Raw genomic sequence first — 59,400 nt, forward strand, 5'->3', positions numbered from 1 at the left:
TTAACTAACTAAAATTGTTTAATTAGGCTTAAAAAATAAAACTAAAATATTTTATAAAAAGGGTTATTAAAAAGAAAAAGTTAAAATTGAGTTAGGTTTGATCTCTAGATGTTAATTATTGGTAATTCTTCTATCTTTTCATACTACTTGTTCAATTTATAATGTTTGAGACTCCAACAGGCTCACTATTTCCTGGCAGGAAAAAATGTCTTGAAAGTATGAAAATCCAAGATTTAAAATATTAAAATGCCATGTTTTGAACTTACAACTTTGAGGTACTGTTGAAAAATATTTAAAGTTAATAGGTAAAATTAGGGTTAAATATGTTTTTCGTCCCTTAAGTATCACACAATTTTGGTTTTATTCCCTACTCGAAACTTTGATGGTTTTTAGTCCTCGTAGTTTTAAAACTATTAGTATTAATCCTTAAAAATGGACGGCGTTAAGTTTTAGTAAAAATATCAAACGGCGATGTCCAACTGTGCTCTGCACTTTCTGCCACGTTGCTGGTCAATAAAAATCTGACACTGAAGTGGCCATTCTCGTTCTTCCTCTCTCACCCTCACTACTCACATTCACAACATGACTCATATCTGGCCTTTGGTTTGGTTCCCTGGCAGTGCAGTGCCCAGCTAACTCGGCAATGATGGAGACAATATCGAACATCTCTTTCTTTATGTCAAGGGCAGGGTCAACAACAGTCATTAGTTTCTCCTTGTCTGATTTTACATGCCAGAACCACGATGCCAAGTACTGGCTTTCCTCAGGTCTATCTTCATCAAGTGCCATTAATCCAATTAACAGCTCCATTAGAACAACGCCGAAACTGAAAACATCTGCTTTGGTGGTAACTTTTCCTATCACTGAAATATATAATATAAAAAGAAGAAATCAGTGTAGTCTAGTGTGTCAAACACATCAGGATCATGCATTTGGGTCTGTAAAAGTTTCAATATGGTCCCTGATAATTATATCATGCAGAATCATACTAAGTCTATCCTCCCTGGTGAGATATTTCTCTCTGTTTTCTGTGAAAATTTTTAAAATTGTATTCACTTATTTTCAAGATTTCCCATTATGGCTATATATATATATATATATATAGAGAGAGAGAGAGAGAATCAAGAGAGCATGCAATAGCATATAGAATCAACAGAAGTCACAGAAAAAATAAACTGATTAATTCGGGAATATTATAAAATTTCCTATTATAAAAGATTTTCAAAATAAAAAAATACAAAATTACCTGCATATTCTGCTGCCAAGTATCCAAATGTACCAGCAAGCCTGGTCACTACAGATTTTTTGCCATCAGGGGCAAGTTTTACCAATCCAAAATCGGAGACTTTTGCTCTAAAGTCATACCCAAACAAAATATTTGATGATTTAAGATCTCTGTGAATGAAGATCTGATGTGCCTATGAAGATACTCCATTCTTCTAGCAACATCCAAGGCGATATTGAGCCTCCTCTTCCAAGAGAGTGGCTCTAGTTGCAAGCTCTTCCAATGGAACAGATGCATACTCAGAGCCCCTTGTGGCATATACTCATAAACCAGAATCCTCTCATTACCTACAACTGAATAACCCAAAAGAGATACAAAATGCCGGATGAGCACTATAGCGAAAACCTAGATCTTCGCCGTGTGAGAGAGGAAGAACGAGAATGGCCACGTATTCTTATTGGTCAACGTGGCAGAGAGTGCAGAGCGCAGTTGGATATCGCCGTTTGTCACATCTACTAAAATTTAACGCCGTCCATTTTTAAGGACTAATATTAATAGTTTCAAAACTACGAGGACTAAAACCCATCAAAGTTTCGAGTAGGGACTAAAACCAAAATCGTGTGATACTTAAGCGACTAAAAACATATTTAACCCGTAAAATTATAGTTTAATTTTATTATATACTTTTAAATTAAAATGTAAGATATAATAATTATATATTAATAAGTATATTTTATTACATAATAAAATAATTAATAAAATAAAACGTATTTAATGAATTTTGATAATTTATTTTAATATATTTTTAATTTGAAATATAATTTTTAACTTAAATTTAATTAATTACAAATTTGAAATTTTAGTTTTTATATTAAATTATTTAAAAAATATTTTATAAACTATTTTCCAAATATATTAATACTCATCTAAACTTTATTTTATCACATCAATCAATTTTACTACGAATTTTTTCCTCATTTTCAATTCTCTTCCCTTCCATTCAAAAAATTTCACTTTTTTTTTCTCACTTTGTCTTCATATTTAGTCTTTGATTGATTCGAACAGACCTATGTGAATTCAACAAGTTATGGGTAGAGAAGGATGTATGTTATTTGTCCAACAAGTCGTAAGTCACGCGATAATTCATGTTATTGTTTCTGACTTTTACAGAGAATCTAAAATTTAGCTGGTTTTTATTTGTTTTTTTAATTTTTAAATTAAGATAAATTTAAAATTTTAAAACAAAAAATATTATCTTGAAAAGTAAATATTTTAAAAATAAATTTTGAAAAAATTATAAAAAAATATATGTTTAGAAAATAAAAGTCTATAAAGTAATTCAATTGAAAAATAATATTTTAGAAAAATAAACATATTAAAAATAATAATAATTTAGAAAACTAATTATATAGAAAATATTATAATTTAAACAAATAACTATTTAGAAAAATAATTATTTTAAAAACTAGTAAATGGAAAAATTAAAGATATGAAAAATTAATGTTAGAAAATTAAATATTTAGAGAACAAGTTTTTTTTTTTAAATTTTATATTCAATTAAAAAATTAGTATTAATAGCTATTTTTTATAAATAAAATACAGATTAGGAAAATATAAATTTGAAATTCAATCCTATGTTAAAAAGTATAATAATTCAATTATTTTAGTTATACAAATTTAAAATATTTTTTAGTTATAAGTATAATTATTAAAATGATTATCAAAACAGGGGACATGAGACTAAGATAGTGCTCTTTATAAAAAATAATTTGTATTTTATATACATATTTTTCTAAAATTTGTTGCTTAAGCTGTGTGTGTGTCAATAAAATAAGACTTATTTGTATATTTAAATTATTCTATTTTAATTAATAATTAAAATTTGATATATAAATATTAGCTATATAAGTTAGAATATATATTCTTCAAATAATATAATACAGAAAAAAAAGTGAATGTTTTATAATTTAAATTTTTCTTAATTTTGATATAATTTAATTTTTAAATTTTTAAAATAATAGATATAGGTTACACAGCGTTAATTTTGCTTTATTTGTGAAACATAATTTTAAACTGACTTTGGAATATTTACACAATTAATTTTTTTATTGCACTTTTTAAAATGACTTCCAAAATTAATTTCTAGATTGTACAGTATAAAAAGACGAAAAATATAATATTTCTATACAGGGATGAGAGAAAATATTTACGGAGGTGCAGGAAGACCTAGTTTTATATAGGGGTGCGAGAAAGTATTTATGGAGGTGCAGGAAGATATACATTTTATTTATTTTATTCATGTGAACATTGGGCCACGTGTTTTTGATCTATGTGAGACAGCCTTAGAAATAAAACAAAATAATATTAGATTTAAACCTTTAAGCAATCTATTAATTAACAAAGAACTTTATAAACTTATTAAAAATAGGATGAATTTACTTGTATACATTTTTATGGTAAGAATTGACACCCACTTCTTTCCTTACTTTGACAACTATTTTTATAAGAAAATATTATATTAAAATAATAATAATAAATATAAATATAAATAAAATACTACAATAAAATAATAATTTATGGAGTTCTAATTTGAACTTAAGAGAAAAATAAAAGCGTAAAATGATTATTAAAAAATATCTTATAGGTTAATTTACCTTAAACAAGAATAAAAAATATTACAATAAAAAAATTTAAATCATAGGAAATCTCTATATATCAAACTGAGTTTTTTTTTCTTTTCATTGAATTAAACCCAATTTAAATGTTTTTTTGTTTTAATTATTGTTTTTCTCTTTAAATTTTTTCTTTTAAAATTAATATTTTAAAAAAATTAATATTAAATTGTAATTATTGAGTTAAAAAAGTTTAAGATAGAAGTGATGTCATTTTTTTTATGTGGGTCTAATTTATATCTCATAATTATTGAATCTTAAATATACGAATATATCTTGAAAGACTCATTAGTGAGATTAAAATTAATAATTTGTTTGATAACTAATTCGGATTATATGGTGCTGGTATTAAAATTCTTCTCAATATCAAAATTCAAACAAGTTTTATTTGTTATGATATGATAATATAAATAAAAATGTATTTGTCATTTGAAATGCTTCTACTTGAGGATGAATGGACTCACTTAGAATTTGATAAAATATTGTTAAGAATCTAAGTATAAGTTTAAATCTTGTATTAATTAAAAATAAGAAAGTTAAATAATATATATGTAACAACATAACCTAATTTGTAATAAGTTTGTTATTTAAAGAAAAACCAATACCTAAAATAATACCTTTTATAAAAACATCACATTATATTCCATTATGTTCGTAATCAATGTTGAAAGTAACATTTTTTACATTAATTAACCTTTATAATTAATGTTAAAACTTACTTTTTTTTATATTCATCATTAACTATTATTGAAACTCACTTTTTTTATCTACTTATTAATATATATGAAACCACATACTTTTATATATTGATAACATTTACATTATGTTTATATTGTTTTTATCAATACCAGCGTAAACATAAATATTGTTTATATGTTGGTATTTTTTAAATATTTATATTATATTATAAAGTAATAATGCATATAAATTGATTAAATTAATATAAGAAAAATACAATAAAAATAATAATAAGAACTTGAATATTAGTAGTACAAACTACAAATATAATAATATAATAAAGAAACAAAATAAAAAGAAAGAAAAAAGAGAAACGTGACAATTTTATATAAAATATTTTAAAATAATTGTTACCTTAACAATTATATTTTTTCAGAAAAATAGTTAATAATTATAAAAGGTATTAATGGAAATAAAAATTGTATACATAAAACAACATATCTTCTTTATTTATGCCTTGATTATTATAATTTTTTCTTTTGGTAATTACGTCCTTCAATGTTTAATTATATATATATATATATATATGAAAATAACACATTTTTTCTTCACTTATTCTCAAACATGATGCTAATTATTCATTTTTGACTTTTCAAATAATGATAATGGTTAAATGCATAAATTTTGAATGCATTATTTTGACTTTTCAAAATTATTGATGAATGGTTAGGTAACTTATATAATTGGATATTAATAGAAAAATTAGGATATGGCTAGTATTTCTTAGACTATAATGAAATTTGCAAGGATGAAAGAAAAGTATAGGTGTGAATTTAAGGTGAGAACATTAGTGATAAAAAATAGTTTTGGTTTCAAGGCATTTGAACTTGTTTGGTATATTGCCAAACGGAATTATTGCACATGCAAAAGCCTTCATAGTTTGGTATGTACTGTTAATATATAGTAACCACCCTACCTAGTTTTCTTCATTGCCATTACTACTAATTAACAATGCTCCAAACATCCTTTCAAGTGAAAATAAAAACCAATCATTTCACCAATGCTAACAAGTGTACTTAAGATACTCTTTAATATATAATTAATGACTTTTTATTCCACTATGTTGAAATATAGAATAACTGTTTCTATTAATTAACATAATATAAATTAAAATATCTTCTCTCATATATTAAGTTTTATCATTAATAATTTCAAAATATTAAAATATTGTTTGTTCTTTTAATACTGAAAATTTTGTTAGGTTAATATGAATGTTGTAAAAAAATTATCGAGAAGTCAGACAAAGAAAACTCATTGAAGTTTCAAATTCATATTTTAATTTTTTTTTTATTGTAAAATTTTTATATGTTTAATATTGTATTACTGATAGTCGATACATTGAATTGCTTACTTTTTCTAATTTTTCATATGTTGTTTTCTTTGTTAATGTTAATTTTTAATAATATTAAAATAAAGAGAAACGATTAAAAAAAAAGGACAACAGTGTTAAAATTATTTTATTGTTTAATTATTTTTTAACTTTTTTTTTGTATGCATCAAATAAATTATCAATTATTTTATAACACTTACAGACATAGTTGTATTCTAAATAATATTAAATTTAATTATGAATTTTTGTAAAATTTAATGTTCATTAATTATTCTTAATCACGGGATTAAGAGTATCCAACAACTAATAGAAAGAAAACATAATTTTTTTTTCTATTATGACCATATATTAGTTAGCATCCATAAACCTTCCTTATGATAATTTTACATATAATATTCCTGCTTCAAAAAAGAATGTTACTGCACATATAAATACACGAAGATTTCTATTTTCATTTTAAAAATACACAAACTATGTAATTTCATGAACATATAAAAGAAAAAGATAAGATGGTTAGGTAAGAATGTGAATAAGCACTAAACCTACATCCTATATATACCACAGCTTTTTAAATTGTCATACCCAATCTTCTTGCTGTGTCTTGCATTCTAATGGCTTCCACACATGCAGTTGCATATAAAATCACGTGAAAAATGGACCAGTATGGCAAACCAGACCAGATTGTTTGAAGAAAAAATAGTTCATACTCTTGGAGAAATCGGTTTGTTTGGAACTGATGTTACTGTCATCCACTCGCAATAAAGAAAAGGAAATAACATGCAGTCAGCGTGGTCCAGACACCTAGAAGCTGTACACAAGCTAGACTCGCCATTTTCTTCCAGAATTTTCCTTCATATTCATTTCACTCGCATCTCGCGGGACATGCACGTTGCACAAGTCAATTCAGATCCAGAATATACTACATACTTACTTAAAATAAGTTTATTTTAATCTGCCTAATTTCTTCTGTGATGCTGCATGTGTATAGTTAACTATGTTTGATATGGTTTTCCGAAGGTACTTCGATTATCTCCATAAAGTTTTAGCGATGAACTAAACAAAAATTAAAGAAATGTAGCCATGTCAATATCTCAAAAGGAAAACCTAATAGTGTAGGGTTGAAGTCCTACATTGATATCAACATATACATTTTCTTATCCAGATTCGGTCACTCAAATATGTATCACACAACACTTATCTTTACCATGCCAAAAATCGTATTAGTTAGTTGTTCTGAAATTCTATCACAAACTAATTGCTCAACATTGTGTCTTTCAATTTTTAACCATAGTCTTAGCTCAAAATGTCGTCTATATATATAATATATTTAGAAAAGAACCATATACCACAACTTTCTAGAGTAAATATCAAAAGCCCTTTATACAAGGGAATACTTTTCCAAATGAACACACTTGAAATACAAATATAAGTTCACTGAAATTAAACATTATTTGTTATGATCAAAGTCAAGATTCATTTAAAGAATAAAATACCTTTTATTTTTTTTATTAACAAAAGGTACTTTATCCTTTTCATTGTTGGCTTTTTTGGAATTACTTGGGTTTATTTAATTGAAAAAAAACTATAGGAATATTAAAAAAGTTTGAAGTACTCATAACAAATAAAGTGGAAGACATAAAAGTTTTAACAAGTGCTAGCTAGCATGAGTTTATTTAGAATTCAATAAGTTTTGTGAAGAAAAAAAATTGAGCAATAACTTAGAGTTATACATTCTATACAATAAAATGGTGCATTAGAAAGGAATAATTGTATAGTCATAAAGATAACTAGATTAATACTAAAGGTGAAAAAACTTATCTAATACTTTTCAGGACAGAGTAGTTAACATTACTATCTTCATACTCAATATAATCCAATTAAGGCCGTTCAAGACAAGTAGTAAATTTAAGCTTGAAGTGAGCTAAAACCATTAATAAGCACTTCATAATTTTCATATCTTTCTTCTATATACATGTACCTAAAAAGAAAAAACAACAAATCAGAAGACCATATGATACGAAAAGTCTTCTTTGGATGTAACATAGAATGAAAAGACTCTAAAGTTTACAACTTGCAAGCAAAGAAAGCTCACCATTTGTAGAGATGTTGAGGTTGATGAAAATGCCTTTTGAAATTGGGAAGGAGAAAAAATTATGAGAAGCAAATTCAATGTTTTAGTATAACAATCTCTAAAGTGGTAAAGCATTCTGATTTCCTTTACCTACACAATGACTTAATTCCTCACTAGAGTATTCCTAGACGAGTAAGATTCTTGATAGATATATATGAGCATACAATATGACAATGCTTGAATTGAATATTATGAAGAATCAGCAAAGTAAGAACTGTGGATTAAGATAACAAAGAAAGAAACTAAGATAATCAAATATTTATTTTAAAATAAAAAAATTATGAACAACTTTAATGAAAAAAAAAAAACTTATCATAGTTTAAATTTGAGTCTACCTCATGTATGAACTTTTTTTAGTAATGGTTATTGAGTACATGGAATTATTCTATCTTACAGTGGAACTATTCAGAAATCTTGAATTTGCAAATTTATTAGATCTTAATATATATGGAGAGATATCAAACATTAATTAATTATATAAATAAAGTTAAATATACAAGTACAATTAAATATTACCTTGAAAATCAATTTGTAAAATTAAGATGAGCTCAAATGCATGTTGTAATAAATGTTTAGTAACTCCTTTCGTTTTATTATTAAATTTTAAATTTTTATCCTTTTATTTTTCAGTTTTTATTAAGACCAAAAGGAGTTATTAGACAACAACAGTGTTTACAGTGATATACAGATGAACAACTTTGCATCTCATCGAAAGTTGACTTGTCTACAAAAATAATATATGACACAAACATAAAATAACATGTGTAAATATTTATCACTGTCGGTTTAACACAAGAAATTGCACTAATTTTTGTTTTTAAAAAAATGGAACCATAAATTAAAATACCACGTACAGTTGGTTAAAAAGAATTAGTTAAATCAATACAGTCTCAATACGGGAACAATGCAAATAATGAGAAACGTCTATTGGGTGTTTATTCTATGTGAACTTTTGTTGATCTTAGAAGGAAAATAATAGTTAGAATAAAACAAAGAGATTACAGTAAAAGAGGTTGTTCCCACGGGTGGAAAGACATAAATTTTGGGGAAATGTCAAATTCTGGGCCAAAGGGACGATTCATGAATAGAGGTTAGGAGTCAGATTTCAGCATAGAGGTGCCTTCATTGTTGTGGCAGTAAGATGCATACGGAGAACACAATAGTTCTGTGTGTTTAAGGTTGAAAGGAAACCAGTCGTCGGCAAGGAAGACAATGGGTACGGTTGTTGCTTCGTTGTCGTGAGTGTTGTTAGCAATTTGGATTCTTTGATAAAGGTTCAGATTTCTGGGTTTTGTTACAGATGTTATGTCATTGTGTTCTCACATGTTGTGTCCATGGCCCGATTTTCCATGCTTTGCTTCAGCACACGTACGGATAGTAGATCATCCACAAGACATGGTACGGTTGGGGGTGACGATGATGATCATTATGGTACGACAAATTCAAAGATTTGTTAAATTGTCTTTCATCACTGTCAAATTACCGTCATCAGAGCAAAACTGTAAGAACTAGAATATATATATATATATATATATATATATATATATATATATATATATATATATATATATATATTAAATAATAAAGAAAAGGATTAAGAAGAGCTTTTTCTTTTATTCTGAAAAGCGTACAACTTAACAATTTTACCAAATTTTGCTCATTTTTTCTAAAATCACTCACTCTCTTTCGCTAGAAAGTTGTTTTCCATTTTGTCTGTCTTCTCTCTACCATTCTCTCACATTCAGTCATTGCATGTTTGATTAGGTGGTACTCAAGTGACCGCGACGCAAAAAGCTTCGCAACCATCCGATTAGATTCTCGTTCTTCAGCGGGTAAGTCGTTTCCCCATTTTCCTCCTCTTTTGGGAACCTAGGGCATGTAACTAGAAACCTTCTCCTTCAATTTCTTGTAAAAAAAAGTTAGCTCTAAAGAGCTGTTCTATCACCCATTGGGTGGTTTGTAGGATTTGGTTGAGTTCTTGCGGAGTCAAGCACTGTCGAACCAAGTTGTGAGCTTAGCTGTGAAACCCTAAGGTAAGGGGAGCTAGATATTGTTTTCAATTTGCTTGCAGTATTTGTATGTATGTTAAATTCCTTAATGGGTGTGCTGTTTGGTTTGCTTGTTTAAGCTCTAAAGTAAGTTGGTCATACATGTTGATGCGTGTGATGTATGAAATTGTAGCGTAAGGTCTGTAAACTGCATTGGTTGAATCTAGCTGCTATAATTGGGCGTGTTGGAAGTGCTTAGAGTGATAAATCTGTTATAGCTTGAATGAAATGGAAAGTTAAGTGAAATTTTGGTGTTTTAGGACAAATTGAGGGAAGTGAGGTAGTGATTTTGGGCATTTGGGGCCTAAACCGCAATTGGGCTGTTGGGGCAATCTTATCTAGTGTATTGTGACTTGTTTGAGTCACTAAATTGATCAAAATAGATGCAAAGCAGTAGGATTGAGTTTTGGATCCCTAAGTTGGGAAAATTGGTGTTTTAAAGTTGAAATTGAGTCTTAATCACTTTAGAATGGTAGTAGGAATGTTTAGAATCATTTAGATAAGTTTCATTAAGTATAAAACAAGAATTAAGGGTGTTAGAAGTTAGTAAAAATGGTTAGAAATGATCATGTTGGGTTCTGTTGCCAATTATGCCGAATTCTGCAGAATTCTGTAGAACGCTGCAGTTGACCGTTCGGTCTTGTGCTGCTCTCGGTCATAACTGGGGTGGTCTCTTTTAAGTTTTACCAGTTCATGACCGTTCGATCTCCTAAAGAGTGTTCGGTCTTGTACTGGCACTCGGTCTCCTAAAGAGTGTTCGATCTTGTACTGGCACTCGGTTTCTTAAAGAGTGTTCGGTCTTGTACTGACACTCAGTTTCTTAAAGAGTGTTCGGTCTTGTACTGCCACTCGGTTTCTTAAAGAGTGTTCGGTCTTGTACTAGCACTCCGTCTCTTAAAGAGTGTTCGGTCTTGTACTGGCACTCGATCTCTTAATGAGTGTTCGGTCTTGTATTGGCATTCGGTCTCAAAGCTCTAAGTGCTCGGCCAAAGCTCATAGCGTTCGGCCAAAGCTCTAAGTGCTCGGCCAAAGCTCATAGCGTTCGGTTCAAGTTCTTTAGCTGTTGTTTTGGGTAAATTAAGTGTGTGTGATGATTTTCGTGTAAAGTATGATTGTTGTAATGTGGTTAAATTGAAAGTATGTGAAGGTATGATGTATTGTTGTGTTGAAAGTGAAAAGTATCACTATTGGACGTAATTCCATTATCCTCAAGGGAGGGATACATGGTGGTGCCCTTTTAGTGTGTTTAGAATGATTTGCATGGAAGCTCAGTCTTGGGGGTTATCCTAAAACTACAATGGTCAATCATTCTCAAGTAGAGAGGATTGAACAATGTCGTGAGTAGTAGCAGGAGGTCCTAATCTTGGGTGCTTCCAGTATGGCCCAAGGTGAGTGATGACGGACTAACCTCGTGAGTGTGGTAGGGTGAAACTCATTGGCAACGGCTTTGCAAAGCAGTAGAAGCCACCACGAGTGCATGACCCGCCATAGCTCGACAATCATTCTAAGCCCGGACGAGTCAAGTTTAAAGTGAAACAAGTCTTGATGGTGTAGTCTAATATATATATGCTTTGATTTGCATGTTGTATGTGATTGTATAACATGATTTTTATACCTAGCTCACACTTTCTTCTGTGTTTGTGTGTTGCTTGTGTATGCTTTTCTTTTGCAATGATCATTCACTTGGATGTGAGCAGATGTTGAGGAGGTGTCCCTGGAGTAAGTGCTGGAGGACGGGGATGCTGCAGCTTAGTACTTCTAGGGTCTTAATTAAGTTGTATTATTTTGAAAATACTCTATAGTAGTTCTTTATGTTTAAGTTTTCAAATTCTGGTGATATTTTGGATGACTGTAATCTTAACTGAATTGCCAGTCTTACTCCAACTGTTCTATTATATTAAGATAATGACGTCTATAATATATCATGCTTCTTCTTCGTTTTATAGAATCTAGAAACGCTGCCTATGTTTTTTAACTCCATAAAAACTGAGTTACAACAAACATTAATAATAACAATAAAGACAAATAATGGCCCACGCATGTTGCAAGTTCTTGTAAATCCAAAATCATAAACTGTTTAGGGATCACACTTGTTTCCTTGTAGTAATACAAAAAAATGCTTCATAAAAAACACTTATAAAATCATGACTTTTCTTACTAACCAAGTTTTTAAGTGAGTAGATAATTATGATTAAACTCATTCGGGCACATCTTGGTGTTTCTGTGGCCAGAATAAAGAAAAGAAAATGATAAATGATGGAGAAGTAGATTGAGTGAGTCCAGCAGTGCATGTACGTATGGAACTGAGAAACAATTACTAAATAAAAAGTGAAGATTTGGGGAAATCATTGGAAGAAGACAAGAGCAGAAAAAACATTCGATCTAGAAAACAATATTGGTTCTGGTTTTGAGAAGGAGGTCCCCGGAAAAGAACAAGTCGAGTATGATATTTGGATGAAAGTTGAATCTGCAGTGTCATTTCGCAGAGATTTGTTGGTGAAGCAATTAAGGAGATTTCAGATGTGACATTATTGCCATTATAAGAAGAGGCAGGGAAGTGGCAATGGGAACACCATGGCTCCTAACTGATGGGCATTACCTTGGGAATTGACTAAACAACAATGCAGAATCTTTCCAAAGATATGCTCATTAAACCCTAGCGACATCGTTAGGTTTTTTCTACAATATCAAGACATGTTACCGATTTCTTTCTTTAACCCCCAACACCAACATCATGCGGATTTTGGACTTTTGCATCAAATGAAAATCTAATGTTTATGAAAACTCCACGTTTTGGCTACCTAGCCATAAACTGACAAACGCAATTAGTGACTCAATTCCAAGGATGAGTTTCTTCTTTTCTTCTTTTTCAAACTTTTCGGTTGACATAGAACGAAATATTTTGTGGGGTAACTAAATTAAAAAAGAAAAATGCGATTTCAGGTTTGTATTTCATGACTTACACTCTGAGGTCTCCTCTTTTTATGCAGAAGTTGTTCTGTGTATTTGTCTGAGTTGCATATATATTTGTAATTAGAAATGAATTTAAGACAAAAAAAATTAAGGAAATGAGTTTCCTTTTAATAAATTCTTCTTGAAAAAACTTCTTATATATTCAACAAAAGTTTATTACCATGCTTCAAGGCTAAAACGAAAATTCTGATTCAACTGGCGTACACTAACTGCAACTTTGATTTGTTCATCAACACATAAATTTTATAAAGAAAAATAAACATTTTTTTTCCTTGTGAAAATGGTAAGTTAATTCAATCTTAATCTTTCAAACATATCATGGATTTTAGTGTTCATATAATTTTAATTTCTTAAGATAATATCATACCACTTAATAACAAGTTAATAACATGACAAATATTCCGTCATATCATGTCTATGATCCTTGGCATGTAACACAACATGTCTATATTAATCAGTGATGATATAACAACAATTTTGAGAAATAATTGAAATTCCTGAAAAGCTCAACATCATAAATAAAAACATATCGTAGTACGAAACAGTCTGGTTGGACATGTTTGGATGAGAAATCTACAGGTGTTATGAGTTCTGGAAATGGCCCATCCGAAGGCGGGGAAGAGAAAGATAAGAGGATCTAGACATAGATTATGGTACCCATTTATGTACTTCTTATCTTTACCCATCGACACCTGTGTCCTGGGGGATGGGACCATTTTGTGTTACACTTTGAGCAAAAAGTAAGATAAACTATTCTAACTTATGATTCACTTCTGGGAAAAAAAAACTACCATTTATGGATAGGAAAAGCTAAGAAGGATTTGAGAGTAAAAGTTATTAGAATGGTTATATATCAATCCTGATTAATAAGGTTGTATATGAAAATATAAAGTTAGTTCTAGAAGTTGAATGTAGCTTAAGGCTTTAAAGAAATGTTTTTGAAAGATATTGCGAAGTTTAAAAAAATTCCAAATATTTTTACAAGTGAAAGGATATATAAGTGTTTGTAAATATGTAATATAAGAGGTAGGAAAAACTTATTTTTTATACTAAATCACTTAACTAAGTTATGTCCAATCTTTAAGATACTTTTAAATGAGTATGTTATAATATGAATGTTATATAAATATTCTTTCAATATCACTTTTAATTTAAATGAGTATGCAAAATCATTTTTGTTACCCACTTTTTTTCTCCTTGGTATAAAAATAACAAATATTTTTGCATAATAAACCACTTATGACTTTCATGATTATTTTATAAGTGTCGTTTTTATTTATAATAAAAAAATGTTGCTTTTAAAAATACAAGAATAATTTTCTACGAGAAGATATAAAATTACACTTGCTTGAGAGAACTTAAAAAAGGTGAAGGATTTACAAAAAAAAATGTATCACTCTCTATTTTATGTGAATTACACTATCTAAACAAGTTGCAAATATTATGTTCATGTGTTAGAGCTATTAGAGGTTTGTAGTAGTTTAATTGATATCATTATTGTATCACTCAACTAGCTTTGTATAAAGTATCTTTTCTCTGATCATGATTTTCATGTACTAATAATACCAAACTTAGGTACATTCCTATAGGGTTTTGGTCAACTATGTAAGAATCTAATTCATGAATAAATTGTTCAGAGTTCTTTAAAGAGTTCAAAAACTAAAAAGAATAATTTGTCTCTGGTTAAAATAATTGCGTCTTGAATGTCGTATTTTTTTAGTGGAAGAAACTCACTTAAGGGAAGATTATTAGAAATTTAAAGTGAAATAAAAGTCTTACAATAATTAAAAATAAATAAGATAGATAATATATAAGTAAAATTATATATAAAGCTATTATTTTAAAGATTTTAGATTAAAAATATTATTTTAATATCTTATATGACTTTATTCATAATTTATTGAAATGAAATTTTTCGAAATATTTGATAGAAAAACTTAACGTGAATAATGTTTTTTATTTATTTTTACTGAAATTGTATTTAGAAATACAATTTTTATTTAATTAATATTTTGTAAATAGAATTTCTTAATATGTTTATAAGAAAAACGGAATTTAAAAAAACAAAAAAAAAATGCTTGTAAGTATGATTTTTAAAATGTTAAGGATATATTAAAAATATTATTTAGAAAATATTAATTAAATGAAAATCGTGATTTTTAGCATGACTTCAATAAAAGAAAGTGAAAACTTACTTTTGAGCACGATTTTAGGTCGAACAAAATAACTTCAGTGGAATTCAACACACTTATCACTTTTAAAACTTGTCCATTTTGGTACCAATAAAATTCCACCATGATAACGTACAACCTTATCAAACTCCTCATTAATTATTTGTATATTATCTGATAAACATATCCTAATAAAGATAAGATGTTTTCTTTTGAGCTCATCATCTTTCCCTCTATGTCATGTCAAATCAACTAATCTATTAAATCAATTCATTCATTGCAAATAATCTATTCACTTTCTCTTAATAACTTTGGTCCCTCACCAAATAATATAATAAATATTTTTTATAAAATATTAAATAAATCAAATTCTTAGCAACTCTTATTTTAGTGACAAAACAAGTTAAAGTCCCTTTTTTAACACCTGTAACTAATTTTTAAGCCAAAAATGTCATTCCTACCTGAGTGACATGTTATTGTCATGTCAACATCTGTAGCCATTTACAATTGTTATTGGGAGAACAGTTCTACTATCAAAATTATACAATTGAAGATAAAGAAGTTATAATTAAGAGACAACATAAGTGGAATTGAATACTATACCTAACTCATACTACTAATTTTTCAAACATTATATGAAAAACTTAATTGAGAAAAGGAGATAAAACAAAAACATCATATGAAAAATTTGAACTCAAACCATCACTAATATTTTATCATACATGAAACGTAAGAACATAATTTTTTATAGTAACTCCACATTCGAAGCATCCTTTTGTGTATGATGGCTACATGCACTAATAGAATTCATGGGCAAATGAATATTGAGAAACATATAATGGGTTGATTCATTTGATGCAAAAATGATGATTAGCTAATGGGATTGTAAAGGGTTGGAAGCATACTGTCACTGTAAAGTGTGCTTGGTTGAAGGGCTACCCATCTTGTCTTTTACAATGATAGTGTTGAAAAAAAGTTGACAGAGTGATATATATATATATATATATATATATATATATATATATATATATATATATATATATATATATACTGAGAGCTAATGATTACAAGCTGTATTATTGGCCTACCAACGCATTACTTTCTTTTACCTACTTTGGTTTCAGTACATGCACATTATTCCCTCTTTATACCAAATCAAAAGTGAAAAAGAAAAAGCAAATAAAGGAGACTTCATATAAAAAGAATGTGAAAATGATATCTATTGAACCTTTTCAGAGACACACACATAACTCAGATGTTAAACTGATTTTCACTTCTCATTTTAATACATAATTAAAGTAGGTGTATGAAGATGTGAAATGGACACAAAGATGAATCAAATATAAGGTCATCCTTTACTTATTATTATGTTCATCATATTAAAGATCTCGTATTAAGAAAAGATAAAGTAATTTATAATATATAAATAAAAATAATCTTTATTGTACCAGTCAATTTTATAAAGATATTTTACTTAAACTGAGTATCCAATAATATTAATGAGTGCATGAAACAAAAGAGTCCGGAATACTTTAGGCAGTCATGTTCAGAAGCAGAATATGAATATGCTTTAGTTAAAGATTAAATTAAACACGTAAAAATTGTTTAATCAATATTTAATAATTGGAATACTTTCAATAAAATACGGTATATTTTAAGAAACACTTCAATTATAAGGCACTTCAGTTATTTTCTTCAATTATAAAGTTATTTTTACATAAATCCTAAAAAATTATAATAATTATAAAATATATATTTAAGATTATTTATTTTTATTTAAAATATTTATGGTTTACTAATTATTTATATTATTTAAAAGATATATAAAATAGTTATTATAATATAAGTTTCCTGAAAGATATAAAAAGTAATTATTAAAATATAAGCTATGTATGATGGTTATTTCTTAATAAAATTTATTAAAAAATCTAAGATTTATTATGTGTGTGTATATAGAAAAGATGTAAAAATATTTTTTAAGGAAAAAAAAAACAGAAAGGTAACAAAAGATATATCTAATATTTTATCACCTAAAACCTCACTTGTAAAAAAATGGGTTTTAAATGCGTCGTATACGTCTCGGTTTTACTAAAACCGAAGCGTATAATAATGCGGTGGCAATTTCGTAGTTTTAGGAAAAATATATGCCTCGGTTGACCAAAACCCGATGTCTAAAGCGGCTACTGCCTCGGTTCTGAGAACACCCGAGGCAGAAAACATCAAACATTTAATAGAACGGTGGCAATTTCGTAATTTTAGAAAAAATATATGCCTCGGTTGTTCAATAACCGATGTCTAATGGCCCTAGTGCCTCGGTTATGAAAATACTCGAGTTGATAAGTTGATACTTTTGCACACCTTCCAAAATTCTGCACTACTAAACCCTAAACGTTTCATTCTTACCCATCCCATTTTCTCTGCGTTGCGTTTTTGCCTAGGCCGTCCTCTCTACTGCAATTGGTAATCTGCGAGAGCTAGAGAACGTTTCATTCCTACCCATCCCATTTTCTCTGCGTTTTTGCTTAGGCGATCCTCTCCACTGCAATTGGTAATCTGCGAGAGCGAGAGCCAGAGCCAGAGCCAGAGCGAGGGGTTGGACCAGAACGGGCGGTTGGTAATCTGCGTCGAGGAAGGAGGGCGAATCCACTAAAGACGCGACCTGGGAGGCTTGGGCTGTTGAATGGGAGGAGGCGTTGAGATGCGATCGTGCGCAGGTTCTGCTGGGCATGCGACTATTGTGGGTTTGGGTTATGAGGTTGGGCTTGTGGCTGGGGTGGGGGCTGGGGCTGTGGCGGTGGCGGTGGCTGGGGCTGTGACGGTGGCGGTGGCTGAGGGTGAGGATGAACAAAGGTGGGTTTTTTAATGATGGGTTTGGAGATCTTTTGGTAGGAAGGACGCGTTGGAAGAGCAAACGAAGGGGAAGAATCGTCACCACCAGGATCGTCACCACCACCAGGAGCAAACGAAGGGGAAGGACGCGTTGGAGGTGCGTTTTGCGAGTAGGAGTGTTGGCCGCCATGGATCACCACCACCAGGATCGTCACCACCACCAGATCCTCATCCCCATTTTTATTACTTTCTGCATTGGGGTTCTATGAAATTGGGTTTCTGAAATTGGGAAATCTTGGGTAATTTCGGGTTGGAATTTTCTGGTTGCATAAATGTTTCAGGTTCCAAGTTTCCAATATCTCGGGTTGAGATTTTCTGGTTGCATATTGGGTAATCTTGAAGGTTTGCACATGGCTTCCACTACACCACATAACCAACCGCAATGGATTTTGGATCTGAAGAGCACTATGAATCGCGTTCTAAATCTGAAAAAAAAAAAATACGCAACTGCCTCGGTTATCTAAGAACCGAGGCATAATCCTGTCTCGTTTTATCTCGGTTCATGACTCGAGGCATAAAGCCTGTCTTGTTTTACCTCGTTCGTACATGCATCAGTTCTACAACCGATGCCTATAAACAAAATTAACCGGTGTCTATTTCTCTTATTGTACTAGTGCCTCAAGAGTATCTAGGTTTTGGGAAGGAGTTTTAATAGAAAAGGCAACAAGTTAAGGAAGAAGAGATAAAATTTTAAAGGTTGAGTTTTAAAGAGGAAGAAGGAAGAAGTGAACTTGTTTTCTTACTTTTTTTTCTTGTATTGTTTGTATTTGATGTAACAATGTAATATTTTATGATTTTAAATTGTGCAGTAGATGTTATTTAGTATATGATTGTGATAATATGTTAATATGTTCTTGTTTGGAAATGTAAATATATGTTTGTGTTTGGTGACTAAAATGTGATAAACGATAAATCGGCTTAGTTGTATTGAAGGCGTACTTTGTCGGGATTTTCGAGGAGAGTAATGGAAAGTAACACACATATATTTCATCGAGACTCTTAAGAAGAGTAATGGAAAGATACATATGTATATTTCGTTATGACTTCCAAGGAGAGTAATGGGAGGAAGCATATGTATTGGTAAGCTTTGTGCGAGAGTTACAAATCGCTTCCTAATGTTGAGTTCACTAATGGTTGTATTATTTTCAGTGATAACATGTTTTGTATAATATTGTGAAACAATCAGTGTAATTTTATGATGTTGTGAGACACCTAACCATGTAAGGTTTAGGTGGGTTGTTATATTATAATTGATGTATATGTTGGTTATGATATTTTGATATTTATATGTTAGTTCACTCTTCTATTTGGTGGTTGTGATTTTCACATATAATGATCATTTTTATTCGAAAATAAATGATAGTTGAAGAAGATGTATAACACTAAATAAAGTGGTCAATATCAAGTGATGAATGAGATAACCTTGTAATTTTATATATTTTTTTAATAAATTTTGTTTATAAAACAATGTCTATTTTTGTTGTTGAGATTTTAAATTATATAAATTGGGTTAATTATAAAAATGAGAAAGCAAAAATGGGGTATTACAGCTTCTATATCATCAACTTTTCTTTTAATTTCAAGTTCTTATATTTATTTATTTTTCTTACATTAACTGTTATTAAATTTGGGTTCATTTTTAGTTATATTAATCAACATAATGCAAAATATGATATTTGTGTATTTAAGTGTGTTATTTCATCTTAAACTGAATAGAAAATATTTCAATGTATTTTATTAGATTATTAACAGAACTATAACAAAAAAAAAAGTTGAAACTAGACAATTCAAAGTACATCTATAAATACAAATTACGAGAATATAAATGAAGGAAAACTTAAAAAAAAATTGTTAATTTGAATCATTTTACATTTGCAAATTACTTTTGTAACGCCCCGACAACTCACAGTGACCATCGACTGCCCCCACAGATTCCAAGTTAAGCACGCTTAACCATGGAGTTCTTATGAGTCAGGCTACCGAAAAGCAAATGCATTTGGTGATATGAGTAGTCAAATCAATTCCTTTAAGCTATCCTTCAACTGTATAGTCCCATACCTACACAGTCTCCAGATCCCTCTCATTCCGGTGTATGTTCGATTCGTCCATGTACCCCTTCCACCCGAAGCTGCCAGGAGCCGCTCCTTGTCTGTGCCCCCTGCACCATGCCTCTTGCACCGGCGTCACTCCCCGCCCTCGTCAGTGCCCGGGTGTCACATGCCCACCAACTTCCGTCTGGTTCGTCCTCGAACCATACCGTATTGGGAGAGGCTAGGCTTTGATACCATTAATAATGTATTTTATGATGTTGGCATGAAATTATGCATCTGATCATGATATGTGTATTATGGAGGGGTTTTGTAGTGGTATAATGTGAGTTGAGAAATATGAGTATGGTATGAATCTCATGGAGAGATTCTGAAAGGTTATGGTATTAGTGTATATGTTGATGTTGAGGGTCCCGTAGTTGGAGGTGATCCTGATACTCTAATAATTCATCCAGTCTCAAGTAGAGAAGGATGAATTATGTGGTGAGAGGAGCAGGAGGTCCTGGTCTATGTGCCTGTTTTGGACATAGTGAGGGGACTAACCTTGTGAATGGTATGAAGTATTTTGGAAGTGTATTTGTAAGAAAAAAAGTAAAAGTCATCACAAGTGCATAACCTCTCGTGACCGCTCATCAACGTATCATCCGGATGAGTGTCTAGTAGGATTTGTGGTATGATGGTATATGAGGATGTCTGACATAAATGTTATATGATGGTTATATTTAAGCAATTATGCATGTTTTATAAATGATGTGTTGCATGTTAGCTCACCCTTACTTATTTGTGCATGTATTGGAAAAATCATATTTTTGCGATGATCGTATAACGTATTTGTTATACGGGAGCAGATGAAGAATCGTCACGTGATCCTGTACAGATGAAGGAAGAGATGGAAGAACAAATTAGAGGAATTCAATGTTATGTTTGTAGTTAACTCTGAGCTTAAAACTTATGTATATGAGGTTACGGAGTGTTACCATAAATATATTATTACCATATTTAAATTTTGAATTTTAAAGGGTGAATTTTTGGGATGTTACAACTTTAACATATAATTTTTGTACTTCAATAAACTAACTTAACAATATGCTAACTTTCAGTGTTATCTGAAAATATTTTGCCTCTAATCAATACCTTTCAGGTTTGATCTTGAAAAGATAGGTTACCTAATGCAAAAATAAGCAAATATGTGAGGGATTAGTGAAAAACTGATCAAGCATTTTCCTGTTAAATGCATTTATATTTAACAAAATATATAGATATTAATTTTTTAAAAACAATAAATTAGGATTTGGCATATATGTGACACGTCGAGAGTTTGTAATTATATGAATGTGAATACGAAGACGAAAAATTGCAAAAATGCAAAATTGCAGCAGTTCTTTGTTCCTTTTGGTTAGGCAGGTGGGAACCATATTTCTCCTTGTTACTTAGTGCCCGTTAAATCAAACACCACACAATTCTAAATGCTTATACACTTTCTTTTCTATTCATAAAACTTCTGATGATCGTGTGCTAATTTCCATCCACACCCCATTGCTTCACATTCATGCATAGTTCCAACAACTCACTCCAATAGTACATTCATGTAACACACATTCACAAAACGACAACAAAAAATTAATAACATCTTTAGACACATAAATACAAGTCAACAGACACACTGCTCGTAATAGTAAATTTCAAGTTTCTGTTATTCCTTTTCAATAGGAGCAAAATACGAGATTAAGAAACTTCACTATGTTACGAGGAGATACAGTATTGATATGAGTCTAATCATATAAAAGATTAATTAACATTCTTGATACAAAATTTTAAATATTTATATAATATTTTACTTTTTTATTTTTATCTAATATAAAATTTGATCTTAAAATTCCTAACATACTCTTGGACTAAGTTAGATTGTTTGAGTTAATCGATTTAGTAAAAATATTTATTGTTGTTATTGTAATGGAATGTTGAATGATCAATATACCCTACCCACTTTAAATGATTTCGATAACAAAACACGATGATGTTATACTTTTCTATCTAACCATTCCTTTTGATACAAGAATTTTATGAATGGACCTTTTTCTAACTCCGTTTTCCTTAAACCATGTAAACATCCAACACTTTGATGTTATCAATAGAAACGTTGAACATCTGTATTTCCTTCTTATTAATGTTTTTGTCTTTGACCTTTCCATTAATCTTCCTTTCTTTCCTATTGAATTAAAAGGCACTTGCTATTGTTTTTGCTACCTTTTTTATCCACCAATGTCTTTGACCCCTGTACCTCATGGCTTGTCTCTCAGGTTTCTAGTTTGGTAAAAATTGCATTTTGATTCTTCATGCTCATTATGACTCTAACACTACTTTATGTTAAAAATTATAGCTAATAACCAAGGTGAAACTATTTTCACCTAAGAATATATCAATTCAATTTTGAAACGACCGTCATTGTCATTTGACAATTGACACATTAAGTTTACTATAAAAATTTTCGTTAATAATGATAGATTTTTATCAATAGAAATAAATTTAATAAAGAACCAAAGTTATCAACAAATTTTATTAATATTTTAGTATTTAAATTATTTTTGTTGTTAATAAATTCATAAATAAGATTCGAAAATTTGTATTATTGACAAATATTTTTGTCGATAACTTATTTGACAGTTAATTCAATTAATAAATTTGTTAGTAATTTATAATTATTAATAACTGATTTTTTTTGTTGGTAAAATCGTCAGTGAATTGAGTGTTAAAATTTTCACAAAATTTGACGAGACCTTTTATATATTAAGGAAAGAAGGGTGAGAAGAAGAGAAAAAAAAATGGGAATGAGAAAAATAAAATAAATGAGATTTTTCATTTTTAAATTTAAATTTTTAAATTAAAAATAATTTCTTAATTATATTCTTTGATAATAATGCACAAAAATCTAAAATACATAACTTAATATCAATTTAGACAACAATTACTTAAATAAATTTAAATATTAAAAATAAATAAAATTAATTTCCATTAAACTAACCTTAACTTATTTACTTTTAATATTTATTTTAGCTTATATCCACTGATAACATAACATATACTAATTAAAATAAATATAAATATTAGAAATAAACAAAGTTAATTTCGGAATCCATTTTTTATATTTATTTTAGTTATTGTCCAATAAGTTAATATTATGTTTTTTACTTTTAATATTTATTTTAGTTAGTGTATAGTAACTCGACACTAATTTATTTTGTTTTAATATTTAATTTAGTTAATATATATTAAAATATATCTCAATTAAAATATACTAATTTGATGTTAAATTAAATATTTATTTAATAAAAATTAAAAATAATTTTATATTTTTTAACATTTTCTTAAAAAGTTAATATTTTGAGTTATATTAGAATGAATTATACCAATAACACTGGTATACGAATCCATATCAAGCATCACTCATTTATATTTTTTATTATTTAATTACTTGAAGAAATCTAGTCTTACAAGACATGTCCCATAAAACTTTCTAATAAAGTAGATGTTTATAGAATGTGTCAATTGGATTAGTGACTTCTATAGGACATGCCACCTAGATGTAGTAGACTTTTAAAACAAAAATGTCATATGTACGTTTGGAATCATCTCATGAATTATCTATATGGAGGATGCCATGAGAATAATAATGTCATTTGTAAAGAAAACAAAAAATATTTATATTGTACAAACTATTGGAATAAAAAATCTAATACTGATTCAATAGCCACACAAATAGCATCTACTTAACCGTATGGTAATATTTGTCCTTTTAAAATTGACTTTGTTTTAATGCTCTATTCCTTAGTTTTATGTCAATTTAATCAACCACCTTGCTGTTACTCCGTCAAGTTGCTATATTGAACAAATAAAGGATAAGATAATTCATATTTGTGAAGACTTTGCGGACAATTATTTTAGTTGACAGAAAAAGACCTAATTAATAATTGTGTTAGACTTTAGCATGTGTTATGCTTAGGTCCATTCAGTTCATGCTAATATACCTTTAAAAAAATTACACCATTTATTCTACAGGCATTAAGGCAGAACTAAGAAATAAAAGGAAACTAAACCATTTTCGTTCGAAGTAGCTTTAACATTGTAAATAAATTTGTTCATGTATACTTCTTCAAATCCATACTTGATTTTTTATGGGAGAATCTCACATCATTTATTAAATATGAATATAAATATGAATAATATATAATATTTTAAATTATTTATCTTAATACTCGTCGTCTCATCATCTTTATATTTGTATTTTTTAAAATTAATAAAACATTTTTAATTTATTAAGATATTAGTTGTTTCTTATCTTTCATTTCAGAACTTATTTCTGAGACATATATTTAATAATTTTTATTATTTTTAATAATTATTTACTATGTATTCAATTATTTTTTGATATTATTTTTATATTTATAAATTATATTTTATTTTTTGTATTTAATACCGAAGAAAAAATATATTTTCTTTTGATATTAAATATTAAATAATATTATATTTTTCTATTATAATTATTTTAAGTATTATTTATTTAATATTTATAATAATAATAATATGTAGTGACATGACAACTCATATTTAAGTTATCTTGTGAGAATTAAATAAAACAAAAACTTTATTGTTAGATGATTATCCATACTCATATTCATAATCAACCTACTTCGTTCTTATTTAACAAATATATAGATATATAATATTAATAATAAATAAATTAAAATAGTATTATAAATTTACATTTTCTTTACCTCTCTTATTTTTATTTTCTCTTCAACCGGATGACTTTCAATAGTATTTAATTTTTCCACTCTTGGGAAAAAGTGTCTGTGATTTGGAAATGAAGTAATTAATGATAATGCTAACAAAGGGGGCAGAGTTAATCAAAAGAGAGGGGTTGGGACATGATAAAAAGAGTGACGAGAATTGCACAAACAATCGTTAATTGAGCGATGAAATGTCAATGATTTCATAATTGAGACAGCACGCGTCAATCAAATTAATGGGATAAGAGTGAGAAATGAGACATAGTGACAAATTATGCTCTTTCACATTGGCACTTATAATAAGATGAGCATTGGAAAGATAAGCACTGGGGTTGGAGTGTCTGGTTGGTTCAAAGGATTTGGATGGGTAGTTGTTACAGTGTCAGTGAACACCTGAACATACATGCAATGTAGAGGGTTAAGATTGTTGTTGATGATGTTGTTAATGATGTTGAGACGAAGGAAGAGGGAGAAGAAGAAGAAGAAGGTGGTAGTGATGGGATGAAAATGCAGAGATAGGAGACATCTATGCTCTGTGTCACATAGTACTTGCTGAAATTCCATGCACGTACGGATGCGTATTGGTTACAGCAGTATCCGCCAATCAAAGTGACATGGGTACGATGGTGTTTTTAGGACTGTGTAAAGCTGCTGTTGTTGTTTTTGTTTGTTTGTTGAGCACGTGATCTGATTGCTTCTGTGTTCTGCCTGGCTTAGATCCCCATAAAGATCTCCAATATCTTGGAAACAGTCCCCCCACAATCTTCTTCTTTCTCTTTCTCTTCCCTTTCTTTCATTTTCTCACATTCATGCATGCTCAAACCTCTGCCAAATACATCTAACCCTTATCTCAAACCCTTTTCATTTTATATATACAAACATTTCAAAACAAACACTCATAAACTATTGTCTAATGTAACTCACATGTTACCAATTTCACACCACACTCATTATCAATGCTCAAAAATCTTAAATTCCCACTTTAATTTTAAAATTAATTTAGTAAAACTATAAATTTAAATAGTTTTAATTCAGTCTTTATTGAATAACATAATTTATTAAGTATTCAAAATATTTTTATTTGTATCTGAGTATTTTTGTTGTTAACGAGGGAAATCAACTGGTATTTTTATCTTTTTGTCTACAATTTATAGTCGACTTCCACTTATTTATCAAAGAACTAGTTGAAATAAATTAAAGGAAAAAAAGGAAACGATAAATTTAAAAGAAAATACATTTTAAACACTTAATAAAGCAACTTTTCAATAAAAGTTCAATTAAAATAACCCAAATTCATTAAATAATTAAAAATTTAAAAAATGTTCAAGTATGAGTTACTTTATATAATCTTTTGGAAGAACTATTTTAATCTTTTGTCCCGTAATACACAAAATGGTTAAATATGTTTTTAGTCTCCAAAACTATCCCGCGATTTTGGTTTTAGTCCCTCTTTTAAACTAAGGTACTTTTCGGTCCTTCTCCTTTAAGAAAACATAATTTTCGTCCTAAAAAACCAACGACGTTAAATAGAAGGTGAGCTGGCTAACGATGGAGTGTCACGCTGTAATCTTTGAAACTTTCCCTCTCTCCACAACCATCACTACCTTCGCTTCTTTTCATCCTTCGTCAGCAACGACACCATCAGTTCTTTTCTCCCTCCCTCCGCCACCAAACCTCCTTTCTCTTCCTCCAACCGGAAAAAGTGTCACTACGCCGACGTCGCAAAAGGGATGATTATTAGGGATGATTTTTTTGGTTTTTTGCAGGTTCCCATGGCTGCGCGAGAGGGAGTTTCGCAATTTGAGGGTTTTCAAAATAAAAGACACATGCAACTAAAAATCAACTGGTGCTTTAGGGTCCCAATTTTGCTAAACAAAACGTTCATAACTTAAGGTATTATTTGTTAGGTTCTTGTGATTGAAACCTAACTAAGCACACATTCAGTAGATAGAAACAATAATGGAAGAATGGGATTTTTTCTATTATTCACAGTGAAAGAAATCCCTTTTACAACGAATGGGTTGGGAGCATAACCCTCTACAACCTTAATTGTTCGGTCGTGCACCCTTACAATACAACCTTAACCGTTCGGTTGGCCCCGTTATCGTTCGGCTTCTATCCTAAACCCCAACTATCCTATCATCCTAGATCCTAACATTATTCTTGTTTGGCAACCATCTTTAAAGCCAGTTCCCATGGTTTACGTTTTCCAAGAACCTCTCTACAGGTAAAATGCAAAAAGAGACCATTATAGTGGCATGTAACTTCCGTTCACATTCGAAACCGCTCGGCCTTTGAGTAATGTTTGGGAGTGAAGAGTTTATAAGAGGATGAAGACTTCCTAACTGTGAATACCGTTCGGCACCGTTCAGCTACTGCGTTCGGCTACTGTTCGGCCATTAAAAGTTAAGACCGAACGGTCTTAACAGTTAATGGATAAAAGTCGTCTTTGTAAGTTTCTCATATCACTTTCAAAAGTAGTTCCAATTCCAAACCTATAACCCAATCTTTGCATCCTTGAAGCTTCTCATCAACGATGAGAGGCCGAGCATGGACCACGACCTTCACGCAGCAATCTTCCCCATCTTCCATGGGGAAGCAGCGTTGTAATAGAGAAAAAATATTGTAAAACTAAATGCACTGAAAAACATTGTCTCTCGTAAGTGTACATGTGTCTGTTTATATACAGGGAAACAAAACATTGGGACAGCTGCGCTACTGTTATGCATACAGCTGTCTAAGGAATAAGCTGACTAAACACCCAATACATGTTTCTTAGAGAGTGTGTGAATAATCAAAATGAGAATGAAAACGAGTTAGCTTTTTCGAAAGATTCGAAATTTATTTGTTAAGCCATGGTGGGTGAATCTGGTGGCGGAAATACGTCGCGGGCAAGGAGGGGGCCAGAAAATGGAGCTCCGGCGCCAAGTGAGAGTGAGAGAGTGAAGGAAAGAAATGTGAGTGAGAGTGGCAAGCAGGAAATCACGTGAAAAGTTGTCTCCCATTTGGAGCGAAAACGGTAACATTTCTCTCTCTCTCTCTTCGATTTTTCTAATTGTGCGTGGATGAAGGGAAGAGGTTGGAGCTGTGCATGAAGAATGGGTTGCGACGCCGGCGTAGTGACACTTTTTCCGGTGGGAGGAAGAGAAAGGAGGTTTGGTGGCGGAGGGAGGGAGAAAAGAACTGATGGCGTCGTTGCTAACGGAGGATGAAAAGAAGCGGAGGTGGTGATGGTTGTGGAGAGAGGGAGAGTTTCAAAGATTACAGCGTGACACTCCACCGTTAGCCAGCTCACCTTCTATTTAACGCCGTTGGTTTTTGAGGACGAAAAATTATATTTTCTTAAAGGAGAATGACTAAAAAGTACCTTATTTTGAAAGAGAGACTAAAACCAAAATCGCGTGATAGTTTAGGGATTAAAAATATATTTAACCCTAAAAGAAAAGCAGAATTATTTTCAGAGATGAATTATGGGATTTTTTGTATTATTGTGAATGAAAAATAATTGCTATCTTCTTATATAAACTTTTGAAACAGGAATTGAGAGTTTTTCCCTAAAGTATAAATATAGTTATGGGTTTATACTAGTGCCATGATAGGGATTGATCCGAATATTGGGCTGCATGTGTAGTGTATCGCTTATGATAATACACAAGAAAAAAGTGTCGAATATTCAACCTCAGTCACTGGTGGTGGCAACATATTACATCTCTATTCTATTCCCAAGTTGAATTTCAATTTCACCAAACATTTCCAAGACACGTAGGTGGACCTACACAATAAGGGTATATGGTATTTATATATATATATATATATATATATATATATATATATATATATATATATATATATATATATATATTGAGGGCACCAAAATTTACTTTACAAAGATAAACCCTTCTCTTGGTGCCATTATTTTTACCTCCTTTTGAAGAGATAAGAAGATACTGGTTTCGTTAGGTACAAGACCTAACTATCGCTGTTTCAACATGTGACAAGGTATACATAATTATTATGTGCTCATCAACTCCTCCATTTCAGCATCTCCAACATAAATTGCATACCATCCCTAGCAATTTATAATTTACCACTTTTTTTTCCTTTTCTGCATTTATTAGTCCTGAATGAAAATCTATATCGTCAAAGATTACAATCTTCGGTATGAAGCATTGTGGAATATATATGTTCTTCAGAATCATACATACTTGGTGGAGGGTCTTGCAATATGATAGCTCCTCTTACCAGCGAGATCTATTGGTCAAAGATTGTTCTTTGAATGCCCTTTTGTTCTTACTCTGATTAATTTTCGATGTCCTTGTCTTGGACCTGCAATTTCACATTTGTTTGCAATTTGGCCATTTGCCAAAACAACAATTCAGTACATATATTTTATACAGTTCAAATAATTATGACATGTATATATATATATATATATATATATATATATATATATATATTAGCAACTGGAAAGACTCCCCTGAAAGCTAGCCATAGCCAAAAGAAATTATATTATTAAACAGTTCACTGGATTCTCTTGCGTGTGCATAGCATGCCATTGTTTTCTTCCTATATTCTGATAAAAGGCATGCCAGGTGCTTTCATTTTTTTTATATGTTCAGTCACCACGTAATTAATTAGGATTAGTTCAATCAGTAAGCATTGCTAATTAATTATTTGATCCCCTAACTCGAGAGATTTTAATAATGGCATGGTGGTATCTGTCACCTTATTGTGTTTGGCTAAGAACATGTTGAAACTGGGGGGAAGAAAATCTTGTCGTGTAGAGACATTCATATGGCTTAGGAGGCACATTGTTGTGTTACGGTTAGCTTTCGTTTTCGTTTGATAACATATGTTGGAATAGATATGATGTTCTTCAACAAAATCTTGGCACCAAGAAAATCTGGTGTGATGTCTCTCTCAGTTTCCATTGACATCACGCTCCCATGAATTACAAAAGTTTAATGCAATATATATAGTTTGATCCAGCGGGAAGAAGTCCATGGTCCCGGGAAAGAAAATCTTGAGAGATCCTTTTGATAATTACCCCATTTTGACTCTCTCTTTAAATTCTTAAATTTCAAAAGTTCAATTTGTAATATAAAATATAAAGGGTATATTTCAATTGACTAATTTTGACCAATCTTTGACCCTGAGATAAGAATCCAACGGCTCCAATTCAACTACGTTATTTATTTATTTATTTTATTAGGCCACGGCCAACTATGGAAGAAGAAGCTTAAGTTTGTGGGTTCTGTTTTTGATGGTGATTATGATGATGAGATAAAAGCAATCACAGAAAAGGAAGCAACAATTGGAAGGCCTAATTAACACTTCATTAATTGCTTCTGCTCAGTTGAATTGCTTTACACAAAATACTTGGTGACTTTTGAGAAGAAGAACCAAATGCAATCTCTCCATCGTATCTTTTAGTTTGACATTTAGGATCCCTCCCATTGCACTCAATTTAAATTTTTTGTGTTACAATGTATGATTTGTTTTGAATATTTTTCTATCCCAGTAAAAAATAACAAGAGGGTATTACTCAAGCAAACATATTTTAATTGCTCTCCCCTCTTTTTTTTTTTAATTTATTCCAAAAATGTGTGGAAGTAATTAAGAACATTCATATTTAATTTTTTGACAATATTTGTGAAATTTAAGTACTTTCATCTAATTTTCTCTCTCTATCTCTATACGTGTGTTTCTGAAATTAAATATTTTCCCGTATCCTCCTTTATCATGCAAAGTACTCTTCCATTCTATATATAGCCCCTACCTCCTCCACCTCCATTCCCCACTACCACAAAACACCAACAACCAAACAATTCCATCCACACTATAACAAAAAAACCACTCTCTCTTTCTCTCTTCTCTCTTCTTCTCTCTTCTTTCTTCTCCCATTCTCGTTCTTTCCCTCCAAACCACAAAAATGGTAGCTGAGAACCACCCTTCCCCCACATACTTCATCCTCTTACTCATAACCATCACGCGTTTGATCTCCACTGTCGGAAAAACCTCCCAATGGAAGGCTGTTTTACCTGCCGAGCTTGCCGAAGTAGACGAGGATGTCTTTGACAAGCTCCGAGGAGACTCGGAAGCTCTTCAGGGAAGAGCTTCTAAGGACTACGGCAACATAGCTCGGGAAGTCCCACTGGCGGTCTTCCACCCGGCGTCGGCGCAGGACATCGCACACCTGATCAAGGCGTCGTACAGGGGGGCTGTCCCCTTCAAGGTGGCGGCGAGGGGACAAGGGCACTCCACGCGGGGGCAGGCGATGGCACGTGGCGGCGTGGTGGTGGACATGGCAGGGTTCAGAGAGAGGGGCAGTGGGGTGGGGATAAGGGTGAGCAACACGGTGGACCCTTCGGTTGGTTACTTTCACTACGCTGATGTCGGAGGGGAACAACTTTGGATCGATGTTCTTCACGCCACGCTCGAGCATGGACTTGCACCTCTCTCTTGGACTGATTACTTGTACTTGACAGTGGGAGGAACTCTCTCCAATGCTGGCATCAGTGGCCAAACCTTCCGCTTTGGTCCTCAAATCTCCACTGTTCGTGAAATGGATGTCATCACTGGTATCACACTTTCTTTTCTCCTCACTACTCACTCACTATACCTAACATATATAATAACAATAATAACTCTAACAAACCTAAATATTCTTGTTTATATAACTTGAACCTTCTGTCTAAAACTAAGATAAAACTTGAACTCTGATAAGAAAATGACTGCATAAAGTGAAGTATGTGTCTGAGTTTTGTTTATTGGGAGTGTCAGGGCTCTAAGATTTGTAAAGATGTTATAACAACCATCTGAATCTAAATAGTCGGTGTTTTAATATTGTGAGAATTGGTCATTGGGCACCTTGGAAAGTGTCACAGCTTGGAAAGGAAAGAAAGAGGAGTTTTGGAGGGGAAAGGAGATAAAATAATGATTACAATGAGTTGCCTGAAAAAAATTAAGGTTTTTTTAATATTCATAGCTCTAATTGAGGTAACCAACGTGCCGTGGTTGTTAATGTTTTCAGAACTTCATTGCAACTTCGGGTACAGTGGCGTCTGTTCATACTTTAAGGAAAGAAAATTGAAAAGTACTGTAATGCATCAGACTGTGATTGCGATTGAAATTTATAAAAGCTTGCTTTTCGGACCTGTTCTTTGTTTTTTATTCGAATTATATTGTTTTAATCTAACAACGGAAACGAGTCTTGGTCTACAATTTTTGGTGAATGTTTTAGCAAACCTGGTCCGGTGTTTGAAAACTTCTTAACCGTGGATTCAGTTCACACGGTCAGTGATGGCCTCCTACATGTTCTTGTTTTAGATAACATGTTCATACACTTCTGGTCCAAGTCGTTCTTTCGTCAATTGTTTTATTGAAAATAAACTGGCAGCTGAATTTTTATTTGAAATGTTTGTTAAAAGAACATGTGCATGCATGCAATCATATATATTATTATTATTGTTTGTGTTTTAATGAAGTTTTGATTTGGTTTAGGAAAGGGAGAATCTGTGACCTGCTCTTCTCAGACAAATTCGGAGTTGTTTCACGCTGTTCTTGGAGGTTTAGGACAATTTGGAATTATAACAAGGGCAAGAATTGCTCTTGCTCCAGCTCCCAAGAGGGTACGTTTAAATCTTCAGAATTGACTAGGACTTTGTCTTGTAGCTTCTTCTTCCAACATTTCACATAGTGACGCCAATTCTACATGCTATATTATTCAACCATCAAGCTTTACGGAAGCATCGAATGTCCTTGTCCTAAAAGCTTTATGTCACCGTTTTTCTTGGTACCCCATACACACACACAAGTTTCACATTATGTCATCCATGAGAGACACACATGAAAACGAAAACCAGACGAGCTACAGGTGAAGAACGTGGATTCTTGAAATTGAAAAGCCATTAAAATGTGTGTAGGAAAAATGTACATGTCATAACTCAAAGTCTTTTGAAATACACAGTGACCCTTTTCAGACCATATAAGCCGACCAATAATTAGGCTCCTATTAACCTCTCTCGTCAACGATTCAACCTCTAATTTCTTAATAAAAAATCAACTGATATAACAACTGTATTTGAAAATACTACCAAGAAGATAGGCCCATACATTAATATGTTTCCACTAGAAAGGATAAGAAAGTTGGTGAGTGAGATGATGGAATTGAATTTCACATAAGTACTCCAGCAGTACTATTTGATGGGACTCACTGCATAAACTATAATCATGTGATCATAATTGTTTTTCATCAGTACGATAATCAGTTAATGAAGGGTGAATTTTTTTTTTTTTTATTGGCAGGTTAAATGGGTTAGACTTTTGTACAATGAGTTTTCTGATTTTACAAAAGACCAAGAACAATTAATCTCAATCACTGGAAGGAAACAAAATATTGCAGTTGATTATGTGGAAGGGTCGTTGCTGATGCACCAAGGACCCATAAATAATTGGAGATCTTCTTTCTTCCCTTTAGCCGACCATGGTCGAATAATTTCACTAGTAACTCAACACAGCGTCCTCTATTGCCTAGAAGTTGCCAAATATTATGATGGCCAAAGTGAAAACAACGTGGACAAGGTACGTCTCCATTCATGTGCAATTGCCTTCATGATGTGTCCTTTCGTTTCTCTTGTCCTGTCTAATAAATAACCCTTTGTCACACTCCATCTTATAATTTTAATGTTGCAAAGTAACATTCTTATTTTCGTGTTGGTGTAGGAACTCCAAGTTTTACTCCAAGGACTGAGCTACATCCCTGGATTTTACTACGAAAAAGATGTCTCATACGTTGAGTTCTTGAACAGAGTCCGAGGTGGAGAGTTGAAGCTACAGTCACAGGGACTGTGGGATGTTCCTCACCCTTGGCTCAATTTGTTCATACCAAAATCTCAAATCATGGATTTTGACTCAGGCGTGTTCAAGAACATCATCCTTAAACGAAACATCACCACAGGACCTGTCTTGGTTTACCCCATGAACAGAAACAAGTAATTGAGCTGAACTACTTAATTAATCTCGATTTATGTTACATTTCTTCTCTTTTCTGACTCGAAATTTTGTAAAAAAAAATAAAATACAGGTGGGACAATAGGATGTCAGCATCAATACCAGACGAGGAAATCTTCTACACAGTTGGGTTTTTGCATTCAAGTGGGTTTGATAATTGGAAGGACTATGATACTCAAAATAAAGAAATTCTGCAGTTTTGTAATGATGCTGGGATCAATATTAAGCAATATCTTCCCCACTACCGCACACAAGAAGATTGGACAAAGCATTTTGGCCCTAAATGGAGGACTTTTGTAGAAAGAAAACAGCAGTTTGATCCTAGAATGATTCTATCACCTGGACAAAGAATCTTTAACAATTAAACTAGCTTTTTTATAATATTTTTGCCCCAAATAAAAAGAAGAAAAAAAAGAGGTTACACATATGGTGGGACTACCTAAGTGTACACATAGGACCCATAGTTTAGATGATAGGGTTTGTACTTGTTTTTGTTAAGAGGGTGGGGTTAAAAGCTGCATGCCTTTGGCATATATGTAGATCAGGTTACACATACTTTAGATACGTTAGGTTGACAAAATCATGTGTGAAAGATGCACACAGCTAGCTGTACCTTTCTTTCCCTCACTCTTTTTCATTTCTCTATCATCATCACCACACAACTTACTTTTTCATCCGATAAAAAGTTTACAATTTTCATCTTCTGTGTCTCAAATACCACTTTATTAAGAGTAGTTTGCAACTTAATATGTGGAGGGTTCGTTTTGATCACGTTGTTCTAATCCTACATGAATTGTTAATTAATGTGTGCAATGAGTGTGTTTGGTGGCATTATTATTGTTATGGTTTTGGCTTTGCCTTCCTAATTTTGAACATGGGCACCCTAGCAATAATTGAGATCCTAGGTTAAGGAGGAACATCATTATTGTGTCTAAATTGAGAGTCCTAGCTGTATGGCATAATAATAAATCATCGTAGGTTGCTAGATAGATGTGATAACGCCAAATGCCTTCAAATACTATAATTAATCTCCATTGCGAGATCCTTCCTCTTAATTATATATCATTAAAAAGATTATGCTCCTTTACAAGAGAATACAACTCATTGCTCCTTAATTAATCTAAAGAATCATGCAATAAACAAATGCTGTTGTATATAATCCATGAAGTGCATTTATCGAAAGTGTAGTTTACTTCAAGTTTGATACAGTTGTAATTTTTAAAAATTTAACAAAGTTAATTGAAAGTTCTATATATCAACTTAAAATGAGAAAGATAAACAATACATAGGTAAAAAAAAATACATAATACGTATACTTAAGTTTTTTAGATTGAAAATAATATTTTAATCTTTGATATAAAACTATTCATGACTAATTGATGTTAAAGTTTCTCCACCTATCACTTTAAAACATCCACCAGGAATTTATAAGAAAACTAATCCCTAAATACATATGTAAAAAAACTTTAATGAAAACGGTTTAAGCACAATAAAGATTTTTTTTTATCTCTAGAAGGGATAAATCTTCTATTATGGGAAAATGACATAGTTCATAGAAAATAAATAAAAATAGGAATGAATCATTTGCAGTAACCAAGGAATGCAATCTACGTATCTCGATTTTGCGAAGAATATATATCAATGAGAGGACACACAAGTGGCAGTGATGATTATTTTAATTTAAAGTTTTAATTGGATTCTAATTAATTTCCTCATAAGAAATAAAATAATCAAGTCAATTGCAACTAGACAGCAAGAATACAAAAATCCAGAAATGTGTCTTCGATATAATGAAGGAATACAGCAACAACGAAAATAATTATAAAAATGAAATTATCTAAAGTGCCACAGATATGTTTAATGAAAAATGTTTTGTTTTTCAAATTTTAGTAATTAAGAAAAATACTTGTCATGACACATAAATATCAACTAACATTTTTTTTTATATATTATTCTTACTTTTTTTGCATAAACACCCGATATTGTTTAGCTTTATGTTAGCTTTTAATAATCTTTCGTTTCTAATTTATATGTTACAAATCCAATGTTGATATAAAAAAAGGTTCGAATTTTAACATATGAATAAAATGTAATCTGTATTTTATAAACCAGTTTTATGATGTTAAATTAAATATAAACGTTAAAAACAATATATTCCATCTAAAATGGAAAACCAAATCCAAAACGATTTTGGAATAGCCAATGATGCAAGGGATCAAATTTCAGTGCCTAAAACACATAAAAGTGAAATATATATATATATATATATATATATATATATATATATATATATAGGAAGAAAAAAAACGTTCAAGCATACAAATTTTGAAAAATAATTATATAGCAAATGCAAATATAGTAATTATAAGAACGTCGATTTTTGCTAATGCATGTTGGATGTCCTAAAGCCAGTTATTAAAGAAATAAAAGGAATATTTTTATTAGAAATTGTGGAAAAGTGCAAAGAGATAGATTATTAAAGAAATTGATTTGTTAAACTTAGAACAGTGATTAAATAGTTGAAGTTATTTGATAGAAATGTTTTTGTAGGTATTAAAGCTATGATTCGTAGAGGTATTATTGTTAAAGTTTGGGAGGATAAAATGCCCTAGATTCAAAACCTAACACCTTTACATTTGAGGGATTTATTCCTCGTAGTGCGCTCTAATAGATTTATTCTACTTTGTATTTTGCTTTTTCCGAAAAAGGGGTTCACAACATGTTTGGTATAATTAGTACAACGTAAATGCCGCCAATTAAAAACTAACATTTCACATGACAAATTGGAATATCTTAAATGTGTTGGAATATTTAAGAATTAAAAACAAAAACAAAAAAGCATTGTTGGATCGAATAGGAATAACTTTTTGCTTTTGGGGTATGAGACAGACCCACGAGTGAGTGACTTTGTTGTGACAAAGTATTAAGCAAAGTTCTTCTTCTAATCAAATAATTAGTGTTCATTTAAATTAAAGCAAAACCTCATCTACTTGTCGTTCCTTCGTGTTATCCATCAATAACACCATTGAATTTGTTGCTATCGTTTATTCTTAATTAACTAAAAGATTCCATAATAAAGTCACTTCGTTGTTCTTCGCCCCATAAAGTTTAACTTTTTTTCCCTTTACTTTTGTGTTAATTAACAACGTGCTTTGCGGCCACATTTGGGACCTTAATTAACTAATTAATTAATTAAAGAAATGGGTAATTGTGAACAAAAGAGGCCATGCAACACTTAATTCCAGCTTACAGGCAACAAGGAGACAGAAAAAGTTAGTAGCCTCATCATTTTGTTGACTTTTCTTGCTGCCTATAGAGAATCAATGCTTTAATTGTTGTTGTGCAAAATCTAGGACACGAATTTCCAACATTCACACACGGTTATACTATCAAATTATGTCTGTTAACAATACATTTTACGACAATAATTAATCTAACATTTTTCATTAATTAAATCATCATACAATGTAATCATAACCAAATCGTAACTTCTTTGTCGCTTTCCGCAAATCCTCCTAAAGCTTCACTTTGTTACCCGTTTGTTTTCCACTTCCAAACATCTTCGTATTAGTTTAATTATTCAAAGTTATAAAGTAATTTGGTAAAGTATTAACGTAATTAATTAAGTTTGAGTTTGATCGATTTGCTTTGGAGGATTTTCTGATATGAGGGATTCGTTTTGCTTTTGGGTAGGATCAGAACCTATATCTTCTATTAATAGCTTAATAGATATAGCCTAACATAATAATTAGATGCTTGGAGCCATCATAATCTTCCACAACCACACTCAAAAGATTCTATATCTATCATAAAATCGACTGTGTGGGAGTTTTTTAATTACTATCGCATCATTATTACACCTTTTTTTCATATTAATATTAATCAAAATTAATATTTCTAGTGTTTAATTAATTGATGTTAATTTTTTATCATGATCATACAGGAGTTTTCCTTCCGGTTTGATGCTCATATTAAACAAATTAGTCAGTGTACAATTTATAGTAGATAGTAAGATTTTTCTTCTCGAGATTATATCTCTTTATTCCTTACTAATGTCATTTGAATCATATGAACATAATTATAGAATTTAATATTCTTTTTATAGTTAACCAAAATTTAGAAAGTCTACTTAACAAGGCCTATTACATGATGAAAATTTTAAATTTTCATTAATTAAAGATTATAAGATTTATGCATGATATTAGGATTTGATGAGTGGATTACTTTATTTGAGTACATTATTATATTTTTTTATACTTAATTTGTGAACTTTGATTTCTACTTTTTAAAAAAGATCAAACACCCTAACTATTTTTCATTTATATATATATATATATATATATATATATATTATTTATTATTGACAAAAAAAAACATAGAGATTGTGATTGTAAACTACAAGACTTCTAAAATAATACACTTTCCCACAATTTACTAAACTCAACCAATTTCATTTTCTCGTAACCCTAAGTTGTGGAAAATATTTTGTTTTTCTTTTGAACTTTGGTCTATAAAAAAGTATAAGAGAAACTATTTTATTAAAGGCTCCAATAAGTAAACAAAACGTTTTATTTATTTAAGTGAGACGGTTTAGCTCGAGTGTTTATAAAAGGATTAGAATATAGCAGAAGAACTTAATATATATATATATATATATATATATATATATATATATATATATATATATATATATATATATATAATCTTTGTAAAAAAGATTAGAATACTCCATTATATATGTATATATTTTACCAATAAAAAAAGTGAATTATCATTTCTATCTCTTACTTTGAAAGTAGAGAATTAATTAAAATAATAATAATACTCAAAATCATTTTACAGATGTTACACATAACCCACGAGTTTTATAGCAATTTCCAGTAACAATTTTCTGCGAAATGATAATCCCATTGTAAAACATAAAATTATGTTAAGACTATGATTTGTTCACTGATTATTATAATCCATTAACTTGTCAATCACTTTTAGTTTCATAATGTATCACTACAATATTCTTTTGTTTTCAAATGAAGTTTTAACTAATGTTAAAAACTTCTGCATTGGTATTTCAATCATAATAAGGAATTAAAAAATTACATAAAATTCATTTTTTAAGTTTATATTTAAATATTCGTTTATATATTTGGATTTAAATTCAATTAATTGTACTTTTAAAATTTATTTTGGGATGTGGATTGGTTTCGATAATTAAGAATTGAAAAAATAAAGAATATTTTTTTGAGTTGATATTTCTATACTCGTTTATGTATATAAGTTCAACTAATTAATAAAATACAATCATCTCCAATGTTAACTTTAGTTATGAATGACAATTTAATGTCACCTAAATTACTCAATTTAAATTCCTTTTACATACAAAAACTAAATTCTTATATATTTTATAAAACCATACATAAGTTATTAATTAATCTATATTACTTTGGAAAGTGTTCAATTTATAATATTATTAAATAGTAATCATTGATCACGATTACTCATTCCATATTTTCATATTTCTTTTGATTAAACATAACTGATCTCTTTCACATGACACTAGAAAAAACAAATTTTATGTATGTTATTTTTTACTTTTAATGTTTGAAAAAACATCAACATGAAAAGATGTCATTTGACGTTGGAAGTACAAACTTCCGACGTTCTATAGCGTTGAGCGCACAACCTTCTTAGAATACATGTATTCTGACATCCTTCTCGTTAGGTCACATTCTTCTCATTCAACAAATGTTTATCTCTGGAGTGGCACTATAAGATTTTTGATGTTAAAATATGCATTTTTCGTTGTTAATTGATGTCAAAAGTGAAACTTTTGACAGAGTGAAAAGTGCTTTTTTCGACGTCTTTTTTGTGATTTCTTTTATAAAAGTTTCATTTTTACATTTTTACCAAACCTAAAAAACAAAAAATCAGGCATTTCATATATCCATAATTCATATGATCAAATACTATACTAATCATAATTCAACCTATAAATAAAGTTATGACAATTGAAATTAAAAATTAAAGTTATCAATATCAAAACACAAAATTGAAACTAAACTATTGTATGTCTAACTCCATATCTCTAAAAGATATATTGCTCATTCTTATTGTATCTTCATCATTGTGGCCTCTGTTATAAGGGATTGATTGTTTAACCACTGCAAAAATAGGAAAACATGACTATATTTGCATTATAATGTTCAAAGTTGGATATGATTTGTAAGATGTGAAAAATGTATTATTATCTCAATCCAATCATCTTTAATTTTTGCTTGAATGATGGTCTTCATTCAAGACATGATGTAGTACCCATATGTTTAGGAATCTAACTGCTTGTTACATTAAACATGACAAAGAAAATAGTCAAATATATATATATATATATATATATATATATATATATATGATGGTCTAAATTTCACATACAAATATTAATAAGTTAAAAATCAATGAAGCTCAACCTTTGGATAAATTATTTTAACTTATTGTGCTTTGAACCTATCCATAAGTCTAATTAAATTTAAAACATAGGTTAATATATTAATATCATGATAATTGATACCAGAAAATGTAATAATTATGTTTGTAACAAGAATTTCAAATCAAGTTTCATCTTTTTATACAAGAAACAAAATCATATAATTTAACATTCTCTTGGTATGATCATGATCACTTACAAATTTTTCTTTCTAAACTACCCTTATTGTTCCCATGTACTCTAATGTGCATAACTTTTTTTTATCAAAAACAAAAAAAAAAGACAAATTTTGTGTTTACACATATCCACTTAATAAACACTAGTGAAAACATTTATTACGTCCCGTGTGTGTATATATATATATATATACATATATATATATATATATTATAACAATAAATATTAATAAATTTAATACTTTTATTGTAAGTAAATTTTATTTGTTTTTGTAAAAAAAAATTATCATTATTTTAGTTTAGTTTACAAAATAGTTAAACTTAAAAAAACAGTTAAATCAAGGAAAAAAATCAATTAAATTTTAAAACTAAGTATCATGTAAAGGATACAATAATAAAACAGTAAATTAATTTAAAAAAACTATTGTATAAAGGGTGAAATAAGAAATAATATGCGTACATCAAAAAGAGAAATCACTTTTATATAATAATATCGATAATATATGAAATGAAGCTTAACCGCGCATTTAACATAAATATTTTAATTTTATTTTTTGAATAAGAAAAAAGTACAAAGACATAAAACAAAACATGAGAAAGTTAGGAAAAAAAATACAGAAAAATACATGCTTGACTATATTTATCTTTATCTTCAAAACAAAACATTTATATCTATCTATGTTTTTGATATAGGTAAACCATACAAACAATTCGTTTCCGCTTAACCTATCTAAATATTTATCAAATAATATGTTTATAATAATATAAATTTCAAAATAAATTATTACACAAACAAAAAGTACTTAGCTACTTTAAAATAGAAAAAGAAAACATTTATTTTAAAAATTTTAATATTTTCACTGATTCATATTTCAATCTTTAATCAATCTGTATATTTATTAATGCCAAAATAAATTCTAACAATACTAAGTTTATTTTTTATCCTAATAGTACCCACTTGTTTCTTTTTAAATATATGATTGTATACTATACCATGGTAGTAAATATGTGCACAACTTTTAAACCAAATCTATATTCCCTTATTTGAAAGGGTGAAGTATAAATTATTGTTCTTGATTATTCAATTTTTGTGTTTATTTTGTTATGCTCGAGAAAGATAATATCATGTACACAAAACGAGAGAATAAAATCTTCATGAAGTTTGATGAAAACATGCAATGCAATATCTTTTAAGAGTATGTAGCACGTGGTTGAGGATGGAACAATAGATAAAGTAGGTCAAGACTTTTACAAAAATCAAAGTTAAACTTAAACAACCCTAATAAATTTTATCTTTGTTTTTGTTTTCATCCTTGCTAAGATAAATAATGCAACTTCTTTTAGTGTTCTTATAATTGTGTAGAGTAGGGCAAGATGTCAAAGAGACATTAATTAAATGAGGGTTGAATAGAAAGACAAGAAAAAGGAAAATTAGTCATGCAATAATAAATTGAAGGTCATAGAAGCAAACCCCATTGAGTTGTTTTTGTTGGCGTTTGTAGTTTTGATATTAAAGAATTTTGAATGGTTTATTTCCCTAAAAAAGATTGAATTATTATAATAGGTACCATAAATCACGTTTAGCAATAAACAAATAATATTATAAAAGTGTAGCTTGACGCTATTTTTTAACTACTTGAAAAATGAATTTAGAAGTTTGACTATGAAAATTAAAGGAAAAATAAAAATTGAATTTTACTACTCTCTCTATATAAACATATTAAAGAATTGTTATTTTATAGCTAATTGTGGAAATGTTAATATTTTTTCAAACCATCATTCTCACTTGAAAATTAAACAAAGTCACAAAAAAAATATTTTTTACAAATTAAAAAGAGTTAAAAAAAGGTTTGTAACTGAGAATTTAGAACTATCCTTAAAAAAATTTGCATCACCTTATGAAACATTTTCACAAGCATGTGGTAAGCACCAACCATAGGACAATGGTTTTTATATTTTCATAAACTAATCATAGATCCGCACTATATTGAATGATACCCAATTGAGGTAAATTCGCCTAACCAAGCACCATATGAGAATATCAAATACATAGTAGTGGTACAATCAATTGAAAACCAAATCCATTTCAATCCAATGGAATATGCATTCAACCTGAAAACATGATTACTCTGAATCTTGTTTTAACTCAATGGAAGAGAAAATTGACTAGTCATATGAAGACCAGCATTTATGCATGAGTCAAACTAACAAAAAGTAACAACAAATGGATACATTCAAAAACAATTATCATGAGACCTTTTGTATTTGTGTCCCACCCACATCCACTGTGTTGACATCAACCCTGCCTTTTTAGTGTCACACCAGAAGTGCTGTCAACTATCCAAAAGAATTCTCAATTACCAATTTAAGCACAATGCATGACAAATCAAGTGGAAAGAATGGTTTTCGAGAAGGAAGATAAGCCAAGTTTAGATAATGGCACGAAGGATAATTCCAACACCATTTTATACATAATTAATCTTAATTTTCATATTGATGTTGTTTAGATAATGGCACGAAAGATAATTCCAACACCATTTTACTCAAAATTAGAAACGAAATTATAGATTATAGAAGTTAACAGTAGTAGTAAGATTCTAGACGAAATTCATATATGCGTATATAAAGTATTACATCTCACTCAAAAGTCATAACTGAATTGAATTTTTGAAGTTATCATGACAAACAAAACAATAATATAATAAACATATAAAAGAATAAATCAATAGATATAAAGACTACGTCCTAGTTACATAGTAATAACTTCTTCCTAGTTATAAAATAGTTAACCAATAGCTCCATCCTATTTCCAAATAAGATTTTTATCCTAGTTACAAAAGATCAATCGATCCAAAAGAAATAATCTTGTTAGTTGAAATCATAATAGACTTTCATCTCCATCATTTCCAACTCTATATCTTGTACAATTCAAGTAACTAATGTCTATATCATGTTTATTTAGAGTTTCACCATCCTCAACTTAGATTGAAACCAAGTTTTCATCTAAATTCAAGTTTTCTATATCCAAACTTAATACTTCATTTTGCTCATACTCATCTTACATAATTCACTAATTATCAAATGAACACCAGTATTAATTTTTGGCTTTCTTGTTTGCTTCTTCTTAGTTATTTTTTATTAGTTATAACAAAAACAACATCATTCATTATGTTCTAAATAAATGTAAATTAAATGTGATATGCAAATAGTAACTAGTAATTCTATTACATAGATGTATTTTTATTAATATTCATATTTCGAGGAACTACATGTCAAGCTCAATACACCAAAGACAAATTTTTGGAGTTCTGAATCGCCTTAAGCCAATTTATTGAAGTATGTAAATTAATTGACTTAGTATCCAAAGACAATCAAGATGCAGGAAATGATGTCTGGTAAGTCAAGTTTAATGCAGCAAATAACATACGCATATCAGCTTAGAGTACCATCATGACATAAAGGGAAAACATTTGTGACAACCATCAAATTTGAAACAATATAGAATTTCCAGATTCACAGCCAGCTTTATGTAAGTAGCACTTAAAGAGGAAAAAACAATATGATTTCTGGTTTCTGAAAACAGAAATTGAGAAATCTAATCGATTACTTTTATTGCTAATTGGTTAAATGCAAACTTTGTGTTTCCACTAACTTCAAGGTTAATTATTTTGTTCATTGTTGGATTTGAAAACTCAACAAGAACAATCTAATTGATTATTTGTGTGATAGTTAACTGAGAAACTTGTGTTTTGAAATGTGCTTTAGATAATCAATTATTACTAAAAATAGTCTATTAATTCACTTATAGTAATTGATTATCGATTATACTAAACGAGTATTCTTAAAGTCTCTTCAAAAAGAGTTTTGAAAATATGGTTAAGTTCAAAAGAAAGGTAATTGAAGAATATGATGCATGATCCAATACAAACTTATTAACATGTATGAATCATATTCAATCACTCATACAAACAATAACACGCACGACTACAATGAATTTGATCTATAATCAAAACAAAACATCTAAACATAAGAGTATTCGATCTTTATGTTCCTTGATCAGAAATTTCCCCCTATTTTGGGAAGATCAAGACCTGCATTGACTCTTATGTGATGATGTGAATTCTGCAATAATAGCACACAAATATTCATCCTTGTATTTGAACTGCTTCATCATCATGAGTGGTTAAGTTCCTCTTGTAACGAGATTAAATGTAATCTATCAAAACACATGAAATTCAATCTCAATACCATTTATCAGCATTACAATCCCATATTTTATTACTTACTTTTAAATTCGTTCTTATATTTCATTGGTTAACAGTTGTCAAATCTTTACATGATATGGAAGTTTTAAATTGAATAGTGGATATTACTGAATACTACACATGTCTATGAGGAATTGACACTTGTTATATATTACAATTGGCTCAAAGGTCGAGCATATGTCAGACCGGGTTTGATCAAGTCAAGTCCTCATCAGGTTTTGTGTGGTCAAATCAAATTCAAGTGTATCCAATTCAAATCTAATTTTGAAAAAGTTATGCAAAATGGATTTAATTTAATTTAAATTCGATTGGAAAATCCTACTCAATCTGATCTAGTTAAAATAGATTAGGATTTTGGATCCAATCTATTTTATTGAATCTGAAAAAAGCCAATACATAATCACCCCTAACAAGTATAGCTAAATGAAAAATTCCTAGAATAAAATAACTGATAAGAACAGAAATCAGATCCGCTAAGAAGAGACAGAAGATTTGCCCAAAGAATAAAGAGAAAATATATTATTCAAGAATGAAAAAAATTAGTCTGAGAAACCTGAACCTCCCTAAACCAATTATGATATGTCAACTAATTTCCTTGGTCACAGTTGCAAGTTACATAAAGCTGTCTAATAGACGGCCAAACTCTATCAACAAATCATCAAATATCAACAGGCACTAAATATAATGATATAGATCTCTCAAAATATGTGCTGGACCACAATCTTCTGGTATTCTTAGAATTTGGATTTGAGTCCAACTTGATCATAAAATCTAAGTTATATAAACTGAGGTTTATTCTTCATTTATATACATTATTTCAGCTCTATCATGCCTAGTACTAAAGTGCATAGATCATATCATAGTTGGCCCAATAACAGATCTAATCTAAGCTCTAATCTTAGAGTGAGACTTGTTCCCATTTATATATGCAATTAAATCATTATTTCTAGTCAATGTGAAACTTAGATTTTTTCTTTTCAACAGACATTAACGAATAACCCTGAGGAAATGAAATGTTACCCGATCCCATCTTCTTCACATCAATGAAACCGTCCTTAACCAATTCTTTCTAAATAATCTTTCTAAAGGCGTTATTCACTGCCTGCCTTCACATCATAACACCCAGATAGGTTGACAATTGTTTTAATATCACTATATTTTGAAGCACTACGTCACCTGCTCCAAGATACAGAAAACCAATATTAATAGTTTCAGCAAGTACAAATGAAATGCGATAACCGCCTAAATGGAATAGGACTTCGCTCAACCTCAGTCCTTACCTATCAGAGCTCTATAGAATACCTTTGCTCATATGATACTAGTTAACAACTGTTACAATTAAAGGTATTGGCCATTTTCATTTTAGCGCGGTTTCTGAACAATAACATGCAGCTGAAACGCTGAACTGGTTTCTTATCAGAAATTACACAATTCTCCTCATATTGCATCACTAAAGGTTGATATCTTAATATCCAAAGCATGGTTGACAAGGACAGTTCTCATAATGATTTTAGGCATAATGAAACTTGATCAATGAATGCTGCATAAATCAGCGTGGATAATCATATATGTAAAATGATATCTAGTGCTATCTTAATTGTCTTGTTAGTAGAATTATTTACAGATAAGGAGAAAGAATCAACCTACCTTTACTATGACCAACACTTGCACGGATTACACGGTTAGATTCATGGAAATGTTGAACTACAGAATGTAAATCATCGACCATTGCCCCATGGTTACCATACTGAAACAAACCTTTAGTTTCCCTTCAAGGAAAATACGACAGCTAAAGTTAAGACAAAACAGAGAGGTGGAGCAAGGCTGATGATCATGGCAAGATGAAGAAACTTTAGCAGATATAATGCACTGTAAATGGAGAAACTACCACACAGTTCACACCAAAGAAACTTCGTTAAGTAAAATGTACCCATACCTGGTCCGTGCTAAGTACAAAAACTGCATGTGGCTTGCGACTTGAGTATATTCAAGTGAAACTAAATGTGGCTTGGAGAATAGCTAGGTATGCTTTAGGTACTTGCAAGATCATCCCCTCCCCCTCCAAATGACAATTTTAAGTTATACACAGGGATTTTATTTTCATTCTCTCAACCTTTACCTGTAAATATTGTATATTCTTCATTTATATCATTTAAAAAAGAATATTAACGTACTGATACCTATAAGTTTTAAGAGGTACCATTTTATGTACCTATACTGGTATGGAGTACTACCTTATCTGTGTAATGTATTCGTGCATCATAGAGCAGCAGATACAGTGACAGAATCAGTTTTATCTATAGAAGGCACTATCTAATATCAATTACCGTATTGCAAAAATCAGGAAATTGAGTTCCTGAGGATACATATACAGATCTTCTAGCCTGATGAAACTCCTAAAACAATAACAATGATCCTAATATCCTAACGACCAGAACTACATGACTAATTTTAACAGAAGTTATGACAAACAAAAATAGCCTCTGCAACCAGAGGAATCGCATTAGAGGACGGCCAATATAAATTCAATGCCGTTTGAATGATCATACTATCATATTCATCAGTACAGTGACATATGCCGTTGGTGTTTAAAAAGTATCAGTATTTGTAACATTGAGAAAGTATTATTGTTCAGAAACCCACTAACTAATACATACGACCAAAATGGTAATAAAAAAAGAAAGAATTTAAATCACATGTTTTTCACACAGGTAATCGTCTTGCACCATCATTATCCATTTGAAAACAGAAGAACCCCAATAATGTATATCCCTCCACCAAAAAATGAAGGTCCAGTCCATTTTCTCCATTTCTCAGATTTAGCAGATCATTTGGTAGTAAAATTATGAAATTCTAATACAATTTAACAACCATTTATTGTAACATGACCGATAACACAAACGCATACTTAACCATTTCCAGAAAAGCTAAAACGGATAGAACTAATTTTGGCATTTTCCAATGCAACTGCAAGTTTCAATATGAGATTGGCATGGTATCCTAAAAAGAAAATATAAATAATCAATGGGAATAACAGGCATTAAAGGAATTAAATAATACTGATATAATACTAATTAATACTAATAATATTCTTATCCAACAACTCAAAGGATTGTAAGTTCTCTCAATTAAACATTCTTTATAATTTTTATCTTATCTCACTTGGCTGGTACACTTATAATTAGCAAAAAATATTTCTCAAAATCATGTTAATCCCTAAATGGAATCTCAGTAATTTTTAAATTGTTCTATAGATAAAATAATTTTACAACATAATTCAAGTCATTTATTATAAATGGGAGAAAAATTATGTATTATAAATCTGACATATTAAAGATATTATTTATCACAGATGTTAACCATAACATACTTCACATGTTAAAATATTCATTTATTATAAATTTTAATTCTATTTATAAAAAAATATACTATATCTGTTAATTATAATATATTTTTTTATATATACTTTTACTAGAATAACGTTTAGAAGAAGAAGATGAAGAAGTATTGGTTAGAATGCAGAAGAAACAGACCTTCGAAGATCGAAAAGCATGACAAACAAGATTACAATGTACCGTATTTCACTGTGCCGATTGGGTTTGAGATAGTGTGTCGCTGAACAGCTGAAAAACCAAACGGAAGATGGAAGGCCAAATTCAATCGTGAATAAGAATGAGTGTGTTGTTGGTGTTGAGAATGCGTGACTGATCTCGGTTTTGTGGTGGAGGCAGAGCCATCTTCAAGGCTGGTTCATCTCTGCCAATTTAGCGAAATGGCCTCCATCTGCATCTGCGTGCTTGTGCTTCGATTCTCGCGCCGAGACTCGAATCACGTTTTCCTTAATTTAATTTTGTTTAAGCTTAAAAATAAAGTAATTTTTCAAAAAAACAAAGAGGAAAAATAAGTATTTTTTTTACAAAACGGAAATTACTTTACAAAAGCATTTTTATTCACATTAAAAATTTCCTATATGTTTCTAAAAATAGTTTTACATCACTTTATTATTAACTGTATCAAGGACATTATATTTTTTTTTCTCATTTTTAGTTCAATTGTATAGACCAATGTTAGAATCATTAAAAACGCACCCAAAAACCCAACTCCTCTGAACGGACGTCAGGTGTCAAGCAACGAGATCTGGAAATCAGATAGTGGAAAGCATGTGTCGGCAGATGAGCGGACGCTCGTTTTGACGTGGGAGGCAAAACTGATTTTTTAGAAACTCCCGTCAACACTCTCTGCATGCACCCTTCTTCCCAAATTCTGAAAAATCTCATTTTCTCCTCCTTCTCACTACATCTCCTTCATCTTCTCTCTAAGAAATCTCACCATTTCTCTTCTCCGACCATCATTCAGGCACCGTAGAAGCACTCCCGGTGTCAAGAGCTTCAGTTTGAACCGATCAGTTTCGGGTTCTGAACTGGTAAGTTCTCCCTGTATTTAGATGTTTGTTTCTGGCACATGCAAACCAAATTCTGGTTGCATGATTTCATATTGTCTGAGCCATTGTTGGTCTCCTGTTGTCTGGTTAGTTTTTGAAGAGCTGTTGAACGTTGAGGGTAGAAGAAATTTTAGTCAGGCGAGCCATATTCTGTCTCTAGGACGTTCGTTCACGCTCAGAGGTAAGGGAAGCTTATTTAATTTAATTTGTATGTTTACTTGCTGTATGAACGTTCGTTAGTTGACTGAATGAATATGATGCATGATGATTGATATGCTTGGATTGTATGAACGTTCGTTAGTTGACTGAATGAATATGATGCATGATGGTTGATATGCTTGGATTGTATAAAGTATGAAAAGTGATTATGAGATGAATGTATAAAGTTATGAAACTATATGTTAAGAAATGAATTGGAATATAAATGATTCTGATATGAAATTCCTACATGAAAGAGTACTTCGTCACCGAATGATCATCGACCATTTGGTATTTCATAGTGAATTTGGTTAGACTTGGATTCTTTCAGTTGGGAAGAATCTTAGTTGAGGACGGTCGTTTTCTTTTCGAAATACTGTGCATGAACGATCGTCTGAATGGTGCTTGGTCTTACACCAAGCGATCGTCTGAATGGTGCTTGGTCTTACACCAAGCGATCGTCTGAATGATGCTTGGTCTTACACCAAGCGATCGTCTGAATGGTGCTTGGCCTTACACCAAGCGATCGTCTGAATGGTTCTTGGTCGTACACCAAGCGATCGTATGAATGGTTCTTGGTCTTACACCAAGCGATCGTCTGAGTGGTGCTTGGTCTTACACCAAGCGATCGTCTCATTCCTTTTATAATATATCTTGATGAAAATAGCGTTCTTCCAACTTCAATAGAATTTTCCTCTACCGTGTTCGGTCATTGACTGACATTCGGTTTCTTCATGTGAATTCTTCTAAGTATTTTCTTTGAAGTGTCTGTAGTTATCGATTCCGGCCTAGAGCCTTAGTACTTGACATGGTCTTTTCGGTGTTCGGTTAGAACTCTCAAGGGTCAGTTCATCTAATTGGCTCACTGATTAAGTAACGATCATTCTAATTGTTTCTGTTATATATGATTATACTCGGTTTCTTTCTCAAACCAATAGTAGTCACCTCTGTCTTATTCTATTCTGGAACGGGAGACTTTTCTGTCTCGTTCCAAGTGTTCGTCCTCGTTCTGAGTGAGGATTGAACGTTCGGTATCGGGTATCCGTAAGAAGCTTTGAACAAAGATGAAATTGAGAATGATTATGAATGAAATATGAAGAGAATGTGATGTGGATTGAAATATTTGGATTTTTAACGAGCGTTCCGGGGAGGAACGACTCATGGATGAATATTGGAATTTGTAAAGTATGATTGTGGTTATGCTAATGCTGGCAGTTCATCCTGATGTCTCGTGGGTACTCGTCCTCACGTAGAGGAGGGTAGGTCATGTGTGGAAACGGCAGGAGGTCCGAGTCCTTAGGGGTACTTTGGACAGATAGGATTAACCTCGGGTGGCAGCTTATGAGGACATGCCAGTTACTACATCACCCGGGTGCAAGAACGCCTGTAGCTACACAGATTTCATACAGTCCAGACAGTCAGTCTAGTATTAGGCTTTGTATGAACGAACTATGAATTATCTTGTTTGTTTGATTTTGTGAATTGTATGTTTATGCATGAATTAAATTACATAAGCTTACCCTGTATTTTCCTGTCTTGTCATGTTTTGTACGTCTATCTTTGTCATTGCAATGATCATCCGTTGTGGATATGAGCAGAAGGAGACGTACTTCTAGAAGAGACGCTGGAGGAAGAAAATTTGGTTGAGGTTGAAGTAAAGACCAAAGAGTAGGATGTTCGGCCGGTAGTCTAGTTATTGTAAGATGGTCGTTTGATCATCTTCTCTTTTTGTTTAATATAACCGTTCGATATTTTCTTTTGTGAACCGATCGGTCAGTAGTATACCTTTATACAGTTTTACTTTCTCGTTTTGCTTTGTAAGGCCGTTCGACCAGAACCGTACGCTCTTCTTAGTGTAAGACTGATCTGAATTATTATTAAATGTAATTATTCTATTATATAGTTTATACTGTATTTTTGGGATGTTACAATCAACCACCCAGAGTGAGAGAATATTTGCAATCACATTAGTTCAAGTCAATTCACAGTAAATAAAATAATAATTATGTAATTAATAAATAATGCATATATTATTATTATCACTTATTTATACTACTGTTACAGAATTATTTACGAGTATAGAGTTATGGGGTAACCTTGTACATATCCTAAATTTTAAGTATGAGAAAATCTTGGTTTTAGTTTAATACATTCATTTTAACATATGATATTGATTACGCTGCTGAACCGATATTTTTCTTCATATATTTCCTAAAAAATTAACTACATCAAAATAACACAGTTTATTAATTATCTTTACAAAAAAATTTATATTTAAACTTTTTAAAATTATATTTTCTTTTCATATGACTAATTAATTTATACATAAATATTTCTTATTTTTCTTTAAATTATATTGTAAGTCACAACCAAATATCAAACAGATGTAAAAAAAATCGTAAAAAGAACGCACAAAGAAGAAAAACCTAGAGACAAAAAAAAAAAAGTAGAAAATAAATGTAAATTTACACCAAGATTCATTTTTTGGTGTCAGATTATGTTTTTCAACTTTACTTTACTTTTTAATAAGTAACTATTTTTTAAATTAAAATTAACTTATCAATTTTATTCTTTAATAACATTTATTAAATTTAATCGTGTTATTTTTATAATTTTTTAAAATTTAACTATTTTATTAAACTGAAATAATTATTTATAAAAAACACTACTTATAAAATAAATAAATAATTATCTTTTATTGTAGAACTAATTGATATTTACATTTATATTTACAAACTTGAAAAAATGTCACCTAAAAAAATTGTGTATAAAATGCTTTATTAATGTTATAGATGTCAGCGAAGATTTTAGTTAATTTAAGAATAAAAGAAAAAAATAAATACAGGAGTATTGAAAAGTTTTAAGAACCATGTTTCCATAAACACTATAAACTTTAAAAAAAAACTACTAATGTTTATAATTATATATGAAAAGAATATATATTTTATTATATTTTATTTTTTCAATTTTACTCTTTTAATTACTATTCTTTAAATCTAAATAATTATTTATAATGAAAAATTATTTTTCAAGTTTATCATTTTAGTAACTATTTTTTTTAAATTTAAATAATTACGCATAATATTATTTATATAATAATACTTATAATATTTTTTATTTTAATAACTAAAATTTATTCTATCTATAGTTATATCTATTTAACTATATACACTTTTCATTTTTTTTCAATTATACTGTTTTAATTATTATTTTTAAAATTTAAATAACTTATAAATGTTTGAAAAATAGGGACACATATATATATCTGTGTTTACCCTGTTTATTAATAATGTGAGAGAATATTTTAATTAGAAACGAAAATTAAAAAGCAATTGAAATATCACGCAGAAAATGACCTTAATTAAAAGAAGAACATATAGTTGTAGAATTACCTTAATTAATTGACTTATGTGTTCATGTTACCATCTTCCAAATTGGCTGCTGTTGTTCTAGTTTTGATAACCACACAAAATAGGAGAAGGAATAGTCATCCCTATCAACCTATCAAAATTTGGTCAATTCTAACCTAAAGACTATGGTCCCAGGAACAAGACTAATTGTGAGATGTGGTCTCAACCACTTTTTCGAACATTTGCAAACATAACAGACCTTTCGTATCTCTTTTTCTTTTCTGTATTTTTTAACTACATAATTTTATTATTTATTAAATTAAATAAATATACAATTGCTTCATATGTCATTTTTAATGTATAAAAGTAATATTCTTAAATTATTATTTATAAGTATTTTCAAAATTAAACCACATGCTTTTTCATAAATTAAAATTAATTTGTACTTAACATGATTTGTAGGATATTACCGTTTTTCTCTATTTTTAATTTATGTAAACTATTTCTTATTATTTTTTTCTTTAAAGTGTGCATGGAGGAAGTATCTAAATATGTATTAAATAAAAGAACCTTTTTTAATCAAAATTTGAATGTTAATTTGTCGCTTGTGGGAGAAAATAGTTGCTATAATAGACTTCTGCTTGTCATTCTCACTGAATATATAATTTAGAATAATAATTATCTCAAACGAAAATGTTTTTAAGTCATTTCTCAATAGACGTTTATTTTGTTGAACTTTTGGTCAATCACAGCAGTTTTAGATGTTTTTTTATATCTTTTTCACATTATCAATTGCAAAAAAATTTAGTTTTCAATTGCACTTCAATGTTTTAAAAATATTGTAACATCCCAAATTCTCACATTAATGTAACAACCCAACTTTTTACATTAATGTAACATCCCAAATTTTCACACTTGATAATTAACATTACATTTACGGTAACATTCCGTAATCTCACCCTTTAAAATTTCCTAGTTAATATAAGTCTATACATGTAAAAAGATTCTAATTATAGTTCTTCTACTCCTCCCTTTCCTTGGCACTATGTGAGGCGACATTCCTTCATCTGCTCCCGTATAACGAATTATACGATCATCGCACATACCCAAACACAAAACACAAACAAGTAGGGTGAGCTAACATGCAACAAATCATTTATAAGACATGCATAATTACTTCGATACAAACATCATATAATAATTATGTCAGACACCCTCATACCATCGTACCACAATTCCTATTAGACACTCGTCCCACAATACCCAATAAATACCATAATACTTAATAGACATTCATTCCATAATACCCAATAAACACTCATCCCACAATACCAATAAACACTCATTCCACAATACCCAATATACACTCATCCCACAATACCCAAATAAACACTCATTTCATAATACCCAATAGGCACTTATCCCCACGATATTCAATAGGCACTTATCCCAACGATATGTTGATGAGCGATACAACGGAAGGTTTTTCACTTGTGATGTCATTCTTAGTCCCCTCACTATGTCCAAAACCGGCACATAGACCAGGACATTCTGCCCTCCATACCATTCATAATGTTAGTCCCCTCACTATGTCCTAAACCGGCACATAGACCAGGACATTCTGCCCTCCATACCATTCACAAGGTTAGTCCCCTCACTATGTCCTAAACTGGCACATAGACCAGGACCTCCTGCCCCTCTCACCACATAATTCATCATTCTCTACTTGAGACTGATTGATTATTAGAGTATCAGGATAACCTCCAACTTCATGACCCTCAACATCAACATATACGCACATACCATGTCATTACAGAACCTCTCCACGAAACTCATACAATGCTCACATTCCTTAACTCATATTATACCATTACGAAATCTACCCATAATCCTCATACACCTACCATGACATTACAGAATCTCTCCGCGAGACTCATACCATACTCACATTCCTCGACTCATATTATACCCTTACGACATCTCCCCGTAATACTCATACATGTTCAGATGCATAAATTCAAATCAAATAAACTTCAATCATTTCAGAAATCATACAAACTGAATATATTCCAACTAGATATATTACATGATAATTTAACAGTACATAATCTGTACACAAGATTTAAGTTAAAAACCTGTCGAGTAGACTTCCAGGAAAGAGAGGTGCGTCACAATGGACAACTTAAGTACCAAGTCTTTCCTTAGCCAAAGTGTTCCTCAACTAGTTTTTAACAAATTTCTTATTAACAGATTCAAAACAACAACATATAATATTTACACCGAATATCAATATAGATAAACATACAGTAAGCATTAACAATATTCATACATAATTTCAAGACATGAATAGTAATAAAACAGTACTAAATCATAATATAAAAGCTTAGAAAAGTTAGCTCCCCTACCTCTATTCCAGACTTAATCTCCTGCTCCGAATTTGTTTCCCCGAAAACTCTTCAGAACCTCTACTCTTCTTGCAACTAAAAATTTCTCCCTAACTATTTCTTCTGTATTTCTCAAGCTCTCACTTGATTCCTCTTCTCTTGGTGCAAAATACCCTTCCCTCCCATGGCTATTTATAGTAAAAAAATTTACTATTCCTTAATATTTTAATATTATTTATTATTTTAATATTATTTAAAAATAATATTTCAATCATTTTCTCACCAAATCTGATCCTAATTTCTACCTACTACTTACTTCCATGCTAAGGAATCTTAATGCTGAAAATTTATTTTTTTACTATTTACTATTCACTTTTACTATTCACTTTTTACTATTCACTTTTTACTATTCACTATTCATTTTTTACTATTCGATTTTCTAAAAAAATTACTAAATAAGTTATCAAAAATTTTAACTTCTCCTTATAAAATTACTATAATTTTATATCCAAAATTTATATTTTTCTATCCATTAAAATTATTATTACTAATAAAATGCTAAAATTTACTATTATAAATTTTTTCATGGGTCTTACATTCTCCCCAACAACAAAAATTTTCGTCCTCGAAAATTCGAAAATTCGATATAAAAAAAATAAAGTTATGATTATTTCACCTTATCTTCTAGTTTCCTTGTAAACTCATTTACTCTACTTATTTTGTGCATAAAATTTCTAGCATCTCAAATTGAAATGTACTCACGAAAAAAATTAAAATCATAAACCTTCAGAACACTCTTACTTGTCACTTCTAGCCTCGTCAAAACCACCATTACACATACCCCACTAGTCTCAAAATAATCCATTAATGTTTTAAAAGAACTCATTACTCATAAACTATTAATCACAAAATTCCAGAAAACTTTTCATTCCTACCATAACCAGAAAGTGATTCTCCTTATAGATCCCTATTTAAGACTTTCATGACCCTGTAAAACTCTAAGAATCATTCTTTTTCCGTAACAACCTTCCATTATATTTTCTCAACACAATTTCTACTCCTAGAAATCGTACACCTCTAAAAGCCACTTATGTTTACCAAAATTATACTAGATTGTTCCACCTTACCCTCTACTTCTATTCTCCGTAAAATTTATAATTACTCTGATGATTACACGGAGTCCAAAACACTATTACTAAACAATTCATCCTTTATGTTTTTTTTTTCTATACCCATTTAACAAGAACTTGTCCAAAAGTAATACCTATATTGAGTATGCTTTATAACATCCATAGAAATCCTTCCACACTTAAGATCATGCATCATTTCCTTCACTCGTCCTTGATGAACTTATCTGACTCTCAGTAATACTGCCTTCACCCTTAACCACACTTAATGTTCAACAATCAACTCACAATTCTTGAAGACCATAAACTTCTAAAAACATATTGGAACATGACCAAACCATCCTTTCGATCATACCCTAAACCACAATATCTATCATTCACTTGCATTGGTCAGATATCCCTAAAATACTGATCCTCATCCTTTATTTAACTCACACTAAATGTTGAACCACTATTTTCTTCACCTGATAAACACTTCTGAAATACTTAACAAAACTAGAATAATCAAGCTTCTTTCAAGATTATACTCTAAATTACCTCAACCTTCATTTAATTATTTTCCTAGCAACCATTACTAGCCTAAGTTAAAACATTCTCCAAGAATTAACTTATAAACTCTAAATCTTAGGAATATAAACCTTGTCCTCAAAATACCTTCCCACATCCTAACCTAACATGAATCCACAAACTTAACGTTATCTCTAATCCAGTACCTAATAACTGTGTATCTCTAATAAGACTCAGCAGATCACTCAATCAACAATGTTATAAATTCTGAAACAACTTATTTTAATCTCAATAAGGCCGAATTTAACTATATTCCTTATCAGTACTGCACCTACTCATTTAAATAAACCACTTACTTATGCCACATAAGTTAAATGATCTAGAAAGATTATCAAGGCAATCAACCACAACCAACCTCAATTATAACGTGCTTCCCTAGATCAAAACCATATCCCCAGGATATTTAGTGTTAACCAAATCTCAAATTTTTATCTTATGCGAACTAAAAGTAAATATCAACAAGTTCACTCACACACATCACTGGATAGAGATCAAGGTGCGACATATAAATCTTTACCCATCCTTTACATCACCATTGAGGTTTGAATACTACCATATAACTATGCCTGATGAAATTGCTCCAATCACAACCTACAACTTCTTAATTATTCCTAATTCCCTAATCACATTAGTATTGCAACCCTCCTTTTTATCTATTTCCAAACTCTTCTTCTTCCTTATCTTGCCATATTCATAATATTAATTCAACTTACACTACCTCTACTAACTTTAATATTCCAAAATCAATAAGATTTTCAACCATAAATCATGACTCTTTAATCCTCTCATAAAAATACCAAAACTTTGCATAAGCTGAAAGCCAAAATTTTCGTACCTGGATTTTCTCTACCACTCATCATACCAAAATCACATACTCTCAAATTTTATCTCTAATACATTTACTGGAAAAAATCTAACCATCTCTTTTTGATCATTCATTTAGCTTAGAATCCATTCAATACTTCATTCTTCTCTAAAGACCTCGTGTTCTCTTAACTTACAAATTTCTCCTCCTATTAAACTTTCTCTCAATCCTCTTTATGCCTTATACCACTTCTCTTCTACTCTTCTTCGTCTAATATTTGATTTATCCTTAATCTACTTTAGTATTCCTATCCCTTTTTATTTTAAACTTTATCTTCAAATCTTCCACCATTTTCTTTCTTCAGATTCCAACCATCACTGATACATCGATCCATGTTACCAATCTCACACAATGCCACTCTGTTTCTCACCAACACTTCCCTCTCTTCTGACTTCTAACATTACTGATATACTAAACCAAACTGATTTCTCAAACCTTGCTACATTCATGCTTATCCAAAGCTTCTCTTAATCTAGCCTTTGAACTTAACTCCTTTTTGTGAAACGTAAGATATCTAATCTCCTGATTTTGTCCTGCAAACATCTTAAAACATAACTTCTAAACACCAACATCTTCACTTATCCTTTGAAACTCAAACTCTAGTATTATATCTCCCTATGAAGGCTTTAACTAATTCTAATATCTTTCGTAAACCTTGAGAATTAAGAAAGGAAAATCATCTCTCGTAAAAGTCATGAGTAGTTAGACACAATACTCTACTATCTAGACTTGGAGAAAATGGTAAGTATACCATTTAGACTCAATTCTTCATAGAGAAGACACGACAGACCCACGACACAAAGGTCATCCTAAGGACGAACTGCTCTGATACCATTAATGTAACATCCCAAATTCTCACATTAATGTAACAACCCAACTTTTTACATTAATGTAACATCCCAAATTTTCACACTTGATAATTAACATTACATTTACGGTAACATTCCGTAATCTCACCCTTTAAAATTTCCTAGTTAATATAAGTCTATACATGTAAAAAGATTCTAATTATAGTTCTTCTACTCCTCCCTTTCCTTGGCACTATGTGAGGCGACATTCCTTCATCTGCTCCCGTATAACGAATTATACGATCATCGCACATACCCAAACACAAAACACAAACAAGTAGGGTGAGCTAACATGCAACAAATCATTTATAAGACATGCATAATTACTTCGATACAAACATCATATAATAATTATGTCAGACACCCTCATACCATCGTACCACAATTCCTATTGAACATTCGTCCCACAATACCCAATAAACACCAAAATACCCAATAAACACCAAAATACCCAATGGACACTCATTCCATAATACCCAATAAACACTCATTGAACACTCGTCCCACAATACCCAATAAACACCAAAATACCCAATAAACACCAAAATACCCAATAGACACTCATTCCATAATACCCAATAAACACTCATTGAACACTCGTCCCACAATACCCAATAAACACCAAAATACCCAATAAACACCACTATACCCAATAGACACTCATTCCACAATACCCA

The 59,400-nt window shown here is 30.5% G+C and overlaps 1 protein-coding gene and 1 pseudogene across 1 annotated transcript; one reads left to right on the forward strand and one right to left on the reverse strand.

Moving 5' to 3' along the window:
* Window positions 1-510: 510 nt before the first annotated feature.
* On the reverse strand, window positions 511-18,307 carry LOC128196124 (receptor protein kinase TMK1-like; annotated as a pseudogene).
* Window positions 18,308-30,824: 12,517 nt separating this feature from the next.
* Window positions 30,825-34,723, forward strand: LOC108330947 (cytokinin dehydrogenase 3). The gene is made up of 5 exons (XM_017565548.2): window positions 30,825-31,593; window positions 32,516-32,643; window positions 33,320-33,595; window positions 33,737-34,005; window positions 34,098-34,723. The coding sequence occupies exons 1-5, from the start codon at window positions 30,945-30,947 to the stop codon at window positions 34,387-34,389; spliced, it is 1,614 nt and encodes a 537-aa protein (XP_017421037.1). The 5' UTR covers window positions 30,825-30,944; the 3' UTR covers window positions 34,390-34,723.
* The last annotated feature ends 24,677 nt before the right edge of the window (window positions 34,724-59,400 follow it).

The sequence above is a fragment of the Vigna angularis genome, chromosome 4 (assembly GCF_016808095.1).
Source record: "Vigna angularis cultivar LongXiaoDou No.4 chromosome 4, ASM1680809v1, whole genome shotgun sequence".
NCBI classification, from domain to species: Eukaryota; Viridiplantae; Streptophyta; class Magnoliopsida; order Fabales; family Fabaceae; genus Vigna; species Vigna angularis.

Bases quoted from the DNA above. Each gene is read 5' to 3' on its own strand.
- LOC108330947 (XM_017565548.2), top strand. From the start codon at position 30,945: ATGGTAGCTGAGAACCACCCTTCCCCCACATACTTCATCCTCTTACTC. The intron at 31,594-32,515 runs GTATCACACTTT...GATTTGGTTTAG, and splicing joins TGAAATGGATGTCATCACTG to GAAAGGGAGAATCTGTGACC. The intron at 33,596-33,736 runs GTACGTCTCCAT...GTGTTGGTGTAG, and splicing joins GTGAAAACAACGTGGACAAG to GAACTCCAAGTTTTACTCCA.